Consider the following 71,416-nt stretch of genomic DNA (forward strand, 5'->3'; position numbering starts at 1 on the left):
TCACTGTCAGGGGAACTAAGATCTCACAAGCTGTGTGCCGTGGCATTAATTAATTAATTAATTAATTAATTAAATGGATAAAAAGTTTACAAAAAATCTCTATGACAAAGAGAAACTTAACAGTTTCTGATGCCATAAATAAATATTTATTATTGTTAAAAAAGACTTGGCCTAACACTCAAAGATTTCAGTTTAAATCTCCTTAGTTTGTGCATCTCAATAAAGAATCAATCATTACATTATTCAGATCCTACAACCTTGATTGTTCTGAAATATTTTATCTGTGAATGTTTGGCCGGTTATTTAAGACATCTGAAGGGTTCAAAAAATCAATCATACTAGATCTGTAATTGCCATTTAAGTTTTAAGGGACTGTAGCTAGTCACATTAATAATTATGTTTAAATGCTTGAGGAAAACTGATTTTCAGAGCTATATTATTTTTACAAATTGTATAATAAACAAAGTACCAATACTAATGAGTATTCCCCTGCAAGCACAAAAGACTCCTGGATATTGAAGAAACTATCAAAAATTTATTAAAATTAAGACTGCCTGGAAGGAACTGAAATCCAACCAGGGGCTTAAACCAGACAGAAGCAGGGCCTCTGAGGATGGCCATGCAGTTTGTTCATCTCACCACTCCAGAGTCTTCCGTTCATGTCCTGTGCCCTGTGAACAGCACTCCCTGGGCTTGTGTGATATGGCAGCCCTGGATGGAAGCTTATCGCAAACAGAGAAGTCCAGATAGAAGCTGCAGAGCTCAGAAAATGGGCCCACAGCCGTTCAGGACCTGGGCTGATTCCAGCTTTCTGCTGTCATCCTCAGGATGTGCTGGACCTTGGTCCTTGTGGCCCAGAACATAGCCCCATCATAACATCTGTGTTCTGTAGCTGGATGGGGGGAGAGGGGAAGAAAGGTCAAAGTACCAAACCAGCTGTCTCTTAGGAGGGGTCCCAGAAGCTGCTATACGGCATTTATTTTCACATCCCACTGAGCAGGACTTAGTCATTCGGCCACAACTAGCAGCAGAGGCGTATGGTAAATGTGGCCTTTATTTTGGATGGCCATGTAACTTGCTAAGAATCATGGGTTATAGACTCTGAAAAAAAGGGGAATAAAAAGAGTGGGATAATTAGTAGTGTCTATCCCATTTGTGAGAAAGCTTTTAATAATAAATGTGAAATATGTATGTACTGAGTTGGGTAGTATCCCCCCCTTCCCAGGACCTCAGAATATTGCCCTTATTTGGAAATAGAATCGTTCAGAGGTAATTATTTATGATGAGGTCACACTGAAGTATGGTGGACCCTTCATCTAACAGCACTGGTGTCCTTCAAGAAGAGGAGAGACACAGACTCGCATGGCGAAGTTCGTGTGGGGTGAGAGTTGGAGGCTGCAGTGATGATCTACAAACGAAAGAACACCAAGGAGTGCCAGCAACACCAGGAGAGAAAAGCCCCAACTGGAGAAGACACAGGAAAGATTCTTCCCTAGCGCCTTCAGAGAAAGTACAGCCTGCCCACACCTTGATTCCAGACTTCTGTCCTCTAGAACTGTGAGAGGATACATTTCTGTCACTTAAAGCCACCCATTTGGTGACACTTTGTTATGGCAGCCTAGGAAACCATTACGATGTACATATATATAAATAGTGGTCCAATAAATCAGTGATAACTAATTTAAAAATGTTTGTGTGTGTTTGGTGTGGGGGAATACTATTCACAACTGTAACAAAAATCATGAAATGCCTAGGAAGAGTCCTAAGAAGAAATAAGTACACTGTATGAATGGAATTGTTAAACCATAATAAAGGACATAAAATAGAAGCTACATAAAGTGAAGAAGCATTGAATGTTCCTAGAGAAAATATTTTATTTTTCTTTCTCCTTTCTTCTATAAATTCAAAATAATATTAACCAAAATTTCATTTGAAAATTTTATATAATTTGAGAAATCCAATTCTAAACTCAATATGGAAAGGGAAAATCTGCAAGAATAGCCAAGACAATTCTGAAAAAGAATAACAATGTTGCTGGGGGGCAGGGAGGAGAATTGCCCTGCCAAGTATTTAAAAACTTTAAAAACATTAAATGTTAAGCACACCATGAAGCTATAGTAGCCAAAATAGGTTAAAACTGGCCAAATCTGAGCAATTTTGGGCATTCAAGTAAATAGTGATAATAATGAATGATAGCCATTGAATAAAATAGGAAACCATGGGGCTTCCCTGGTGGCGCAGTGGTTGAGAGTCTGCCTGCCGATGCACGGGACGCGGGTTCGTGCCCCGGTCCGGGAAGATTCCACATGCCGCGGAGCGGCTGGGCCCGTGAGCCATGGCCGCTGAGCCTGCGCGTCCGGAGCCTGTGCTCCGCAACGGGAGAGGCCACAACAGTGAGAGGCCCGCGTACCGCAAAAAAAAAACCAAACCAGGTATCCATACTAATATAAATAACTACACGGAAAGTGTGATGAGGAAGGGATTTTACATAGTTTCAAATTATAGGCAGACCTTGTTTAATTGCGTTTCACTTTATTGTGCTTCACAGATACTGGGTTTTTTAATTATTTTATTTTATTTTATTTATTTATTTTTGGCTGCGTTGGGCCTTCATTGCTGCGTGTGGGCTTTCTCTAGTTGCAGCAAGCAGGGTCTACTCTCCATCGCGGTGCATGGGCTTCTCACTGCGGTGGCTTCTCTTGTTGCAGAGCACGGGCTCTAGGTACGCGGGCTTCAGTAGTTGTGGCACGTGGGCTCAGTAGCTGTGGCGCACGAGCTTTTGCTCCGTGGCATGTGGAATCTTCCCGGACCAGGGCTTGAACCTGTGTCGCCTGTATTGGCAGGCGGATTCTTAACCACTGCGTCACCAGGGCGGTCCCGTTTGTTTGTCTTTTAAAAATATTTAGTTATTTATTTGGTTGCGCCAGGTCTTAGTTGCAGCACGTGGGCTCCTCAGTTGCAGTATGCGAACTCTTAGTTGTGGCATGCATGTGGGATCTAGTTCCCTGACCAGGGATTGAACCCGGGCCCGTGCATTGAGAGCACGGAGTCTTAGCCGCTGCGCCACCAGGGAAGTCCCCGACACTGTGTTTTTTACAAACTGAAGGTTTGTGGCAACCCTGCATTCAGCAAGTCTATTAGCACCATTTTTCCTACAACATTTGCTCACTTTGTGTCTTTGTGTCACTTGGAAATTCTCTCAACATTTCAAGCTTTTTCATTATTATTATATTTGTTATGGTGATCTGTGATCAGCGATCTTTGATGTTACTGTTCTAATTGGGTTTTTTCATTTTGTATCTTTATTTTATTTTATAAAGAAATTTACTTATTTGTTTTTGGCTACCTTGGGTCTTCATTGCTGAGCACGGGCTTTCTCTAGTTGCAGTGAGCAGGGGCTACACGTGGTGGCTCCTCTTGTTGAGAAGCATGGGCTCTAGGCGCACAGGCTTCAGTAGCTGTGGCACGCAGGCTCAGTAGTTGTGGCGCACGGGCTTAGTTGCTGCGCTGCATGTGGAAATCTTCCTGGACTAGGGATCGAACCCGTGTCCCCTGCATTGGCAGGCGGATTCTCAACCACTGCACCACCAGGGAAGCCCAATTTGTATTTTTAAATTAAGTTACGTACATTTTTAAAGACATAATGCTATCGCACACTTAGTAGACTACAGTATAGTGTAAACAAAACTTTTATATGCACTGGGAAACCAAAACTTTTGTGTGACTTGCTTTATTTCGGTATTTCCTTTATTGTGGTAGTCTGAAACCAAACCTGCAATATCTCCAAGGTACGCCTATACCTCCTCCAGAAAATATTTATTAACTTCAAAACAAAAAGAGTAACTTCACAGTGGAGAAGGCTGGCAGACGCCATCTTAATCAAATAATCAAACTGGATAGCATGAGTAGTCGTATCCGGATGGGGTACCATGGCAACACAGCATCACTTTTGTGATATTCCTGCTGAAGATGCATGACCTGAATCTAATCACAAGTGATGAAATAAAATTTATATTTTAAGGCAGGACAAGAAAAATTAAACATAAAATTCTCTCTCTGCGTGTTCATTTGGGCCTCCTCCCTCCCTCCCTCCCTCATGTGCGGTGTGCATCTGCATTACATATTAACCAGAGCTCCTCAAAGACGGGAGTGCCTACTTGACCATGAAGATCAATGTTTTCCCTTTCTTCTGAGGATAGCAATGTAACTTTCTAAAGAATAGCTTTCTCTCCCAGCGCTGTAGGGCGTCGTGATGACTTGCTGCTCGCTTTGTCGAGGCTTACCTGGACTACGTATCCTTGGTGAACTTTAAGTAAAATACCAGTATGTCCTTTCAACGTATGACCCTTCGTCTCGAAAATGTATATGACTGCGCCTTTGACTTCTAATTAACAGGCGGAAGAGTTCTCAGAGCTTTCTGAGAATCTGCTTCCCAGGTTATAATCCTCAGTTTGGCTCAAATAAAATTCCCCTTTTTCCTCTTAACTTGCCAGTTAATTGAATTTTCATCGACATGAGGAAACATCAGGTGAGCCCAAATTCAGGGGCACACTTCAGATGGCTCAGTTACCTGTCATTGGTCATATAGCGCTCCTAGCTGAAGGGAGCTGGGGAGGGGAACGGGGAAATTGAGTGTTTCGTTGGATAATTGCCACTTCCTCTCCTCCTGAATGATGAAGGTTCTACTAGCAGGAAGATGAATTGGGTGTCGGGAGGCAACTGTTATGAGCTGATTTGTGACCCCCTTGAAGTTCACGTTGGAGACCTAATCCCAGGACCTCAGAAGGTGACTGCATTCGGAGATAGAGCCTTTAAAGAGGTGATAAATTAAATGAGGTCATGGGGTGAACCCTAATCCAATATGAGTGTTGCCCTTATACGAGGGGATTAGGAAACTGACACACATAGAAGGAAGACCACGTGAAGACACGCGGAGAGGACAGCCACCTACAAGCCAAAGAGAGAGGCCTCAGGAGAAACAACTCTGCTGACACCTTGATTTCAAACTTCTAGCCTCCAGAAGTGTGAGGACATAAATGTTTGCTGTTCCAGCCCCACCCTCCATTTGTGGTCCTCTGTTCCGGAGGCCCTGGGACACTAATGCAGCAATAAGAGTGTCAACCTCGGTGTGGAGCAGGGTTGGGGAGGGCAGGACTCAGGAGACAGTCAGCCCCCCCAGGCCCTTCTTCAGCAAGAAGTGGGTACAAAGCAGGGGCTGGGAGGGTGCTTTATGGCTGTTGGGAACACTTCATTCCCTCTTCCCTGTTGCGTGCTCTGACCCTGACGTCCAGGTCAGAAGCCTATTGGGAAAGCCGTCCCCAACCCCCATAGGAGCCAACCTGGCTGGTCATTTCTAGAAAGCTGACCACTGTTCATACGTCACAATGTCCAGAGTGGGAGTGTTCTCGAGGTCTGTTTGAAAAACTAGACTCTTTGTTGCTTGGGAGACCTGTCCCCACCCCTTACCTGTCCTCCTGAGTGCGCCCTCTACCTGCTGCCCTGTCAGCTCTGATTGGCCCCCGTGCTACTCTGACCTCGGTCACTTTGATACCTTCTGGAAGTTCCTCACCATCTCTCCTTTGTTGGATGCCTCCTTTCCTGTTTTGCAGTCCTGCTCTCCATCCTCCTCTAGTTTCAGCTTGACGGTCATTTTCCTGGGATTTTAGGAGGGAGAAAAAATAAATGCCTGGGGTCAGTTTGCCGTCTTGAACCGGAGGTGTGGGTTGTGCTGGCTGAATGATTGGACAGATGAAATAATCAGGAGGAAAGCGAACGAATGGTTGAGCAGAGGAAAAATGTTCACACCAGTGACTGAGGGCTGGCGGGCGGACAGCTCCTGGGGCAGCTGGACTGCTGTGCCCCGTCCTTGGCTGCCCTGAGGCTCCCCCGCCACCCCGCCACACAGCTTCCTTGGCAAGACTCCTTTCTCCCTGTGGTAGGCAGGGACTCCCATCCCACTCCCAGCCTCCCGAAGTTGGAATGCGCCCAGCAGGGAGAGAGACTGAAGAGAGATCAAACTTCCAGGGAAGATCGCTAGGGGTGTATGGGTGTTAGGATCACGCCCGGCTCAGACGCGCCTGATTCCACTAAAGGGTGGGGTCCAGGAAAAGACTGAAGGCCCTGGGTTGCGGTGCTGGGGTTGGATGGGGAAGGCCTGACCCGGGGGCATGTGGGGCTGCAGCCCCCAACGCTGGGAGCCAGTGTCTCTTCCCCTTTCCCGTCACATTTTCAAGGACAGCTGGGAAACTTCAGAAAGCCGGGAAGGCTGCTGGCTGCCCGGTCCCAGGCCAGGGCGGTCTCCCCCTGCCCCTCCAAGGGCCCTCTCACTTCCCCCACCTTCTGGGGGGTCTTCTTTTCTCTTCCTTTTCACAGTTGCTGGCCCTGTGGTTCTCTACATGGCTTCTCAAGGTCGGTGGCCTCCTTTCCTCCCAGCCGCTCTCTCCCCTGGCTGCCACCCCTTCTGTTCCCAGGCTCCATCCGCACCCCTGCCACCCCTGCCGTTCCTCCCACTTGCCTTAAATCCTTCCTCTCTCGTCCATCTTTTCTCTTCCTCGGCTGGCCTTCTTTCTTGTTCTTTGGCTTTTCCTTTTAGAAGGCAGCGAGGAATGAAGGTGGGATGTTGACAGCTGACCTCTGGAAAAGTCACTCGCAGTGAGCTCTCTGAAGGCCCCAACCAGGAGAATCCTCGAGGCTGCCCCCATGACTCCATGGAAGAGTCAGAACTAGACCTCGGCCCAGACGTCCACCACAGAGCTCACAAGAAGAGGAGCGGCTCTCAGGCATGGACCAAGGAGCCCTGGGTGTCCCCAGGGCCCTTTCAGGGGTCTTCAAGGTCAAAAGCTTTTCATGATAATGTTTAAGATACTGTTTGTCTTTCCCACTGTATGCTCTCACAAGTGTATGGTGGAATTTTCTAGAGGCTACATACCATGGGCTATGGCAACAGACAATGCAGAAGCAGATACGAGAATCCAGCTATCTTCTGTTAAGCCAGACGTGAAAGAGATTTGAAAAAAAAAAACAATGGCAATTCTTCTAATTTTTTTTGCTTTGGAAAATGTAATTATTTTTCATGAAATATTATTGATATCAATATGTAATAGGTCAATATTATTTTTTAATGAATATATATTTAAAAAATTTCTCCATGTTAATGTCTAATACAGTAAATATTGAAAGATATAACCCACGTACACAAAAGCTCTGTGGGCTTCTCAATAATTTTTAAGACTCTAAACTGGTCCTGACACCAAAGAGTTTGAGAACTGCTTGTGGAGAGATTAATACTGAGACACAGGCTCAAATTCCTGGCTCCCTGCGACCTGGCTGTGCGGACTTGAATAGCTAACCACACCCTCTCTGTTTGTCCCACGCATAAAAGTGGGCGCAGTAACGGTGCCACCACAGAAGCTTGTGCTCAGGTAACACATCTGAGAGTCAGGCTGCGCATCTGTACCAGGGTCCCACGCGACCTTTCTTGGGGACCCAGAATCAGGGTGACGGCTCAGAGCTGAGGGCAAGGCCTGCTAAGTCCTCCAGTCTCTAACTGGAGTTATCAAGGAGCTGCTAGGGAAGAGGTCAGACTCTCCCCAGGGCAAGAACTAAGAGGCAGCAGGAGCTCGCCCACCCACTGCCTTCTCGCCTCTTCCCAACCAACCCTGACCTTGGACCCCTGCCATCACCCCTGTGGCTTTATCTACCACTTATTTGCCCACCAACACTTTAAACTCAGAACGAAAAACTGACTGGATCGTCTTTCTTCCTTCTGGTTGCTCAGCTCCTGTCCTCTCGCCCTCCTCTCTGATTTTAGCCGTGGAGGCTAGATGGTCCATCTTCACTTCCTGCCCCGCGGACTCCTCTGATGCCCTTGACCTCTGTAGGAACACAGCTCCTAGGTACAAGGGAGTCAGTGACCCTGGGACCCTTGCCAATGAGGGACAGGAGCCTGCAGATAAACACTCCCGTCTCCGGTCCCCCGGGGTGACAATCTGCAGGGGGCGGGGGGGCACTGGAATGCTTCTCACAAAGTCTGAGTGGAATCAAGCCCCTGTTGCCCACGGCATCAACCTCAGTGGCACACCTTATCCTGGCTTTTCCTCCTTCCCTGTCCCTCTCTCCCCAGTGCTTACTCCGGCCCCCTAGGAGTAAGGACTTTTTTTTTTTTTTCAACTTTACTTTTATTTAAAATGAGGCCATATTTTCCTCTTATAAAAAGAGTTCAACTAGCACTGTCCATTTTCTCATCTGTAAAACAAGAGTACTGAACCAGCTGACTACATTCACTCAGAACTCAATTTCTTTATCGTATGATCACTAAGGCTCTCCCTACATCTAATATACTAAAGTTCTAAGCAAAGGAAGATATAGTACTAACGACATGTTTTGATTTTTATTTCTTAGAGTTCACGTGTCCACCATTCACCTTGGTCTAAGCTTAAGGAACCATTCAAGGGGATACAGTGCAGATGCGAGGGGTAAACAGAACCCTCACACAAGTTGTGCCGTGTTGCAATCAGGCTTCCATTTGAAAAATAATGTCGGAGTCCTTGTAATGCCCCTAGTCCTTACTCCACCTCCAAAAGACCTGCCCCCAAGCCTAGTCCCAGACTCTTGCGCTCATGGATGCGGTAGCAGTTTGCGGGGACTGCTGTAACAAAGTTAAGACTGGGCGGCCTGAGCAACAGGAATTTATGTTCTCGCAGTTCTGGAGGCTGGAAGTCCAAGATCGAGGTGTTGGCAGGGCTGGTTCCTTCTGAGGGCTGTGAGGGAAGGATCTGCTCCAGGCCTCTCTCCTTGGCTGGTAGATGGCCATCTTCCTCCCATGTCTCTTCTTATCACCTTCCTTCTATGTCTGTCTCTGGGCCTAAATTTGCCACCAGTTGCACTGGATTAGGGCTCATCCTAATGGCATCATTTTCACTTGATTACCGCTGTCAAGACTCAATCTCCAAATGAAGTCGTATTCTGAAGCACTGGAGGTTAGGACTTTCACATATGAATTCTGGGAGGTGAGGGGGTGGGGCTGGCTCTGGAGACAATTCAACCCATAAGAGAAACCGAAGCTAAGACAGAGGTCCTGCACGTGGGTCTCAGAGACGGATCTTCAGGGTGGGATGTGCACCCCAATCCCCCACCAGACAGCAACAGGGACCCTGGGATAATCCCTGACGTGCTGCGGCCTCACCACACCTGTGCACTGGGACGGGCTGCAGACGAAGCACTGGACACACAACAGCTCTAGCCCTGAATATAAAGTCGGCTCAGTGTAAAAGCCTGAATAAAGGGAATGGCAGCCCCAGGTCAGCCCACTATCCGCTCAGGCCATGCTGTGAAAGCCAGAAGGCCTCTTCTACGTTTTGTTTTGTTTTGTTTTTGTGGTACGCGGGCCTCTCGCTGTTGCGGCCTCTCCCGTTGCGGAGCACAGGCTCCGGACGTGCAGGCTCAGCGGCCACGGCTCACGGGCCCAGCCGCTCCGCGGCACGTGGGATCTTCCCGGACCGGGGCACGTACCCGTGTCCCCTGCATCGGCAGGCGGACTCTCAACCACTGCGCCACCGGGGAAGCCCTCTTCTAGGTTTCTTTTTGTTTTGGAAAGTAGAGTTACTTTCCATGTATGTATATCAATCATATTTTTTTTGTATTTTATTTCTGAGAGTGTTTAAAGAGCCCCTGACCTCCTGCACCCACGGGGCATATCCTGCTGGCCATGGGGCCTGACAGTTAGTTGTAAGAGAGAAAGAGCTGCAAAGGAGACTGAACACACTGCCTCATGGGCCTCTTATGCTAAGTTGAGGGCCAACAGGGAAGAGGCAGAGCTCGAAGCCCTGGGATGAAAACATTAGGGATAACAGGCCCAAGAATCCCCTGACCTCTCTGGCTGGCATTGGAAGACGGCTGACTACCTGGTGACCAAGTAAGGGCTTCACCTGAGGCAGATACTCCTCAAGATCGCACGTTTCCTTCTCAATTCACCTTCGCCTCCCCCTCCTTTTCCCAGCATTGACCAGGCAGGGAGCACACTCCTTACCCAGGAGGAAATAACTTACCCACCGGAAGACATGCGAGACCCACAGACACACAGGAACAGGAGTGTCAAGAACACGTGTGGGGCTGGATCTGAGGGTTTGCAACTTTGAGGGGAAAACTAACCAGACAGGGAGACTGTATGGACATGTGAGCATCGCCATGTCTCAGGATTTGGCAAGCTGACAAGGACACCCGGCGCCAGCCCCATGTACTGCCAAGATGGCTCTGGGGGGCCTGGGAGGTCTGGAGGGCTCACCCCCAGGGCTGCAGCTCTTTTCTCGGCACAGCTGTGACACCATCACAAGCAATGATCAGATGCCCAAGAGCTTTTTTTTAAAATCATCTTTAATGTAGTTTTAATATTTTTTGCCTCATTTACCAGATAAATCATCTAAATAAATAGATGCTATACAGTCTCTTACCAATATCAGTACAAAAATAAAACCACGCTCTGCATCTGCTCTAGCTCTCCCCGCACACACTCACTCTGAAACGGCGTGTGCTTGGAATTGACTCGCGCCCCCAACCCCTCCCAAATACATTCATTTAGTCTGAACAAAGCTCGACGCTCATTCTGTGCAAAGGAAGCGTTCTTGTGCTGAGACCCGGAGGCCAGGCTGGCCAGTTATAAAGCAAAAGCGAAACCACCTGACAAGCCAAGCGCCCTTCCCCAGGGCAGGAGCCAGGGGGAAGCTGGTGGAGGGACCACCATCCTAAGAGCGGCTGTGATTCCCAAGTGGCCGCGCCACGGGCGGAGAATATGCCCCTCGCCCCACCCCACAGCAAAAGAAAAGTACCAACCGGTCTCTCTACATTCAAAACAGGTGGGGCTGGGGGAAGGAAAGGCAGGTGGTCCAACCTTTTCAACGCCCACCCCCAAGTGAGTACTGGCCTTCTCGGGTGGCAGTGGGGTGGGAGGTCGTGCCCACCTTGCCCCCTCTCACCCCAAGGCCCTCTGGGACGCTCAGGGCTGGAGGAGTCCTGCAAGGCCACTTCCAGCCCCTCACAGAGGTCACCGTCCTGGGTCCTGGGCAGGAAGGTCCTAACAGCCTGCAGCCCTTCCCCCAGGGAGCCTCCGCTCCCAGGTCCGGCCCTCCAGAGAGCAGGGCGCCCTGCGGGCTGTGAAGGGCTGAGAGAGGCTAGAAGTGCTCCTCTGTGGCAGCTGCCTCACCCCACAAGAGAGGCCCCAGACCCACAAACTACACAAACAGCTCTTCAAAGTGAGGCAGGAGGAGGCCACGTATCCCCTGGGGCTGCGGAGTGTGACTTCTCTTGGAAGCTGAAGCCAGCCGAGTCCCAAGCCAGGGCCCACAGCTTTCCGTCAGCGCGACACCCCTGCCCACCACCCTCCCCTCTGCCGGGAGCCCCTGATCTGGGACAGCTTCCCACTCAGGCTGCCCTTCCCCTCCCCAGGGTCCCACAGCTGGGGAGGTTCCCCACTGCCCCTTCGTTCCCTGGTCCACCCCCAGACTCCCCTAGACACAACCCCCTAGCCTGGGGGTGAATCAAGTCATGGGGTGGGGGGGAGGAAGCCATCCCCCAATGGAAGCACTGAATTGACCCTGGACAACGAAGGATTAAGGAGAAAGGGGAGACAGACACTCAGGGATCTGGGATCTTGCCAGCAAGGCACCCCAAACAAAAATGGGGTGCAGGCTGTCTTTGGTTTGGGAACTTGGGAAGAGGAGTCTGGGGGAAGAACTGCCCTAGTCGAGCCTCAGCAGGATTCTGCCCACTTCCTCAGGACACAGCAGAGCATGGAGACAGCCCCGGGGGAGGGACCTGAGTGCCTGGTCTGACAATGGGGAGAGGCGAGGGGGCCAGCCTTTCACTTGCTCCCCTGGGGCCCACCCCCAATCTGGCTTTTTCTCCCCTGCAGGACCAGGATAGGGGAGAAGTCACTCCTTACTGCCAGGGGAGCCACTAGTCCACAGGGCACGTCTGTGCAAACCAGAAACAGAGCGCCCCTCTTCTGGCAGACACAGGCCCCTGCCAGGGTGGGGGGCTCGTGCACAGCCTGACCCATCACCCACTACAGCCCGACCACAGGAAGACATGGCAGAGGTCCCGCCGCAGAGAAACAAGGTTAGTCCCAGCTGCAGCACTGAGGGTGGATGCGGGGGAGACCCAGAATGGAAGGAGGAAGGGTGTCAGGAGTCGAGGGCTGCCCTGAGAAGGTGGTGGGACGCTTCCTCCCTCCCTGACCACCCACGCCCATGTCTGGTTGGCTGAGTTGAAGGGGAGGGCAGAAAAAGAGGGGAGACAGAAGGGCTGGAAAGTCACCTGAGTCAGAGAGAACAGGAGCCCCGGGGGTGGGGGGACAGGGCATAAGTGCCTCAGAGCTCGCGCCGTTGCACAGCACACATGCACACGCTTGCACGCCCGTGGCTACCCAGGTGACACCACAAGACTTCATCCGCACGCCTGGAGCGTCGGAGGCCATCCAGCTGCCCCCTGGCCGGAGCCTTGCCCTCCACTGACAGCTATCCACGCTGACTCGGATAGGTCCTGTCAGGCGAAGTGCTGTGCAAGGTGGGATGAGCGGGGCTGCCTACAGCAAGCTCTTCTGTGCTGTGAATCACTCCCCCGCCACCCCGCCCCGTCCACCCGGTCAGGAGGCTTGCAAGACCCGCTGCACACGTCTGCGGACCGGTGCATGCAGTCATGAGGGCGCGAGGGGCCGTGTGCACACACCTGCAGGGCTGGGTGTGCAAGTGAGCAGTTTGCACGGGCCAGGCGATGGAGCTGGGGCGGGTAGCTCTCAGCGGAAGGGGCTTAGCTGGCAGCTGCCCCCAGGGGAAAGGAGAGACCTTTCTGAAGGGGTGGGACGTGCCCAGCAATCTCAAACCCTTCCCAGCCCCTTAGCTCTGTGACCCAATCACTTCTGGTCAAAGCCAGCCTCCATATCCCCCCGCAAAGCTGGAGTGGAAAGTTAAAAATAAAGACCCCTCCCCAAACACACACACACAAAAAGGCAAAGGGGAAACCAACCAGAAAGGCTGGGGTGGGCTGCTTAAGGGGAGGGTTCAGGCCTTCCCATCCTCCTTTAGTCCTGGGGACCAGCTGCTGTCTCTCTAGAGAAGAATGGTGATGGAGGTGTCCGGGGGAGGCTGGTCCTGTCCCCATCCTACCCTGGAGATGGTACCCCAAGTGACAGAGCAGTGCCAGGCCTCCCCAGGCCCAGCCCTGACACAGACCCAAGGCCGCCCTGTAAACGTCCGCACAGAGAAAGGGGCGGGGCGGTGGGAGAGTGCTGGGATCTTCCCCCCTTCTCCTCGTCAATGTTTCTTTAAATAAAATAATTACCCACCCCAACCCCTCCCCATTTCTGGAAGTCCCCACCCCAAGCCCAAAAGAAAACAGTTGAAGAAGAGTAAAAATGGTGATTCAGAACTTCCCGCTGCGGTCTCGGAAGAAGCCCTCAGCTGCCTGGGCCTCGCGGAAGGTGACGGTGATGGAGTTGGCGGTGATATCGGTCACTGTCACTTCACTTGAGGGGAGCGTGGGTGTCCAGGAGGGGGGCCCCTCGGCCAGATCTGCGTCTGCTGCAGCCACGGGACAAAGACACACAGACAGATGGGGGACAGCGTTGGCAACAAGGTGGGGAAGGTGGGCGTGGGTGGCAGCTTGTCGACCACCTCCCACCCCACCCCCAACACCTGATCTTCTTCTGAGTCTCCAGCCAGGTCAGGGCCTAGTTCAAGGCTGGACACACAGGAAGACGTCACTACATGTACCTTCCCTGGCTGGACACGAACTCAGCCCGAGTGGGACCACGGAAAGAGCTCTGGGCTTGGTGCCAGGGTCCCTGCAGGCTATGTGGCCTCAGGAGCGCCCAGGCCCTCTCTGGGCACTGGACCAGCTGGACCTGAGGACTCGAGGGACCCTTCCAGCTCTGAGGGTCCCTGGGTCTGAGCCTCGGGGCTGGGCCGCCTTACCCTCCTCTTCAGGGGGCTGCTCAGCAGGCTCCCACTCGCTGGCCGCCTGCAGGACGTCCGGGGCCGCTGACTCCTGCAGGAAGAGCTCCCGTCGATGGCTGTGACTCTCCAGGTTGGGCCCGCGGGGCGGGAACTTCTTGCGTGAGAGCCGCAGGTACTTGTGGGCCTTGCGGGGCTTGCGGAGCGGGAAGGGCAGGGTGGGCACCAAGGGGCCCTTGTCCACCAGCTCGGGTGCCCCCGCCTTGACCACCCCCTCGGGGCTCCCGCTGCCGAGTGGGCGCGTCAGGGAGAAGCAGAGCTTCTCCTTGCCCTTGGCCTTGTGGGAGCTCCGCAGGTCCATGCTGTACAGCCGCTGCGGGGGCAAGCCAGGGCACGGCGGATCAGCCCTGCCCTCCCACCCACTGCCGCGCCTTTGCTCGTGCTGGCCCTCCCGCCCGGGGTCCTCTTCCCCGTGTTTCAGGGCTCAGAGCCAGCCGGCATCCCGCCCCTCACCCCAGCCCAGAGCGCTCCCCCTGACCAGCCCCAGCCCCGGGACCTGGCCCAGCTAGCCAAGAGGCCTCACAGTGCGGCCTCGCCTCCCAGGGCCCTGTAAGTGGCTCAGGGACGGGGCCTCAGGGCACGTTCCTTTGGTCCATGGCGGAGGCACACAAGCGGTACAAGGTGAAAACTGACCAACAAAAAACACACCTGCATTTATGAGGCAGATAAATTAAGGAGTTATTCTTCATTACAGGGAAGGACTCTTTGCTTCTAAAGGACCCCCAAAAGCTGAAACGGCCAGCTCGCTAGGGAAATGGTGTGAGGCACGGGGCTCTGAAGCTTCCTGGGAAAAGTTAACCAGGGGTACACATGGCACCGGGGTGCACCACGTCACCCAGCCACAGGAAGGTCTGCCAGCAGCCTGCAGACACCCCTCCATTCCCCCTGGACTCTCCTGGGCTCTGAGCCGCAGGGGGGCCCTGGCTGGGTCCAGACGTCTGTTGCCCCGCCTCCTTCTTGCTTAAATGGGCTGGAGGGCACATTCTTCTGCCATTCAAAGACTGAAGTTTTATAATTTGTGCATTTGTCTTACTGACTTTTGGGGGAAATTTATGCAAACCCAAGAAAGATCCTTGGTGCTAAGATGTTGGGGGGGCCTGGATCACTCTGGGACAGTAACTTCTCCTGCTACCTGTCACCAGAGGCCAAGAGTTCCCAGGAAGAGAGTGAGGCCAGCAGATAGGAACTGTAGGTCAAACATCTCCAGTTGGGGGCAGAGATCACATGTGCAAGTTCCATTCCTCAGTCCCACCAGCTAATCCCCATCACTCAGCATGGGGTTCAGGTTGTCATGGTGATGGGAGGAGAGCTGAACTGGGAGGAGACTGTGAAGATACTGCAGTGCTAAGAGGGCTTATCCCATATGCAGCTTTATCAAAACCCACCCCTTCAGCCTGGCTCATACACCATCACAGGCCTCGTAACTCTCATACAGTTCTGTCCTTCTCTACCTCACCATGAGAGAATTACAGCTACTAACTAACGGGTCCAGGAGCACCAGGACTCAGATCTGGGTTTTAATCCAGCTGTGTGACTCTCGATGGAATGGACAGGAGGTTGGACATGGCTCACACTGCACGTGGACCAAGAAGCCTTATTTTTTGGCTTCAAATTCCCAGGTGGGCCTTATTAAATTAAGGACAGCAGGTATTCTTATCATCCCGATTTTACAGATGAGAAAACTCAAGCTCAGAGATTTGCCTCAAATCACATAACTACATCACTTCAGACTCCATCCTCTTTTCAGTGCGAACCAGTGAAAGTAGCAAAGTGTCCCCAAGACCTGGGTAACACGGGCTGCCAGTCTTGTGGCAGAGGGCTTCTTCTCACTCAAAATGACACATTTCTAGGGAATTCTCTGGTGGCACAGTGGTTAAGAATCCGCCTGCCAATGCAGGAGACATGGGTTTGAGCCCTGGTCTGGGAAGATCCCACATGCCACGGAGCAACTAAGCCTGTGCACCACAACTACTGATCCTGTGCTCTAGAGACCCCAAGCCACAGCTACTGAGCCCATGCGCTGCAACTACTGAAGCCCGCGCGCCTAGAGCCCGTGCTCCACAACAAGAGAAGCCACCGTGATGAGAAGTCCGCACAACGCAACGAAGAGTAGCCCCCGCTCGCCGCAACTAGAGAAAGCCCGCGTGCAGCAACGAAGACCCAACGCAGCTAAAAAAATAATAATAATAAAAAATAAATTTTAAAAAATTTTAAAAATAATTTAAAAAATGATACATTTCTAGACCATTCCAAGGCTGTGGTTCCAGAATTCTATGAATCTCCTTTGCTTGGATTCTAAAATTCCAGACGCCCCTGTTCCCTCTTCTAAAGTTTATGCTTCTAAGATTCTCAAATACTACAATTTTGTATTTTGGGGACTTGGAGCATCAAGATTCTAAGCTTTCAGAATTCTAGGATCCCGTAAGCCATACACCCACCCTCCCTCCCTCCACAGTACCTTCCACCCACGGTGTCTTCCAGGGGCACCAGCCCCACATTCTGACTTTTCCCAACTCCTCCCATTGAAACTTACCCACTAAGTGCCCCGCCCCACCCCACAGTGTCCTGGGTGGAGCCGAGGAGGGTTAGTGGTTCCGCAGAACTACCCAGTGCAAATGCACGGATGGGCAGGGGCTGGTGGGAGGAGCAAGGGGGCCCTGTGGGCGGGCACCAGAGCTGGTGGGGTTACCTGCAGCAGAAGCCGCTTGGGTTTCGGACCTCTCTTCCTATACCCCGATGCTCGGTCTCTCTCCTCCCTGGGGTGCAAAGCAGATGGCAGAACAAAAGGAAACACTGTTGACATTTAAGGGAAAGTAAGGCATCCGCTCCACCCAGCTCTCTGCTGTCTATGGGGGAGGGGGACACCCTCCACAGGCCACCCCCCAATCCTGGGGTAGGGCTCCTCACTTTAGACCATAACAATGGGGTCGTGTGTTCAACTCCCAGGGCTGCATCTTCCCACCTGACTAAAGGTGAGGGCACAGTGACTGGTCCCAATTGCTAGAGGTGGGACTCGGGGGACATCTCCAAAAATATGTGGGTCTTCACGGCCCCAGGGTCATGCCAGACCTCTTCTCTATATGCACTGGGAACAGCCCCCAAAACAATGTAGTTCCAGTTTCCACGCTTAGGAGACGTCTACAGAAACCTGTTAATTAAATTTGCCTTGAATGCCCCAGGGGGACTGATGAGAATGGCCACGAGTCCTTTCGCAAGCGAAGTTCTGCCCAGAACTGCCCCCCAGTCTGGCATCTCCACGAACCTGGTGGGGAGGACAGGCCCCCATTCGTCTGTATCATCTGGTTGGGGAAGGGGAGAAAAACTAGCCTGCATTCAGTCCCCAGTAGATGCCAGACTCTCTGCCGGATGCCTTCCTCCCATCACAAACACACAAGGCACAACCTGAGGACGCAGACAGAGCCACACACAACACACCAGACAACACCCCAGAGACGCCAACAATGTGCTGGAAGTGATGGGACAATTCAAAGTAGTTTCATTCTGTTTCACTTCATTCCACACATGCCGTCTGTGGCCTTGGTCCAGTCTCTCAGTCTGAGCCAAGCTAAGCCAGTGCATCCGTGGAGCCTGTTTCCACTGTTGGTCCCTCCTCGAGGCAGTGGCTGCCACCCCCTTCCAGACATCAGACTCCAGGGACGCTGGGGGGAGGGCTCTCCCTCCCTCCCCACGGAGTCAGCTTCGGCAGGTCTGCCGTGGGGCCCTAGAACCAGCATTCGAGAGAAGCACCCAGGGCGTAGGATACCCACACCAAGCCAGGCCTCCCAAGCCCTGGAGGGTGAGAAGCTTAACTCAGAGCCCGGTGCTGGGCGCCAGGACACCCTGTTCCAGGCTCAGCTCTACCTGACCCCCAGGAGACCTTGGCTGGTCACTTTCCCTCTCTGGCCCTCAGTTTCCTAGTCTGGAGAAAGAGCTTCCCTTCTCAGCTGGTCCCCGGGGCCCCTGGGAGGAGCGAGAGAGGTGCCCGGCATTTCTCAAAGTGGGGGGTAGAAAGACTAAAATAATAAAGAGGAAGAGAGAGGGAAGAAAAACAAAAAAGAGGAAGAGAAGGAGGAAGTAGAGAGAGGAAAAAGGAAAGGGCCTTGAGGGAAAAGAATAATATGTCTTTATTATATTTGTATAAGTGTTATTTATTATTATTTTTATTATTATGTCCTGCACACTTTGTACAAGGCACTGCTCTCAATGCTTTAACCCTCACAGCCACCCTGTGAGGGAGGCACATTTTCTATCCTCATTTTATAGCTAAAGCACAGAGAGGTTAAGCCATTTGCCCGATGCCACAATTCTGACAACTTCTGCCACTAGTGAAGATGCTGAGCTCTGGGCTCCAGGCCTGGCGGGATCAGGCCTGGGGGCCCAGTCAGGGCCAGGGGGGCAGGCCTGCAGCCCAGGCCACATGACCTGGCTTCCCATCTGTAGCACCCCCGTTCCTGCCCTGCAACCGTGGGAGTGGGGGGGCGGGGAGGGTGCAGGGAGCTTCCATTCTGTCCAGTCCTTACCTACCCAGGGCCCATCAGTGTCCAGGGCTGTGGGGATCGTGGTCCCACAAGCCCTCAGTGCCCCCACTGGCCCCTCCTGGGATGCAGGGACTCCCCATTAGAGCCCCCTGGCCCGACTCCTTCTGAGTCTCTTAAAAACCCTGCAAAGCAGGTGTTAAAATGGTCGTCACCCCGCTTCCATCTCCTTCTCACCGAGACCCAGAGAGAAAGAGGAAGTCAAATCACACGGTGGGTCTGTAGAAATCCCCAAGCTCCTCATTTGTTCCTTAACTACGGACTTTTCTGACTCATTGAAAGCAACATCCGAATCCTCTACCAGGACTCACTGGGCCCTCCCTGAGCTGCACGCCCACTCCTTCAGCTGCCCCTGCCCCTGCCCCTCCCCCAGACGCCCCACCCCTGCCCAGCTCACACCACTCCAGCTGGCCACTCTCGAAGCCACGCTTGCCTCCATGCAGTTCCTCAGCCCATCTCTGCATCACTTTCTGGGGTGCTCTTCACCTGGATGGCCTTCTCTAAAATATCTACTGGGGTCCTTCCCTCACTTAGCTCAGGTCTCTGGTCAAATGCCACCACCTAACCATCCCACTGAAAGCAGCGGCCCCGGCCTGACCCTGTCTGTGCAGCAGGCAGCACGTCGGCATCTATACATTTACTGGTGTACTTTTCACTGCAGGTCTCCACACTGGAATGTAAGCCCCACGAGGGCAGGGATGTTTGTTGGTTTTGTTCCTTGCTGTGCCCCAGTCCCTGGAACAGTGCCTGGCACACAGTAGGACCTCAATAAAGATTTGTTGAACAAATGAAAGAATGAACTAGCTGACCCCTAATTACCATCAGGAAGACATTTGCCCGTGTGTGCCCACACCTAATGGTTTGCGGAGTGCTTTCACAAGCCTTTCCTCCCCATGAGAGCCCTTGAGGTCAGCACTGTTCTCCCCATTTCACAGACAGAGAAGCTGAGAGAGGAAAAAGGTCCTGTGCAGCACCTCACAGCTGGTGAGTGGAAGAGCCAGGATTTGATCCAGGCCTCTGACACCTGCCCAATGCTCTCCTTACCACAATCCAGGACATTCCACAGGGCTCTCTCAGTGTCACAACCCTTTTGGATCAAGGCCCCACCAGCACTCGGGAACTAGAAAGAAGCTGTGGGACAGGAACACTGTGATTTTTAAAGGAAAGAGCAGTGGGAACGTTTCCTTTGAATCAGCAGCGGGAGACCTCCTGTGGGAGAAGCGGTCAGCAGGGGGCGAGGAGGGGCAGAGGAACGGCATCACTGGGACTCAGGAGCCCCACCCAGGTTAAGTCCTACTTGGGCTGCCTCCCAGCTGCGAGGACCCTGGACAAGCCCCTTAGCTCTTCAGAGCCTCGGTCTCCTCATCTGTCAGATGAGACCCTCATCCCTGTCTCAGGCAGTTGCTAAAAGGAACCAAATAAAAATGATTTTATAAAACGGTCCCGCACTGTACAGGGTCGATGGGTTGGGGAGAGGCAGAAAGACTGGGCAGCCTGCCGGCAGGGAGGTCAATAACGCTGGGGCTCATGCAGCAGAAGGGAATGGCTAGGTTATGCTCAAAAGGCCCTCCCACCAGGAGAAACAACATTTTTGGCAGAAGCTCCCCGCTAAGGTGTGCCGTCATGGCCCATGGGACGAGCTGCCAATCACTAAGCAACCCTTGGAAGAGCACTTGCAGCAGAGCACTGGCAGACACGGCAGTCTGAGACCTGGGGGCAGCTTTGCCCACGGCCTCCCAGCTAGGAGGTAGCCAAGCAGGAGGGACCGGAACCCAGCTGTCCTGGCTCCAAAGCCACACTTCCTCCCCTGGCCTTTCTTGAGAGCTTCATCAAACATGGTGGAGGATCTGTAGGAGGGAACCTCCCTCTGGCCCATCACTGGGCATGATTAATACTGTTGCCCCTCGCACCATGGCATCTCTACGCCCATTTTCACCTTCTTCACGGCAATTGAAAGCCCTGCCTTCTGGGGAAATCGGGGCAGGTGCTGTTGGGGGTGGCCTACAACAGCAGAGAGACAGAGGCCTGGGGTTGTTAGCGGAGTGGCTGACATCACCCAGCAGCCGGAAAGGGACAGGGCCCTCAGCTGCCCTGGGACCTGGTGCCCAGCACCTGCCCCCAGCTGCGGACGAGACCCGGCAGTCCCTGCCAGAACCCTGCCCCCAGTGACCAGTGTTCGGAGCCAAGCCAGCAGCAGCTGCCTGTGAAACCTCAGCGCCTGCCTTCCACCCAGCCCCCTGGCAGGCTGAGCCCCTTACTTCTCCTCATAGGCCATGACCAGGCGGGGGTCCAGGATGTGCTCCTCCGGTTCCCACGTGCTGTACCTGGGGAGAGAGACAAGGGGTCAGAGCTGACCTGCCCCCTACCCCACCACCCCCCATTCAGAGGCCGCAGCCGCTCCACCAGGCCCACTTGCCTGCAGGACTTTGCCCCTTCCTGATCCAGTGTTAACTGTCGCCTAATCCCATGAACTGTCCCTGGCTACCAGGGTAGGTTGGAGGCCTCCTGGGGGCTTGCATGACACCGGAACTCCCCTCATTCTGAGCACTGATCACACCACCCTATAAGTGATCGTGTCCAACTCCGAACTAGATCCCCATGTTCACTTCAGGTGAAGAGGGCAGGCCCCATATGTCCCCGGATTCCCTTCCTATGAGAGTCAAGAGCATGTGGTGAAGAGCTGCGGCTCTGGAGCCAGACTGCCTGGGTTCAAACCCCAGCTCTGCCCTGGCTAGCTGTACAACTTTAAACAATTTATTCAGTGTCTCTATGCTGATTTCCCCATCTGTAAAGGTCTCTTGTGCTGATTAAACATGTTCACGTATCTAAGTGTTTAGAGCAGCGCCTGGTGCACAGGAAGTGCTCTGTGCTTATTACTGTCACCATCCCTGGCCCCGCTGATGCCCCAGCCCCAGTGGGCCCTCTGCCCAGGCTGAGCTGCTCCCTCCCCCTCCTTGGAACACATCTACACCATCAAGGCCAGGTCTGAAGTTCCCTTCTCAGGTGGGGCCTGGCACACGGCAGGAACTTGGTAAATGTTCAGTGACTGAATGGTACAGTGTCCTACAGCAGGTCCCTAGGTCTTTCCACGAGGGACCTTCCACCACTCCCAGGCCAGACAGCATTCCCTGCTGGGACAGAACTGGGCATTTCCAGAGTTCAGCCATCCTCCTTCCACCCGCACGATTATTTACTTAGTATCTGCCTTTAAATTAGCTCACTTGGGAATTCCCTGGTGGTGCAGTGGTTAAGAATCTGCCTGCTAATGCAGGGGACATGGGTTCGAGCCCTGGTCCGGGAAGATCCCACGTGCTGCTGAGCAACTAAGCCCGTGCGCCACAACTATTGGGCCTGCGCTCTAGAGCCTGCAAGGCACAACTACTGAGCCCGAGTGCCACAACTACTAAAGCCCGCGTGCCTAGAGCTCATGCTCCGCAACAAGAGAAGCCACCGCAATGAGAAGCCCGCGCACTGCAACGAAGAGCAGCCCCTGCTCGCCACAACTAGAGAAAGCCCGCGCACAGCAACGAAGACCCAATGCAGCCAAAAATAAATAAATAAATTTATGTATAAAAAAAATTAGCTTGCTTTTTTAAAACATTTTATTTTAAAAGCAAACTCTTTATGACTTCCATAAGTGGAAAAACCAGGATGACTCATCATAAACAGATGCTAATACATTAAAAAATTTTAATATAAAAACATATATATGGGGATTCCCTGGTGGCGCAGTGGTTAAGAATCCGTCTGCCAATGCAGGGGACACGGGTTCGAGCCCTGGTCTGGGAAGATCCCGCATGCTGCGGAGCAACTAAGCTCATGCGCCACAACTACTGAGCCTGAGCTCTTGAGCCGCAACTACTGAGCCCACGTGCCACAACTACTGAAGCCTGCGTGCCTAGAGCCTGCGCTCTGCAACAAGAGAAGCCAACACAATGAGAAGCCCATGCACCGCAACGAAGAGTAGCCCCCGCTTGCTGCAACTAGAGAAAGTCCGCGCCCAGCAACAAAAACCCAATGCAGCCAAAAATAAATAAATTTATAAAAAAAAAAGAAAGAAAATCATTAAAAAACAATCCAAGTCCTGATAACTGTTTAAAATATATATATGTATGGGTGTATATATATGCATGCATACAAATACACATATAATCATAAAAACACATATATATGTAGATGTATGTACCTGGGTGTATATAAACAAAACCAAAGCAATGGACTGTGATTCTGGCCAAGACTGCACCCAGGACTGCTGGATAAGGAGGGAGGTGAGGGAATTTCCTGGTGGTCCAGTGGTTAGGACGCCAAGTTTTCACTGCCAAGGGCCTGGGTTCAATTCCTGGCTGGGGAACTAAGATCCCACAAGCCACGTGGCACAGCCAAAAAATAAATAAATAAAAGAGGGAGGTGAGTAGGTATTAGGGAGGTATTGCGAGGCAGAGAGAGGCCAGGCAGAGCCCCTGCCCCTCCTGCCTTCTACCAGCCAAGTTTAAACCTTCATCTTCAACCATCCTGGTTACTGTGAAACCTAAAAGTAGTCCAATCAATATTTAAACAACAAGCTGCCCAAGGACAGAACCCTTCTTTCCTTTCTTTCACTGACACTTCTGCACACTTACTTCGTGTCGGGCCCCGTGGACTCAGCAGTGAAGGTCCATGCCCAGAGTGCCACACGCCCAGCCTGAGCAGGCACCATCACAGCTCCTTTCCTTTGCACGTGCTGTGCTCTCCTCCTGGAGGGCCCCCTTCCTCCAGTGAACTCCTCATCCTTTAAGAATCAGGTCCTTGTAGCTTTTCCTGACATCCTCTCCTAGCTGTCCTACTCCCAGCAGAATGAACCCTCCCCTCAGCTGCTCTCCAGGGCCCTATTATCGCACTGGGCACCTGCCATCCTTATTGGTGAATCATCCTTATTGGCGAATCAAGCTGGTGTCCTGGCTGGCAGGTTGTAACGCCTCGCCAGAGTGCCCAGCCCAGCCCCCAGCCCCCAGGTGTTCTGGGAATGGCTGCAGAAGCCACTGAAGAGTTTTGCTCACCCTGGAGAAATGCTGAAAGTGAAACTGAGATTTTTTTTTATAGTTTGGGTAAAGCCCAAACTGAAAGCAACCAGAAGCTGGCAGAGACTTCAAACCTTCCTCCCCTCCCCCAAACAAAGGTTGAATTTCCTCGACTGTAACTAGTAAGAAGAGAGGGGGAATTTTGTGTTCCTCCAGTGTCCTCTGCCTGGCCCTCCCTTTTTCTCTAGCTGTGGATGCTTCTCTTCAGTGCTCTAGTCCTCTCGGCCCTGCCCACCTCCCCACTGCCCTGCCCACTTTTTGTTGATGTAGCTGCTCTGTGGTTCCTGGCAAGTCCCTAACCTTCTCTGTAGTTCAGTTTCCTCATCTTAAGAATCACCACCACCACCACCATAACAGCAAGGTGCCAGAGCAGACTACTGCAAGGACGCATCCATTCCTTATAACACCCTTATGAGGTAGGTTACAGATGTTACAAATGAAGAAACTGGGGCAGAGAGGTTAAGCATCTTGCCAAGATCACCGAGCCAGGAAGTGGCCAATCTGTGGTCAGAACTCAGTTGAATCTTGGCCACCCTCTCCCTTTGGATCTCTCACATGTCGAGATAAATGGCCCCTCACCGGGCTGTAACGTCCATAGGAGAGGGGCACAGTCTGATTGGCCACGTCTTCAGTGTCTGACCCGGGGCTTGGCACACAGCGGGTGCACAGAAAGGGAGAGACTTGGCAGCTGGAGGCCTGGCCCCTTTCGGTGCTGCGGAAAGGCGGGCGGGGCGTTGCACAGGCGCCTCACCCTCTCGGACACCCCGGCCCTCCTAAACAGGGGGTCATCAGCGGCCCTCCGTAGTGTGGGAAGCCAGAGACCACAGCGAGGGCAAACACTCTTTGCGAACAGCCGGGCACAGGCAAGACAGGAGGGCGCAGCCGGCGAGCCCCGCGGCCTGAGACTTCGGGGTCTAGGTCTCCGGGCCGCCGGCTGGGCGGGAACCAAGCGTGGCGGACAGAAGGCTCCATCCACATCGCAGCGCCGTGCGCCCCGCCCCCCGGAGTCGGGCAGCCGCGCGTGCACACGCACGCACGCAGCGCAGGAGCGTGCGCGCCAGATTACCCGGCCTACTGATGGGGGGCGGGGCGGGGGCGGGGACGGCGCGCACCGGCTCCGAGGTAAACACGACCACGTGACCGCCGCCCCGCCGCCCCCGCCCCCCCCCCGCCACCGGAGCCGGGGTAAACAGGCTCTCGGCCGCCCCTCCTGGGCCCCGCCGCGTAGGCTCCCGCCGTGCCGGGGGCGGGGCGCCCTGCAGAGCCAGGCCCGCCCCAGCCCCCGACTCCGATTTAGATTCGCCCAAATGAGAAGCAGCGCAGCGGACTCCCGAAGGCGGCGGTGAGCAAGTGACTCCGCTGCTCGGGCCTCCGTTTTCTCATCCGTGAAGCGGACCTACCAATAGTCCCTGTCTTTTAGGGGTGATGTGACGATTAGATGTGTTAAGCCACATAAAGCACTTAGAGCAGTGTGGTACATAATAAAAGCAAACAAGCATTTATTAAATCAATATCAAAAGCCTGGAGAGCGCAAACACAAAACTGCCAGGGCCAAACCGAGGACTCTGTGCTGCCACTACTCAACCTGGCCTTGGAGGAGAAAGAAGAGCCTCCTCCGCGTCTGGCACTGTTACGAACCCTTTCTTGTCTCAGGCAGCCTTCCACAGGGCTCCATGAGGCTAGGGCCCCATTTTACAGGTGGGGAAATGGAGGTGCCCATAATTCAAATCGTCCCACCTTTATGACCTGGGGCAAGGACGCCTCTGCTGAGGGTTTCTGTCTCCCCATCTGTACAATGGGTTGCCGTTAGGCAATTACAGGGGCCAATGCGTGATCTTAATAGGGGCTTACTGATAGGCAGCTTGGTTATTGCGGTATCCTGATACACTGACAATATCACTACTGAAGCTCTATGGAGGCGGTCCTCCCCACAAATGGCGTAGCATTCACAAGTGGGTAAGAACGGAGGGAAGGAAAGCGTTTCCAAAGAGGAGCGGCAGGGTCCTGGGCAGGCTGAGATGAGAGTGGGGTATGTGAGCATCTCTGTGGTGCTGACAGCATGTAGCTGATTATTTAACATCCTCTGCCCTGTGCCCCCAGCCCCTCCCTGTGCCATTTGCTGTTCCTTCCAGAACAAGCAAGATAGCTCCTCTACCCCATCTGCTGGGGAGGAAGGGCAGTCATTTGTCTGCTGTTGGGGAGAGAAAAGAGGCAAAGAACCCAAAGGTTTAACAGGGGCCTGGCACAGAGTGAGTGTCCGTTTAAATCATGGCTTCTGTTATTAACATGAGCCTCCCTGCCCAGGGGGCGGAGGGTGCTGGGGAGCAGGAGAATCTGACTCCCCTCCCACCCAGGCTATCACTGCCCTGCCCTAGCCAAGGCTCCCAGGCCTGCAGCGGGCAGCCTGCCCAGCTACCTACTCCCCATCCACTTTCTCAGCCTCTTCCTCAAGCAAAGCCCCCTGAGGAGGAGAGACTGAAGACCAAGTGGGTTACAAAGGAGCCCTGGTTCTCCTGATTCTCCCTGCGACTGAACCTGTTTTCCCCCAAGTGAAGCGGGGTGGCACAGTGGATGACATAAAGTGGGCACCATGCTGCACCGGGTTGGCAGTTATATTACTGTATATAACTCCCCTCTCTGGGCCTCAGTTTCCCCATTTGAAAAATGAGAGGACTGATCTCAATGATTGCTAAGGCTACTTTGGGCTCCTGTGAGGAGCAGACGCCCCCAGACCCCTCTCCCGGCTGAGTGGAGACCTAGAAGCCTGAGCTGTGTAACTTACTATTAATAGCAAACGTTCACTAAGTGCTTGGTCTGGGCTAAGCATGCATCAGGTACCCTATATCCATCATCTAATCCTCACAACACTGTTGTGCTGGAGGATTTATTCCAATTTGGAGATGGAAGCAGAGGTCCTGCCATGTTGGGGACTTGCTGAAGGGCTCCCAGCTGTCTGGCTGTGAGCCAGGCCAAGAACCCAGGATCAAAGTATAGGGGAGCCAGAAATGCCCCAGGTCATCTGGCCAAACAGGGCTTCCAGAACTCCCTTGGAGCGGGGAGTGTCACAAAAAGCAGTCATGAGGGCCCATCTGGTGGTCTCAGCATGTTAGGAAACAAGTGGGCCCCAGGTTCGGGGGCACAGGCCAGGAGAACCATGGAGGGACTGCTCTTGGAATGCCAGGTCCTTCCCCTGACTGATGCTCTGATGGGCAGACGTATTCATTCAGGATTAATAAAAGTGGGGGAAGGAAGTTTAAATAGATAAAAACCTCTGTTTAGAGAAGGGAGTCTACAGAGCAGGAAAACTAGCCAACGGTGCCTTGAAGGCCAACAGGCTGGTGTCCCGCTGGGACGCAATGCCTTCTGGCGCGGAAGCTAAGAGGGGAGCGAGTACCCAGGGAGTATGCCCACCTTGAACATGTTCCTTTTCTAGCTTTCCACCTCCTCTTACCAGCCCCTTCACCCAGACCAGAAGCCCACCTTCATCTGCCCAGTGGAGGAGGGGATTATCCTTCAGTCCCAGGGGTTTGGGAAGGGGCAGCAGGAATGGATGAATGCATTATCTGGTTAACCAGCCACCAACCCTAATCATCACGATGCCTGCAGCCATCCTGAACACACCCCCAGGCCTTTCACCCCACAAAGTGAAGGAGCCTGTGAGAAGAGAGCAGGGCCTGGACTACTGAACCCATTTTGCAGAGAGAGAAGCTGAGGCAGCATGGCCTGTCTTCCTCTCTGCTGTTTCTCACCACCGCGTGTCCAAGACACTCCCAGGACCCAAATACCAGGTCAGCCCCCAACGCCAGCACAGCAGAAAGCCCCTGGCACAGACAGCAGGGGCTCTGGACAGAGGGGGATTCCAGGAGTCAGTCTCTAGGAGGCAGGGCTGGGAGGTGGGGCACCCACAGACCAATGGGGAGGCCCCACGACCTGCTCCTTCCCTCCCCTCCCCCAACAACTCCCTGCTGGGAGGTGATTGGTTGGTGAGAAGGTTCCTGATTGGGCCTCAGCGGAGAGGTGGGGCAACTGGGAGAGGTCCTAGACCCAGCTCCCTGGCCCCGCAACTGGGAGATGGAGGAGGCACAGAAGAGATACCTGAAGATGGAGAGGCCCAGTTCAACTCTCAACTCTGCCTCCACTTGCTGTGTGACCTAAGCCAAGCTGCTTACCTTCTCTGAGCCTGTCTCCTCATCTTTAGAGATCAGGACCACAGCTGCCTCACAAGGCTGTACAGGAGCCTGCTCTGTAGACTGGAGAGTGCTGGCCAAAGGCGGGCTCTGTCCCTAGCTATATGGCACTGAGGACTCGTGCCCCACTGGCTAGACTTGTCTTGCCCAACCACACAAACCCCCACCCGGCACTGTACTTGCTGCAGCTTGAGTGCCCCTCCACCTTGCAGGCAGCCATCTCTGAAGCCAAGATGATGGGCCTTCACCTCCTAGGTGCCGGGAAAGGCCAGAAGCAGGGGAGCAGAGGGTCCCACCAGAAGGTGGAGTGCAACACTGAATGGGGCCCATGAGAAGCTGGGGCCCACCTTCACCCTCATGTGCTCCAAGCCCCTCAGCTAGCAGAGGGGAAACTGAGGCCCAGAGAAGAGGATGATTAATCAAGGTCTGCTGGCCAATTACTAGAGCAGCTGGAGTGAAAAGTGAGGCAGGAGAAAGGGTAAAAGGTGGGTGGAAGGATGTACAGGTAGGCAGACAGAAACACACAAAGAAGCCTTACTTTGGGGGCCATCCTTTCCACTTCACCAGATATTCGACTTTACCCTGGGAAGAAAGAGAGAAGAAGTAGACACGGTGAGATACACAGATGCCCCTACGACCACTTGCACGACAGTAAGGCCCAATCCCCTCTGCAGACAGAAGTCCCCCAACACATACACACTGTCAGGGACGCCCCCCACAAGATCCCCATCAACCAGAGATCCTCAAACTGACCCCCCAGACGGTCCTCCCTACTAGAACACAGGAGTGCACTGGGCCCCAGACACCTCTGGGGCTCCTGTGGCAGAAGCTTGGAGCCCATGTCACGTGTGGGGAAACAGACCGTGTGGGGATGTGCGTGGCCAAAGATCCAGCGTCCAGTGTCCCGGTGCTAACACCGTAATTCTCCTTCCTTTTTCGACTAGAAGACTCTCCAAGTCCTAGAATACTCCTCCCTGGCATGTCCCACATGGCTCTAGCCCCATCAGCCCCCTCCCTGTGAGAGGCTGCCTCTGGGCCAGAGGTGACAGGCTAGTGACTCCAAGACTCAACTCACTCTCAAGTCAAAAGAACCTGGCAGGACCCCGGAGAAGGCTGACAAAGTCTCCACCTTGAGAAAGGGTGATTGCCCCTCCAGTAGTTAGAAAACAGAGGCAGGTTCCTCCCTTCCTCAAAGGTGACAGGGGCCTTTAAAAGTTCCCAGTCCAACCCCATCTGATGGGTGATACCCTTCCACACTGGAACTTGAAGACCAAGATATGTCACCTCCTCAATGAGGCCTGCCCTGGCCACCCTTCCCAACACCCTCCCTCCCGCCTTCCAGTAGTTCTCTTTCTGTGTGGCACACGGCCCCCTTGGAAAGCATCTATATTTATTTCCTCTTTCACTGTGTGTCTCTGCTGCCAAAATGGCAGCTCCACGAGGGAAGGAGCTCCCTCCCCGGGGCTTAGAATGGTGCCTGGTGCACAGAGATACTCAATAAATACATTTTGAATGAATGGCGAAAGGAATGATGCTTCTCACTCTCTGGCACTACCCCTCAGGCCCCATGTAGAAGGGAGTAATTACTGTACCTGCTGAGGCTACACTGCATGGAAAACATTGAGCTTTGAGGAACAAATTCAAATCGAGGAAACCCTGAGGGAAGGGAGGAGGAGGGGCAGCCTCAACTTGAAGACAGAGCTCAACCCCATTGGAGTTGGGGAAGAAAAGGTCATGGCCCACCTTGACTGTCACCCTTAGATGTCACCCAAGATGCCGGGACTGAGTTTTCTCTCTTGAAAGATGAGCTGGCAAACAGCCAACTGGAGCTCCTGCTCTACACCCATCTCTAATTTGCTGTGTGACCTTGACCAGGTCACTTCCCCAGCCAGGGCCTCAGTTTGTGCCTTCGTCAAATGGGAGGAGGTGAACTCTAAGACCCCTCCCAGCCCTGCCGCTAGAGCCTCCCATGGGGCTGCAGGGAGGAGATAAGGGAAAAGGATAGTGGTGAGTGCCGGGACAGGAACTTTCCCCAAAGCCTTCCATCTCCAACCTCCAGTCTGGGGCCAGACCACTTTGCAGACGTGTGCACAGGAAATGTGCACGGCCAAAGTCCAGGCCCGAGGCGCGGGGACCGAACCTAGCAGAACAGACGCCTCCTTAAATTGCAGGGTGTATGTTTTCGAGGCGAAGGCAAAGGGGGAGGAGCTTTGAGGATGCCCCAGCGCCGTAGGCGGCTCCACTGAGCCGGCCGGGCGGGGCTGGGAGGTGGGGAGGGGAAGACAGAGGGGTGTGCACTGGAAGTGGGGGAGAGACGTGGAGGTGGGGGTGTGGAGGGGATCGAAGTCCAGCAGTTAGACTTAAGAGGCGGGAGGACGCTTTTCCAAAGCTCCGCCTCCAACTTCAAATGACTTGGCACCGAGAGTCCAGAGTCCTGAGTTCGAGACCCAGCTCCGACGCGAACACACTAGGCAAGCCGTTTCTTCAACTCGGGCCTCAGTCTCCCCATATTTAGAATGAGGGGAGGATGAGAAAGGATGCCGTTCAGGATCCATACAGTCCGATCCTAACCTCTAGCTCTGGCGGACTTAGCTGCCCCCAGCATCCTGGGGCGACAACTTTTATTCTACTCTTTCTACAAGGTGGTGGGGGAAACTGAGGCACGGGCTGGGGATACGAGTCCGGCAGCGCGGGGCTGCCTGCCCACCCACCCCACCCCCGCTCCACTTTCTCCCTCGCCTCCAGAGCGGAGGGGACAGTGCTGGGGACAGGAGGGGACTCCACAGGGGTCCTGGGAGCCGCCCCCGGGCAGCCTCACCTTCCGCACGCGCTTCTTCCGGATGCTCTCTACGGCGAACACCTGCTCGCCGATGGCTGACAGCTCCATGCGGGGCGGCGGGCGAGCGGGCCCGGGGCCGGGCCGGGCCGGGCCGGGGGCGGAGCTGCGGGGCCGCGGCTGCGGCGCGCGATGCTCGGGCCGGCGGGGTCCCAGTCACCCTCGCCCGGGCGCGCACGCGCACGCGCACGCGCGCACACCCCCTTGCGCTCCCTCACGCCGCCGACGTTCCATTTTTGAACCTGCGCAACGTTTTCCTCGGCGCGCGCGAGCCGGCGAGCGAGCGCGCGGGGCGGGGGCGGAGCGGGGGCTCGGCTCTTGCCGGGCAGGTCACGCCCCTCCCTCATCGGCTCCGCCCCCTCTTGGTCCCGCCCCCTCTGAAGCTCCGCCCCGCCTGGGCCGTCAGTAGCGCGCGGCTCTCGGGATCCGCTAGCACGCGGGACTTATTTGGCGCCGGCGCCGGTCGGCGCGGGGGTGGGACGAGATCTTAATACACAGACGTGTTTCCTAAAGTCCTCCCGGTGACTCTGAGGGGCCGGAAACGGCATGGCCCCGGTTGGGCAGATGAGAACATGGGCAGAGCGGGGAGGCCATTTGCCTCACCTCCCACAAAGGATAGACGGGGTCGCGGCGCGGACCCTTGGGCGGCAGGAGGGCGGGGACGGCCAAGGTTTCCCAAGCTGTCCGGGCGTCTCAGCACAGTGGTCTCTCTAGATCCGGGCTCCTGAGCGACGTGGTTTGCCAGCCCTGAGCAGGCGCCTCCACGTATATCCTTCCGTCCGTCCGTCCGTCCGTCTGTAGGCGGTCGTGCTGAGACGTCCGGATCGCGCGGCCGCTGCCTCGAGGGCCCCGGCTAGGCAGTACTTGGCGGCAGGTGTGGCCGCGGCGGGTCTAAGGTGCACAGCGGGACAGATTTCGCTGCCACGCAGCCCCAAGTCCCCAGTCACACGCGCTAGGCGCTCTGCATGTAGTAGGTGTTCGACTGTGGGATGAATGGATCTTGAGATCCGGGACCATCTCATTTTCCCCGTTCACTCCAACCTCGTTCTGTCTTCTCTGCCGCGCCACCATTCATCCTCACTAGGAGGAACCCGAGTCATCCGTGCCCCGCCGGCTCCCACCGCCTGCCTGCGTGGACCCCAAGTCCTGCCTCTCTGACTTCCTCCCCTCTACACCCCTTGTCCTTTCTCTTGATCGCAGAAACAACCTTCTCACTGCCATCCCCTCTGAGACTGTGTCCACAGTGCCAGAGCCCGCTTTCTAAAATGCACATCTAACTGGGTCACCCTAGTGCTTAAAAACCTTCCACAGCTTCCTGTTCCCCTGTACGCCTCTGTCGGGCGTACAGGTGAGAAAAAAGAAAAAGGATAGATAGATTTACACTGACTTTTCATCAGGAGCAACGGAAGCCAGCCCGAAGGCAGTAGAATGATATATCCAAAGCCCTGAGAGAAATTTAGTGAAATTTTATTTCGAGATTTATGTACCCAGTGAAAATGTCTTTCCAGAACGAAGGGAAATAACATTTACAAATACAAAAACTAAGACTTTGACGCTAGCAGACCCTCCCTAAAGGAAATTCCAACGGAGGGACTAAAGGCAGTAGGAAGATGATCACAGACAGAGGTCTGATGCAATAGGGAATAAAGAACAATGAAGAACATTGATAATATAAAACAATAACAATGTCTTCTGGATAAAAATAGAATTAAAATACACAACAACAATGGCACAGAACTTGGGTGAGTGGATTAAAGTGTTCCAAGATCCTTCTATTCCTCAGGAGGAAAACGAAAACAGATATCAAATATACTTAGACTTTGATGAGTTAAGACTGCATGTTGTCATTACCAGGGTAAACAAAAAGAATGAAAATGCAGCGTATAATATTTAGCCAAATTATTAGAGGGGGGAAATAGAATGAGAACATCAATCCAATCAATCCTAAAGCAAGCAAGAATGGAGAGAAAAAGAAATACAAGACAGGTGGGACAAATAAATGACAGTTATAAATTTAAATGTACTATAATTCAATAAACGCAAGTGGACTAAATGTTGTAGTTAAAATAAGAAGATTATCAGACCGGATAAAAATCCAACTATATGCAATTTACAAGAGACATCCACAAGAGACACTTCCAAAACATGAGGATACTGAAAGGGTGAAAGTAAATGTACGGTAAAAAAAAATATATGTATCATTCAAAGGCTAACGAAAAGAAGGCTGGTGCAGGTATTTTAGTATCAGAAAAAAACATCACTAGAGATAAAGAAGGTTACTTCAAAATGAAAATGGTCCAACTGACCAGAAAGATAGAACAATTTCAAATTTGTATGTGAATACCATAGTCTTAAAATATAAGAAACATGAAGAAGAGAACTACACAGAGAAATAGACAAATCCACAATTATAAGGGGAGATTTAAAAACACATCCCTCTGTAATTGGCAGAATAAGCAGAAATATATTCAATAAGGATAATAATAAGAAACTTGACTAGTGGACTTTTACAGAACACCATGGCTACATCTGCAGAATACTCTCCTTTTCAAGACATATGAAATATTTACAAAAACAGTGAAACTCAAGAAATTTCTAAAGTCTGAAATCATATAGGGTACATTCTCTGACCATAGCACAAATAAGCCAGAGATTAATAACAAAAAGATAACTTCAAAAGCCCCATATGTTTGGAAGTTAAGAAGTGTGTTTCTAAATAAGAGATGGATCAAAAAAGAACTCATGATGGAAATAAGAAAATATTTTAACTGAATGAGAATGGAAATATTACATATTAAAAATTATAGGATACAGCTAAAGCACGACTTAAAGGGGTTTATGGCCTTTAATGCTTGTATTAGAAAAGGGCAAAGGCTGAAAGTAATAAGTAAGCTCCCATCTCAAGAAGCTAGAAAAAGAACAGTACACCAAAGAAAACAAAAGGAAGGACAGAGTAAAGTTAAGAGCAGAAAATAATGAAAAGGATCAGCAAAAGAGACATTATTTCTCTGAAAACACTAGTTGTATTGACAACCCGCTGGTGAAATTGATCAAGAGAGAAGGCACAATTCATCAATAACCAGAATGAAAAGCTAAAGAGTATGCGGACACCGAAGAAAAGAAAAGATAAAGATAATTGTGCATAACTTGATTACAATAGCTTTCAAATTTTAATTCCTAGAAAAATATAATTTACCAGCATTAATTCAAGAGGAAACCTGAATGATCACCATCCCTGGTCATAGTACCACAGGATGTAACAACCAGGCACTGGTCATTCATAACAGGTGCCAACCCTAACACTGAACAGAGCCCAAGAGCCCCCTGGCTATGCAGGGATTCACTCTCTGATCTATTTGTCAGCAGATCTATTCGTTAGAAGGTCTGGGGAATCTGGGGCAGCCTTGGAGGGGTTGTTGCACTTAGGGGGTTGGGAGTGGTGGTACGTACCAACTGGTATGAAACTATTTCAGCACTTTAGCAGTCTGACGTTCTGTGGCACCAGTGAACATCAGACCTCTGCACGACCATTAAAGGAGTTGAAACAATCATCAGTAATGTTCCCACAAAGAAAATTCCGGCTTCACTGAAAATGGGTCTTCATCTATGAATTATTTAAAGAAGAAAAAATTTCAGTCCTGCCCCAACTTTTCCACATTATAGAAAAAGAGGGAATTCTTTTTATGACAAGGATATTACAAAAAAGGAAAATCATAGACCAATGTCACTCATGAGTACAAATACATAAATCCTAAACAAAACATTAGCAAACCAAATCAGGCAGTATATAAAAATGATAATGCATTATGACAAACTCAGATCTCATCCAGAAACGCAAGATTGGCTTAACATTTGAAAGTCGGTCGATATGCAGATGGTAATTAGATTTACTGTGGGGATCATCTTGCAGTGTATACAAATATCAAATCATTATGTTGTTCCCCTGAAAATAATATAATATTATATGTCAGTTACATCTCAATTTAAAAATCTTGGGGAAAATGCTACCACTCATTAGCAATAAACACTGCAAAGCAAAAGAAAAAAAAAAACGTAATTCACCACATTAAAAGTTAAAGGAGAGGGGCTTCCCTGCTGGTGCAGTGGTGGAGAGTCCGCCTGCCGATGCAGGGGACACGGGTTCGTGCCCCAGTCCGGGAAGATCCCACATGCCGCGGAGCGGCTGGGCCTGTGAGCCATGGCCGCTGAGCCTGCGCGTCCGGAGCCCGTGCTCCGCAATGGGAGAGGCCACAACAGTGAGAGGCCCGCGTACCGCAAAAAAAAAAAACAATTAAAAGAGAGAGACATATTGTTATCACAAAAGATACCAGGAAAGTCAATATCTGTTTATGTTTTAAAACTTGTAGCAAATTAGGAATACAAGGGAATGTCTTTATCCTGGTAAAAGTATCTACAAAAATCCTACAGCAAATATCCTAATTAATGGTGAAATGTTGAAAGCATTCCCCTTGAGATCAGTAACAAGGCAAGGATGGTTGCAATCCCCATTTTCATTAAACGGTGCACAGAATATTCTAGACCTGTGTTATCCAATATGGTAGCCACTAGCCACCTGTGACTACTGAGATTTTGAAATATGACTAGTCTGAATCTAGATGTAAGAGTCAAATTACATACATGTTGGATTTTAAATACTTAGTACAAAAAAAACCCCACACCATAAAATATCTCATTAATAATTGTATATTTATTACATACTGAAGGAATAGTATTTTGATACATTGGGTTATATGAACTGTATTAGAAAAGTTCATTTCATCTGCTTCTTTTAATTTTTAATGTGGCTATTAATTTTAAAATATACCTGTGGTCTGCATTTAAGACTTACATTCGATTTTACTGAACAATGCTGACCTAGACAGTAACAAAATGAAACAAAGGGCAAAGTATTAGAAATAAATAAAACTGTCATTTTCCAATTTTGTGTAGAAAAATCCAAAAATTCTTCAAAATATTTATTAGAATTAATAAGAGAAGTTAGCAAAATTGTTGGATTAAAAAAGTCAATATGCAAAAATCTTTTGTGTTCCTCTATGCCAGCAGTAAATAATTAGAAAATGAAGTAATATAAGATACCCCTTAAGTATAATAAAAATATGTAAAGTACCTAAGAGTAAATCTACTGATTTATACATCTAGGTCCTTGTGGAATAAAATCATAAGATTTTATTGTGAGACATTAAAGACTATCTAAAAATGGAGAGTTAAGCCATGTTCATGGGTTGAAAGACCCAGTCCTGGAACCATGCGATTCTCCCCAAACTGGTCTATAGAGTCAAGGCAAACCTAATCGAAATCACCACAGGTATTTTTCTGGAACTGGATAAGCTGAATGTTAAATTTATTTGGAAGTGCAAAGGGCTAGGACAAGCCAAGGCACACCTGAAGGAGGAGAAGGGAGAGGAGATGGAGGTGATGGAACTGTCCCTAGCAGATACCAAGACAATATAAAGCGGAAGCAAATAAGATAGTGAACTATGGACATGAGAACAGACAAATAGGACAATGAAAGCAAAATGAAAGCTCGGAGGAATACAGATACAGGCAAATAGATCGGTCTGTCTAGAGAGAGGGAGAGAGAGACTGAGACGCTGGTCAGTGGGTATGAACTTTTCAATAAATGGTGCTGGATTATTAGTTCTCCATATGTGGAAAAAAATGAAACTAGCCCTCCTACATCCCCCAAATTGACTCCAAGCTTCAATGTGAAAGGCAAAACTCTGAGACTTTTAGAAGATGGTATTTTAAAATATCTTTATTAACATGAGGTAGAGAATAATTTCTTACACAAGAAACACAGAACGTAGGTCACATAGGAAACAATCAATAACTTCAGCTACATTCAAATTATGAATGTTCTTTATCCAAAGACTATGTAGAGAGTGAAAAGATAAAGAAAATATTTAAAACACCATAAATTGACAAGGGAGAATTTGTCAGGAATTCCTGTGAATCAGTTGGAGGATAGAACAAAAATCCAGGAGCAGAGAAGGTGGGCCAAAGACTGGAACGGGCACTCGTAAGGAGGAATCACAAGAGACCAATAAAATGAAAAGCCGCTCAACCTCACAAGTGATGCAAATACAAACCCCCAATGAGATACAGCTTCACTCCCACCTGATAAGCAAAAATTGTAAAGTCTGATAATGGCAAGTCCCGACAAGAAGGTGGAAGAGCAGGAACTCTCAGATGTTTCTGGTGAGAATAAAAGTGGGTTCAACCACTTTGGAAATCAGTTTGGCGCTACTGAGTAAATGGAAACCTGCACATCACCTGGAAGCCAGCAATTTGTCTCCTAGGCACACGTGTTAGGACACTTCTTGCACATGCGCACCAGCAAACCTGTTTTAAAGTGCTCACGGGAACAACATTTGCAAAAACTTGAACCTGGAAACAGCCCCCACTTCCAGTAGCCTGGGCAAGTAAAGTCCGGGATATTCACACACTGGATAATTATCCAGCATTGAAACTGAGCGAACTATGATGATGCACATCAGCGTGAATGAGTCTTTCAAAATAAGGTTTAGCAATGGAAATAAGAATATAAACCATATCATGCCACTTACATAGAGCTCAAAACCAGGCATGTACAGGGATGCAGGTGTAGATGGTAAAAACTCATGAGGAAACAAGGAAATGATTATTACAGAGACTGGAATAGTGACTTCCTTTTGGGGAGAGAGGTGAGTGTGGATGCAGGGGGACACACAGTTCCTGGTGATGTCCCCTTTCCTAACTTGAGAGTTGTTTATGTGGATGTCAGCTTTATCATTAGTCTTTGAATGTTCGTATCTTTTATACATTCATGTATGCATTGTGTCACAATCCAAAAGTTAAATTAAATGTAAAAGAAATCTTTCTGAAACAGTAGTTAGGGACTCTACAGGGCATTTTAGGGTGTGTTGAGGATTTTTGTCTTTGTCCTAAAAAGTACCAGATCATTGAGGGAAAATTACAGCTGAAAGAGAAATACTAAGAATAATAGAAAAAACGGACTCAAAATAAAATAAAATAATTCAGGATATAAGATAACTTTGCTGAAGTAGATGCTCAAATAATTTCCTAAGAAAGAATGTTGAGGAATTAAATTCAGCTGTAATTTTCCCTCAGTGATCTGTTGGGATGAAACCTCCTCAGAGATATTTTAGGAGATACCGCATATGAAAAACAGGAAGAAGATGCTTTGAGAAGGGAGCAACCAGAAAATAAGAATTCTTGAACATTAAAAATATTGCTGAAATTTTAAAAATTAACTGAAGATTTAGTGGATTCTAGAAGACAGAACAAAAAGATGGAGAATATGAAAGAAAAGACAAGAGATATAAAGGATCTACAGGGTCCAACATCTGTATCAGGAGTTCCAGAAAGAGAAGGCAGGGAAGGCGAAGGGGAGGAAATGACCAAATAGGAAAGAATTTCCCAGATGTCAGCAGAGATACAGCCATCAAATTGAAAGGACTTGTCAAGTGATGAGCGAAGTGGATTTTTATTTATTTATTTATTTATTTTGTGGTACGCCTCTCACTGTTGTGGCCTCTCCCATTGCGGAGCGCAGGCTCCGGACGCGCAGACTCAGCGGCCATGGCTCACGGGCCCAGCCGCTCCGCGGCATGTGGGATCTTCCCGGACCGGGGCGCGAACCCGTGTCCCCTGCATCGGCAGGCGGACTCCCAACACTGCACCACCAGGGAAGCCCACAAAGTGGATTTTTAAAGACTAACACCTAAACACACTAACGAATGTCTGAACGTCAGGATAAAAAGAACATTAATTTAAACGCTTTCTGTTTAAAAAAATAATTTCAAAGAAAAGAACATGAATCAGTCTGGGATTACCAATAACAGAGGCCAGAAGACAGCAGAGAAAGGTCTTCAAATTCTAAGGGAAAATTGCTTTGAACCTAAAATTATATGCCTTCTGGGCCAGTTTAAAATGTTCTGTGCAACAGAAATTATGACTTACAGTGCTGTAACCAAATAGGAGGCTACTTTTCTCACCTAACCAGATGAGGAAGCATTGCTTGCTTTTTAGGTAGATCAGAGACATCAGGGCCAGCATCTTTGTGATTCCACAGGCCTTTACCTTATATTTGTTGCCACCTAGTCACAAGATGACTGCTACAGCTCCAGACATCACACCCATGTTCCTTTTGAGAAGGAGGAGGAAGGGTGGTGCCACTTGCCTATGTTCCCCTTTATCCTGATTTTGTCAGGAAAGCAAAGCTTACCCAGGGAAACTGCTTATGGTTCAGTTGCCAGAAATGTGTCACATAGCTCCTCCTTGTTGCCAAAGAGCCTGAGAAAACAAGTATTCAGCCAAATTACATTGCTGCCCCATACACAGAAAAGGGGCAAGAAATAAGTGGGAGAATGGATATCAGGCAGGCAACTAGCAGGTTAGCCTCACAAGCCAAACTCAAATGTGAGGCCGAAATAAAGACAATTGTCAGACATGCAAGAGCTCTGAAAATTTAATTCCTCAACATTCTTTGTTAGGAAATTATTTGAGCATCTACTTCAGCAAGAATGGCAAGGTATTACTCAGGGTAAGTAACGCTAGCTATTAGATCAATACACACACACACACACACACACACACACACAGAGACACCCCCCACACACAGTCTCAGTAGTTAAGTACACTAAGGGTTCATTTCTTGACCACCTTGGAGTTCAGTGAGGGTTATTGAGGCCAGGGAAGGGATAGGGGAGGCTGCTGTACACATTCATTGAGGACCCGGACTCCTTTCATCTGAGTTCTCCACACGGACATTCAGCCAGAGGACAAGGGAAGAGAGTAAAGAAGGCACATCATCTTCACGGAAGTAACAAACCTTCCAAGCACCTTCCATTGGCCAGAACTAACTACGTATGTGACCCAGCACAGGTGCAAAGAATTGGGTCACCCACCCAGGTGCCAAGGAAGCAGAGGAGCTCGTGGACTTTGCTGAGTAACTGCAGTCTCTTACAAGGTGAAACTAAGAGGAAGATGTAGGAAATGAAACAAAGGGATTTATCCAGAAGTCCAGTGGAAAGAAATCTCGGGAACGTACCGGTTGCAGCAAGCCTAGAAAGCAGTTTTCCTGTCTCGTGGGTAGAAACCTAGGAGTGGAATCACTGGGTTGTAAATGGCAACTTTTTAAGAACCTGTCAAACTGTTTTCTACAATGGCTGGACTATTTTACCTTCCCATTAACACCGAGAGTTCCATTGCTCCACATCCTTGCCAACACTTGATATCATCAGTCTTTTCCATTTTAGCTATTTATTGCATGTATACTGATAGAATGTAGAGAATTTGCGTTTCTCTAATGACTATTGATATTGAGCATCTTTTCATGTGCTTTTAAAATTTTTTTATTTATTTATTTTTGGCTGTCAGGTCTTAGTTGCAGCACACAGGCTCCTCTCTAGTTGTGGCACGTGGGCTCAGTAGTTGTGGCGTGCGGGCTTAGTTGCCCTGTGGCATGTGGGATCTTAGTTCTCCGACCAGGGATCAAACCCGCGTCCCCTACATTGGAAGGGAGATTCTTAACCACTGGACCACAAGGGAGGTCCCCTCATATGCTTATTTGCCATTCATATATCCTCTTCGGTAAAATGTGTTTTCAAATATTTTGCCCATTTTAAAAACCAGGGTGTTTGTCTTCTTATTTTCAAGTTATAAGAATTCTTTAAATATTCCAACTCCTTCATGAGATGTATGTTTTGCAAATATTTTCTCCCAGACTGTGGCTTGTCTTTTAATTTTCTTAATGGTGTCTTTCAAAGAACAAAAGCTTTTGCATTTAGGTATATGATTCATTATGAGTTAATTTTTGTATATGATATGAGGTAAGGATCAGGTTCACTGTTTTCCATATGGTTACCCATCTTGTCAATTTCTACCAAAAAAAACTGTTAGAATTTTTATTTAGATTATTTTGAATCTGTAGTTCAATTTGGAAATGACTGACATCTTAACAATATTGAATTTTCCTATCATGAAAAACTTATAACTCTCCATTTAACAATATTTAATGCTCAGTTCTCATTTGATTTTTTTAAACAATGTTGAAATTGTCAACAATGTTCTGTAGTTTCACAGGTGCAGTTGCTACCTATCTTTGTCAGAATTATCCCTAAGTGTTTCATGCTGCTGTAAGTGGTATTTTAAATTTAAAATTTCCAACTGTTCATGACTAGTATATATAACTAAATTTGATTTTTTTATATTGACCTGTATCCTACAACATTGCTAAACTCACTTATTAGTTCTATTAGCTTTTTAAAAATTCCATCAAGTTTTCTATGTAGATGTTCATGTCTGTGAATAAAGACAGTTTTCTTTCATTTCCAGTCTGTATGCCTTTTTTTTCTTGCCTTATTGCACTGGCTAAGACATCCAGTACAATATCGACTAGAAGTGTTAAGAGCAGACATCTTTACCTTTTTCCTGATCTTAGGGAGAAAGCACTCAGATTTTTATGATATTAGCTACAGATTTTTTCATAGACACCTTTTATTAGACTGGGAAAGTTTTCTTCTATTCCCAGTTTGCTGACAGTTTTTATTATAACTGTTGAATTTTGTCAAATGCTTTTTCTGCATCTATTGGGATGATCATATGGTGTTCTTTGTTTAGTTAATTAATATGGTGAATTAACATTTGATTTTTAAATCAATAATAAAGTTAAATATATTTTTAATAAAAAATGCATATTCTCAGACCCTGAGGGGTGTCCCAGATCCTCCTTCTGACTCACCTCCCACCCATCTCGCAATGCCATCTCCCAACCCCTATGGTCACCACCACCATCCTCCCTCCCAGACCAAGCCACCAGCACCTCTCACTTCAGTCCCTGCCACCTCTTCCATCTGGCACTTGTAGCCTAAGTGACCCTGTCATTCCCTACTAACCACTTGTGATATAGTGATTATAATAAGAAATGTATATTTGGTTTTCCCATTTCTGGCACAGAAATCCTAAAACCCTTGGAATTTCCTAAGTGAGAAGAGTGATAAAGGTATCTTGAGGGCTTCCCTGGTGGCGCAGAAGTTGAGTCCGCCTGCCGATGCAGGGGACGCAGGTTCGTGCCCCAGTCCGGGAAGATCCCACATGCCGCAGAGCGGCTGGGCCCGTGAGCCATGGCCACTGAGTCTGCGCGTCCAGAGCCTGTGCTCCGCAATGGGAGAGGCCACAACAGTGAGAGGCCCGCGTACCGCAAAAAAAATAAAAAAATAAAAATAAAAAAACGTGTCTTGATATTCATAACAAACCCCTTTCAACCACATCTGAGTTTATGTTAATAAGGTGACTTTCGGAAAGCGACTAAGGGTAGGGGCTGGTTCAAGGGAACCAACCAGATGCTTAGAGCATTGGAGCTTTCAGCTCCAAGGTGAGAAGGGCTGAAGTTTGAATCAATAGTCAGTGGCAAACGATTTAACCAATCATGCCTATGTAGTGAAGCCTCCATAAAAACCCAAAAGGAGGGGGTTCAGAGAGCTTCTGGCTTGGTGAACACCTGGAGGTCTTGGGAGAATGGTACTCCCAGAGAGAGTGCGGAAGCTCCGCACCCCTTCCCCGTACCTTGCCCTACGCATCTCTTCCATCTGGCTGTTCCTGAGTTATATCCTTTTACAATAAACTGATTATCTAGTAGGTAAGCTGTTTTCCTTAGTTCTGTGAGCTGCTCTAGCAACTTAATCAAACCCAAAGAAGGGGTTGTGGGAATCTCCAATTTGTAGCTGGTGGCACAGAAGCACAGGTGACAACTTTGACTTATGATTGGCTTCCAAAGTGGGGGAGGGGGCAGGGATGGCTGGCCCTGTGGGACTGAGCCCTTAACCTATGAGATTTGACACTATCCCCAGGTAGAATTGATTGTTTGGTGGTGTTGGAAAAACATACCGGACCACCATTCAATGGCTCTCAGCTCAAGGCCTCCATACTCTGCATGTGCTCTTCCCTTCATGACTTTTTTCCCTGTCCCTGCTCTGATTACTGAGGGCCTCTATCAGTAGCTATTGTTTCCATCCTTCGAAATGAATCTCAAACGTCTCCTCCTCCAGGAAGCCTCCTGGGCTACTGCTTAATCTGCCCCAGCAAAACCTCCTGGGCTTCTCTCAGTGACAGCTCTGATTCTGCTGTCAGTCTGTGTGCATCTCCCCCATCAGAACGGGGCCTCCTCCAGGACAGGGAACAGGTTTGATTCAGGTCACCATCCTGGCACTCTGCCCGGGGCCAGGCACACAATAGAGGTTTTGCATTTGTTGAGTGAATAAATAAATGCTCAGTGAGAGGCTGGCCTTCAGCAAGGCAAGGGGAAGAGGACACTAAATTGGGACTACACAGCAGGAGGTGGGAAGGCTGTTAAAAGAGTCAGCCTCGATTGAAAAATAATTGCATTGGGATGGTTACAGGACGCCGGGAGCCCAGAGTTCTCCTCTTAAGCCCCAGAACACAGTGGGATGCGCTCTGACCACCAGGTGGCACCAGGCTCCCAGGCGTCTGGCTGCCCAGCACATGTTCCCTCATAGGATAGAGGCCCAAGGAGCCCGGAACCAGAACCTGCATGTCCCACGGCAGCAATGCAAGAGGGTTCCTCTAGGCCAGCCCTTGGTGTCACCCCAGGTCTTCAAGGGGTCCTGCCCCGTCCGCTTTTCTGTGCCTCAGATTCCACCCTTTGGGGATGGGATGCCTGCTCTACGCTGCAAACTGCACGCACCGCCCCCCACACCCACCCCCCGCCACCGAGGAATGCCTTGGATGATGGATGTGTCACAAGAACAGTGGAAGAGAACGGGACTTGGATCCAGGGTCCCTGGGCTCAAGTCCCCGCTCTGACACTTACTGGCCACGTGACAGGTACTCCTAGGCTGGGTCTGGCTTACGTGCAGGCACATTCTGAGCGCTTCACTTGTGTTACTCCATTAATCCCTCCACTGCCCTATGATGTAGGAACCACTGTTGGTTCCATTTTACAGATGAGGGAACTGAGGCACAGAGAAGCTAAATAGCTAAAGATTATGCAGCCAGGAGGTGGGTCCTACTGGGGAGGGATCAGATGTGGATGCGACGGCTGGGACTGGGAGAAGAGAAGAGGGTGGACGCAGAGGCACAGGAAGGAGGCCTGAGGGTCCAGGCTGGCAGGGGAAGCCAACTAGACTGAGGAGGAGACGCCAAGGAGTCGGAGAAGAACGTCAGGGGGGCACCTTGAAGCCAAGTGAGAGAGAGACTTGGAAGTGCTGAAGACTGATGAGAGGTGTGTCAGGCTAAAGAGTGACCACAAAGGTGCAGAGGTGGTGTGGACACAGGAACAAGGGAGACGGAGAGGTGGGAGCCGGGGGTCAAGGGGCTTGTCTGTTTCAGGGCAGACAATTGAGGACGAGTCTGGGCTGTGAGAGGAGAACCAGTAGCGATGGGGCAGCTGGTGGAAGGGAAGGAGCTGATGGTTCTGGAAGGGAAGGGAAGAGGAGCAGCATGGGGGGCACCTCCTGGGTGCAGCGGCCCCCACGTGAGGGGTGTCCCTGGGTCCTCACGCTTCCAGCTCTCACTTTACAAGGAGCACGCTGAGGCCTTCAGTGACTCACTGAGAAACCCAGGCCATGCACTCTTCCCCAGGCCCCAGTGCCTCCTGGGGGCTCCTGCTGTGTGCCAAACCCCTGCCCAGTCCAGGGAGAGAGACCCACAGGGCAGGAGCCGAGGGCTCGACCCCACCCACGATAACTGTGATCAGGGCCAGGGGGCAGAGGCTGAAGGAGCCAGCCCCAACCTCTGGGCCAGACAGTTTCCCACTTTCTCTCCCTGTTTCTCCTCTGCCTGTTCCCCTCTGTCCTGAGGGCCAGGCTGGGCACAGAGCCTGGAAGTGGAGCTGTCTCGGGGATCCCCAGTTAGAAAGCATCTTAGGATGGTCTCTGGGACCTTACAACCTACTTAGTGTTATTCTGCCTCGGTATGTGTGTTAACTCTCTGGGTCCTCCAGCTCCCCAGGACATTCGCATTGTTACGACCTTCTTCTTTTTTTTTTTTTTTTTTTTGCCGGACACGCAGCCTCAGCGGCCATGGCTCATGGGCCCAGCTGCTCCGCGGCCTGTGGGATCTTCCCGGACCGGGGCACGAACCCATGTCCCCTGCATCTGCAGGTGGACTCTCAACCACTGCGCCACCAGGGAAGCCCTACAACTTTCTTCTTGAAGGTGAGAAACAGCACAGAGACATTGGGCATCTTGCCCAAGTCACACAGCTGACAAGTGGTGGAGCCAGAACATTGCCACATTGCAGACCCTATTGGATTCTGTGTTATTAAAACCCCGCACCCTTGGGTCTGTCTGGCATGACTTCGGAGCCAGGACTGAGCCCAGGTGGTCCAGGCGCCGACACACTCTTAAGCACTAGGCCGACCTATTGCCTCTCCTGAGAATGAGAGCCCTCACTTCACAAATGGGGAAACTGAGGCCCAGAGGGGAACAACTTGACAGAGACCCCCAATGTAGAACAGGACTCTTCCTCAGCCATCTGTGACGACCCTCTGTCGCTTCCTGTCCTAGGAGACCTGTCCCATTCCCGTGGGGCCCCCGGGGCCCCTCCCTGCACCGCCCAGCCTCCTCTCCCTCCTTCGCTCCGGGCACAAACCACCCACAGACTGTATCCCCTTTCCTGTAGCCCATTCAACAGCCCCCAGGAGGATTTCCAGCAGGCCCCAGGGCAGGTGCGTGTGGGGCACCCGGATGAGGAGGCAGGAGGACAGGTGTGGGCGGGAAGTCCTTTCCGGGTCCCACCTGAAGCCCTCAGGTGCAGCCCCAAACCCCAGATGCTATGTTTGGGGCCCGGCTTCCGGCTGAGCAGGCCTGGGGCCAGAAGGCCAGGCGCCGGGACTGAGATTCATTTCCTCCCGGCCCTGAGTGCACCTGTCCCTGCCTCTCACCACATCTGCTTCTCCTTCCCCCTCACCAAGCCCCGGTCTCTGTTCCTTTTCCTGAGGGACACCCCGCGGTTATCTGATCTCCTGAAGGCTCCTCCTTCCCTCCTCCGTCTCAGCCTTCCCTTCCCCCCCTGGGCCTGACGCCGCCTCCCTGCCCTCCCTGGTGCCCATTTGGCTGCCCCTTCCGTGTAGCCTCACTGGGGATGGTGGTGGGAGAGCTTGGAGGGGCCTGGGCCTTCCCCTACCACCCCTCAGTCTATGGCTGGGAAAACTGAGGCCACTAACCCAGGGGCTCCTCAGAGGCATGGCTGGGGCTTGATCATCTATGTGTCCCCAAGGCCCAGCATGGAGTCAGCACAGGGCAATACTGCGGTGTGGCATGTCTGAGATGGCAGGTGGAGTCAGATGGGCTGGAATCCAGCTCCATTACATGCTGTGCAGCCTGGGGCAAGTCACTCAACCTCTCTGAGCCTCCATTCCTTCATTTGTAAACTAGGAAGAATGAGGCTTACTTCATAGGGTTGTAATGAGGATGAATAAAACAATGTACGCAAAACAAATATCTCAGTATAAGGGGGTGATCACTCGTTCGTTCAATAAATACTGACTGAACACTTACTATGCGTCATTACTATTGAGTTCAAAAGAAAAGAAACCAAGTCAGCAGACCCCAGCTTCCCCCATCTCCCATCTTGTTCTTTTCTGGTGTGTCCCCACCATTCCTAATCTGTCCAGGGATACCTCCCTAAGTTATCCAATTGCACGTATCACTGCCCTGCTCGGAAGCCACCAGGGGCCCCCTGGTGCCTGGACGGGGCCCAGGACTAGACTGTATCATCCAGATAGAGCCGCTGGGCCAGAGCCCTCCGCCGGTGGGAGGGAGAGAGACCCGAGGATCCTCCGCTGCACCCTCCCCTACCCCAGGGCTCAGTTCCCTCTATAAGATCCCACCAAGTCTTCCCAACCTCTGCTCGTCCACCTCCACTGACAGGGAGCTCTGTCCCTCACAGGGCATCTTGTCCATCTCTGACTCTTAATTTGTACTGAGCTGAAATTGACTCCACGAACTTCCGCTGATTCATTCATTCCTTCACTCGTTCATTCAACACGCATAGATCACCTACTGTGTGCCTGTGGATGTGCTAACTCATTGAAGCTTCGCGACACTTCAGAGACGAGGGGAGGGTGATGCTGAAGAGGGAGGAAACTGAGGCTCAGGAGAGATCATCGCTGCACAGAATCTCCCGGCATTGGGGCCAGGAGTTGTTTCCATCTGAGTGGCCCAGGCCTCTGGCCCTTCTTCCCCTGAGCTGGATGCCACCCGGTGAAGGACTTGGGGAGTAACAATACCTGGGGTGGGGGCGGGGGACTAGCCCATCTGGTCCTCAGAAGTTGGGGGGCTCAACAGAGGAGCCACTGGGAAGGACCCCTCTTCCCCCCAGGAGCCTTCTGAGAAGGAAGTATTATTTAACCGACATTGTGTCGGGAGGGGAAACACGGGGTCCTTGGAGCTCAGCCAGCCTCCCGCCTTCAGGCTGTTTGGCCTTGTTTGTTTTTTTGGCCTTTTTTTTTTTCCTTTTTCTTTGGGCTAATTGTTCTCATTAAATCTTTTTGTCCTGTTTTGTTTTTTACGGGACTGACAATGCTGCACGGTGCTCAGCGCTGCTTCCTGTGTTTCTGCCCCAGCTCAGGCCTCCGCGGGGCCTTGCTTCCTGTTGTGAGCTGTTGCCATGGCGACTCGAGGCCCGGTGGGCTCCACGGGGGTGGGGAGGGGGAGACAGGGTTGACATCACCGGGTGAGGAGGCAAGGGGCCGGGGTCTGAGGGGGGGTGAGTGGGGACCGGGCAGGCAGTGGCGGGAGCCTGGCGCATCGCTGAGGGGTGACTCACAGCCTGGGAAGGGGAAGAATGCCCTCACATTCTTTCGGGAGGTAAACAAGGTCAGGGAGTGCTGGCTGGGATCCTGTTTACCTGACCCTGGCCCCCCGGGGGACCAGGAGCCAGTGCAGGACAACACACTGGAACAGAACCAGCCAGGCCTCAGGGGCTAGGGGACCAACGGAAAGGCCAGGAGAAGGTGAGGGGCCGGCGGCTCCAGCCAAGATCCCCTTTGGGAGGGCTGATGGACACCAGAGCTCTTCTGGGTGACAGCTCTGTGACTTCCAGCAGGCCCCCTGGCCCCCTGAGCCTTGGTTTCCTCTATTTCTAATGGGTCAACCCCCTGTGTAGATGGCCTCTTGTGCTCCAGTCACCTGGGCCTGGGTCTGGGTGGGCCTGAGTCTGGGCAGCCTCTGCAGCACAGCCCAAGGCTCTGTGGTCTGTCCCCACCCACCAACAGGGCCTGGTCCAGGTCGAAGGATGGGAAGGCGGCACCTGATCCAGCAGGTTGGTGCCCCAGAGGAGCAGCCCAGACAAAGGGCCAGAGAAAGCTGGGCTCGGGAGGGACAGATGGGTGCTCAGCCTGGGGGCGGTGGGGGCACCTCTAGAATCACAGGGCTGGAGTCCGGTATAGCTCATGCTCTCCCCCCACCCCTGCATCTCCCTACAGCCTTCCCGAACCCTACCTCTAATCCCTGCGCCCGCACCAAGTGACAGCCCACCTGCCCATCACAGAGGGTCCAGAAAAAGCCGTTCCTGGAGCCGGTGGCCTGCAACCTGGTCAAACTTCGGGATTCCCCCATGCTGGGCCCCTACAAGAACGGCCAGGGAGGGGCCAGAGCTGAGCCTCTAGCCCCTGTAGCTCAGAGACAAACCTCCCACCTTGACCCTTTGCCAGCTGCAAAACAGACCAACTGCCAGCAGGAAGGCGCTGCCTCTCTGTAGCATGCCCTCCACCCTCTGCAGGTGCCATGGGGCGACCCCAGGAGATGGCCCGCAGTGGCCACAGTGGAGATGAGGCCACCCGGCTTAGTGGCCAAGAGCAAGGGCCTCAGGATCAGTCTGGCCTGGTTCAAGTCTGGCTCTGCCATTTGCCAGCTGGTACCCTCCGGCATGTTCCCTGGCCACTCTGAGCCTCGATTTCCTGATCTGTGAAGGAGAATCTCCCAGGATTGCTGTGAGATTAAGTGTGTTGGTACACATGAAGCACTTAGCACATAGTAGGTCCTCAACACATACCGAACCTGCACAGACCTGCTGTGTCCTCCCCAGCGGTGCCAGACCCCCAGGCTCCCCTGTACCGAGTGCCCATCCCAGGGTAGGAGCAGTGCCCACCACATGCTCTGTGGTTTTCCCATAAAGGGGCTGGACTCGGGCTTCCCTGGACAGGGAATATCCTGTTCTTGGAGTGGGGTGGGGGGGAGGAGGAGCGGGAAGGACACAGCCGCTCTGCATTCCTGGCATTCTTGGCGGCAACCGGTCCAGCTGCCTGGAGCTACTGCTGCCAGGGGCACGGGCCCAGTATCACGCTGTCCTGGCATGGCAGAACAGCATCCCACTTGGGGTGCCCCTTGGACTTGGAGTGATGGGGACCCCTCTTGTACCAGTCCCACTCACCCCAGGCTATCAGAGAAGCGGACAAACCCCAGCCCTGGAAGGAGAGATTTGGGGAGCCTAGGGGCAGTTAGCCAAAAGGGGAGGGGTTTCTGCTTTCAGTTATACCTTGTGGGGCTCCCCAGCCTGTCCCCCATACCCAGGGAAGCTCTGGAGAATGGCCAGGGGACAGGGGTGGCTGGGTGGGGAGAGGGCGGGGAGGGGCAGAGGGCTCTTAGATTCTAGTCTTTGGTACCTGGGACAGTTGCTTTCCCTTTATGAGACTCAGTTGCTCCATCTGCAAAATGGGAGTGTTGTCTCCCTCCTTTGGGCAATCTCAGCATTGCTACACTGTGGTGTCACAGTATAGTAATTGCCTCTTTGCAGAGCCTCTTCTGATCAAGGGCAGATACCCGGCCCTTCTCTGCACCGAGACTGCCCTTGTGCAGGTAATGGCCGTTTCCACTGTTTATCTAGGGCCAACTCCATCTGTAGCAATGGTCTGCAGACTTCTGAGACTCAGAGGAGAGCTGGAAACAGTGCAGTCCCAGGGTGGTCAGTCTCCAGAGCCTCCTGCATGGGTGTGTCTTGGGGGTCCTGGGAGGGAAGTGACTTGTCCAAGATACCACAGTCAGCCACATTGAGCTGGCTCTGGGCCCCATGCATTCGCTCTTCCTCCCCCAAACCACCCAGAGCTGAGTTCATTCTTTTCCATGTTTTTCTGCAAACAGCCTCTGGTTTCAGACCCGTGAGAGCCAAGCTCTCTGGGAAGGAGCCGGGACATGGTAGTTCCCCAGGGGTCTGCCTCAGAAACCTCCTCTCCTCAGGAGACCACGCCCGAGCGCAAATGACCCCAGACGCTGGCCCCTGCGCCTCTCTCTGAACTGCCCTCTGCACTTGGGGGACCCGGAGGGATCCTGCAGTGCTCGGTGGGGGAGGGGCAGGAGGGGCTGCGCTGGAGGGACACATCTGGGGTCAAGCCTGGGGCGCCAGTGTCTGGACTTCTTCCCTCTCTCCTGCAGCTCAAGGGCCGCCCCAAGCCCTTCCGCCCAGTCCTAGCGACACTCCTGAGTGGTCTGCCCTCCACGTGCCTTCTTGCAGTTCAAAAGCTCGTTCCGGCTCTGGGGACAGAGACCAGGGGAACCTGGTCCAGGCCACACGGGGAGGCAGAAAAGGCTCTTTGCCAGGGTCAGGGGCCCTGAGAGGTCCCAGCACTGGGCCTCAGCGCATGCATTGACCATTGGAGGGCAGAACCTCCATGCTCCCAGGATTCTGAGGTTCAAGTTTTCCATTCTGTGACCTTCCTCTGTATACCCTTGAGAGTCTTAAGCAGAGGAAGCCCCGTTCTGTCAGCTGCGCTTGTCTGGGGCTTTCCCGTCACAGTGCAGCCAGGGCCCTGCTGCCCACGACCCCACCTTCCCCATCCCCTGATCCCCCTGAAAGCCCGGACACCCCCAAAGCCATTGTCTCCTCTTCCCCTGACCCCTTTCTGCCCCCTGTCTGCTCTCCCTGTCTGCCTGTCTTGTGTCTGTCCCGACAGCTGTCTGTCTGAGGGACAGTAAGAGGAAAAGGCTGGAACCCCACCCTGCTGGGTCCACGTGACCAGTGCACTGTTCACCCCGTGCTGGGAAATCACCTCCATTGTGGAGACTGGGAGCCACGGGAGTGTGTGTCTGGGTGTTTATCAGACAGTGTGCTCTCAGGGTGTGAGGGTGGATGGGGGGGGTTGTATATGTGTGTAGAGGACAGGGGGGTGGTATGTGTGTCATGAACATTTGTGTGTGAAACGCTTGGTGAAATAAACTATGATAAACTGACACAGTGGAATATTATGCAGCCATTAAATACGATATCGTTGAAGAACAGTGATGACGTAAGAAATGGTCACAATATAAGATTTAATAAAAGAAAGAAATGGGTGCCCAGAAGAAAAAGTTGAATGCTAATAATACTTATCTCTGGATTATTAGCAAATAAATGCTAATAATGATTATCTCTAGATTGCTAAATTATGAGTAATCTTGTCTTTCCTTTATACCCTTGCATATTTCAATGTTTTCTGCAGTAAGCACGTGTCAGTTTTATAATCAGAAAAAGGAGAATTAAGGTAATAAAAAATACTTTAAAGATGAACTAGAAAATAAATAAACATGATTTAAAATATAAAAAATGAAACTAAGACCTAATGGAAACTATTGACCATAAAACTAAGCCAAATGCTCAACTCAAGTCAGCAAACACTGAGTGAGCACCTACTGTGTGCTGAGGCTGGGCGGAGTGACGGATTACAGAAATGCCCAAGAGTCAGCCATCCCTGGTGAGTGCACTGTCCCTCGGGAGGGTGGGACAGTCAGCAGCCATAGGTAACACTGACGCAGGTGGAATGTGGCTTCCCTTGGGAGGGCACCAGAGAAAGAGAGAGACGCGTGAATCAGGAGGGCTTCAGGGAGGAGGTGACTGCTCACAGGAGGGCTTCAGGGAGCGCAAGGGGTCATGCAGAGAAGTGTGGCAGGGTAGTGATTAGGGGACCTGCCCTTTGTCTGGAGCATCATTTAACTACAGAGCAGGAGTGACAAACAGGCTGCAACTCACTAGAAGCCTGCAGTGCTAGGTTGAGAGAGACTCTGAAGATAAGTGGGCATTCCTGGAGAAAGAATGCAAGGGGGATGGATAAAGGAAAGGGAAAGCTGATTCCAAGGTTTGGGCCCCAGCCCTGGGAGCATGGCCGGCTGGGCGGGGCAGGTTTGGGATGGGTGGCAGCAGAGAGGGCAGGCGCTGAGCTTGGACAAGTTAAGGCTGAGGTGCCCAGAGGTAAATCCGAGCCATCCACGGGGAGCAGTGGAGCAGATCCGGGAGCCTGAAGTCCAGGTTCCAGCTGGGGACACACATTTAGGTGTTATTGGCTTGTGGGTGGTAAGTAACCCATGAGATCGGATGAGATCACCCTGGGAATGAGTGTAGACACAGAAGAGATCCAAGGATTGAGCCCTGGGCTTCCCTCAACATTTAGAAGTCAAAGAGATTAGGAGGGACCAGCAGAGGAGCCTGAGAGGAGCGGTCACGGAGGTGCGGGCCCAGGAGAGCAGGGGGCCTCAGCCAGGGTGCGCAGAGCTCAACAACACGGAGGTGGACGGGGACACGACAGATACAGCTCCTGCAGAGTGGTGGAAGGGAGCCTCTTAGGAAAGAGAGGGTTTGGGAAAGGATAGGGGAAAGGAAGTTAAAAGGGCAAGTTGAGACAATGCTTCCCAGGAGTGTGGCTGAATAGGGGAGCAGCTGTGCTGCCCTGAAACCCAGGCGAGAGGCTCAGAGAGCCCCACAGGAGCCTCCGCCCACTGCCCTCGCAAGTGGTGACCGAGGGGCAACTGTTTGCTGCAGGGCTGGGCGTGGGGTGGCAGTGGAGAGAGCTTGGTCTGGGCTGGGTGTCCACACACAGGTGCTCAAGGCCATTCAAGGTGTGGATGGAGCCACGGGTGAGACAGAAGGGGGCTGGGCTGGGGGACCAGGGCCAAGGCCAAGGCCAAGGCTGGCTGTCCCCATGCCACCATGTTCCAGGAGTGGGAGAATTCTGAATCCAAAGCCTTCATTAAGATCTCCTTCTCAAGTAGAAAGAGAGGGCATATGTGATTTACCAGTTGGTTAATGTGTTTATACCATTTTGATATTTAGACTTAGAGTCTGTGGGCCTCCCTCTGTGTTCTTGTCCCAGGCTCTACCAATGTTAAGGCTGACCTGGGAGTAGAGAACTTGAGTGGTGGGGTGAAGACAGGGTTGTTTGGGGGTTTAATTCATTTCCTGTTTTGTTTCTAAGGTGGGAGAAGAGTTAGCATTCTCTCCTGAAGAATGATCCCAGAGAGAGAGAATTGGTGGTGCAGGAGGGGATGCAAATTGCAGGAGGGATGGGATTCAGGGCACACGTGACAGGTGGGTCTTAGGGAGACTCTCAGGTACTCCACCCACTAGACAGTGGGGACATCAGTGTGAGCGGGTACAGGGCCCAGTGGTAGGAGCATGTGGGAGTTCGCCCATGATTCCTTCTGTTATTACAGTGACAAAGCAGCAAGGCACTGGGTGGTAAATAAGGGAAGAGGGCCCTGGATGTTTGCAGAGGAAGGAGAAGGTGTGAAAGAGCCCTCTCACATGTAAGGGGAAGCGTGTGGACCAGAGAAATGTGGCAGCATCACCCATCGACACTCCCAAGATGGGAACATCTCCCACCCCACAAGCTCTTCTAGAACCTTCCACCCCTCCACTAAGAAGTGCAGTCTAGGGCTTCCCTGGTGGCGCAGTGGTTGAGAGGCCACCTGCCGATGCAGGGGACATGGGTTCGTGCCCCGGTCCGGGAAGATCCCACATGCCGTGGAGCGGCTGGGCCCGTGAGCCATGGCCGCTGAGCCTGCGCGTCTGGAGCCTGTGCTCAGCAGCGGGAGAGGCCACAACAGTGAGAGGCCCGTGTACCACCAAAAAAAAAAAAATAGAAGTGCAGTCTAATTCCCCTTGTCTTGAACCTGGGCAGGATTGTGACTCGCTCATTACCAACAGAATGGATGGAAATGACAGTGTAACACTTCTGAAGCTACGTAAGAAAAGCTCCCACCTTGTAGGACACCCATGCTGGAGCCCTGAGCAGCCACTCTGTGAGGAAGTCCAAGCTAGCCCAGGAAGAGACCACATGCAGAGGAGAGAGGCCCATGGAGGGAGAGAGATGCCCGGTCGGGGCTCAGATCCTCCAGCCCCAGGCACTCTGGGAGACCCGGAACAACCCAGCTGAGCCCCTCCCAAATCCATGACCCACAGAGTCGGAAGTGACGCACCCCTTCCGCTCAGCGGTATCCAACACATTTTTTGCAGGGACAAAGCCTGCGCAGTTGCCACAAGTTTCCTCTCCTTGCCTCAAGGGAGGAGTAAAGACGATGAAGAAGAAAAGGTAGAGGGGGTTGGGTCTCAGATGTCAGGATGAAGTGTTTGGTCTCGACCCTGTAGGCTACTGAGAGTACCCCAGTGAGAGCTACTTACATGCTGTGCACACGCAGGCCCACTCTGGTTTTAGCAATATAGAATACAGCCACCATCCTCAGGGGAACTGGAGTTGGGGCAGGAAAGGCCTGGAGACTCTGGGTACGGCTGGATCCTCAGCTCCTCCCATCTGCCTGAGGCCTCGGCCAGTAGACTGGAAAAAGGGTGGGGAGTGGTGAGCCTCAGTGCTCCCATCTGAAAAATGGGGGCCTTGGACTTAAGGCCTCTAAGTGGTCTTCTGGCTCTGAGACTAAAGACGGGACAGGGACATTTTTGGTCCTGTTTCCACACAAGCATTGCCTGCGGTTTGAACAGGCACTGGGCTGGGCCCTGGGCTCCATCCTGTGAGCAGGACATGAGGAAAAGGACTTGAGGCCTGGCCCTTGTCATGCTATAGGCCTTGTTCAGGATCTCTAGGTTCCAAGGAACAGAAAATCCAACTTAAGGTGGCTTTAAAAACTAAAATCTATGGGCTGTGTAGTAACTGAAAAACACAGGAGTTTTGGAGGTTTCAGGCAAAGCTTGATCCAGCCACGCAAACAGGGTGACGGGACCTGGTCTCTCTGCCTCCGTCTCTCAGCTCGGCATTCTCACATGTGCTACTCTCCCCTGGGGGTCTCAGTATGTCCCCCAATCAGGTCTGGGTCTACCTGTTTCTCTTCAGGTCCAGTGGAGAGAAAGTCTACCTCTCGAAGACCTCAGGGAGAGGCGTTTGCTGTGATTGGCCTAACTTGAGTCATGGGTCTATCCTTGAACCAATCACAGCAGCCACGGGATGGGATGTAGTAACTGGCTTAAACCAATCAGGGCCCACTGGGAGCTGGTATGCTGTCTACCCCACCAGCCATGGGCTGGGAAATGTGGGGTCCTGGCAAGAGGGAGGAAAGGGACTGGGTGCCAAGAGGAAGCCCCCCAGTGTCTGCTACTACAGGACATTGGAGAACAATGGACAAGGGCCCAACGCAGGTCCCTCTGTCCACCCAGCAGAACCTTCTGGAGACTGCGTGCTCTGTCAGAGAGGAAGTGGTTGAGCACCGGAAAGGGGTGGGGGGGGAATCTCCCATCAAGGCTATTTCCAGTACCAGCTGCCCATCTGGCCAGCCTGGAGCCCTGGGATGGGGACAGCCACCATTGGCCGGAACCCAGGGCCTGCCTGGGACACTTGGGCAGCTGGAGACTAATTAAGCTGGAAGAGTGCAGGCTGGAGAGGCCTAGGGTGGGGAAGTGATCTGACTCTTCCCTAACCCCAAAAAAGGGAACAGAAAAGGTCAGCTTAGGCACCAGAGCAAACAAGTAGCGTGTGACGGAAACAAACAGCCCCTTCCACTTGGGCTCAGCTCTGCTGGGCGCTCCCTTACCTGGCTCGCCCAAGAAGCCCAGGACCAAGGCTGCGTAGGGATGCCCTCGTCGTCTCAGATGGGAAGGTGGAGGCCCCGAGAAAAGTGACTCACCCTGAGAAGCAGGGCAAAGCCAGGGTACAAAGCACTCTCAGGACTCCCCCTCTCTGCACGGCACCGATGAGTCAGGCCCATTCCCACGCACAGAGTAACGTGATGGTGAGGGCACTGGCTGGGAGGGCGTCCAAATCCCCCCATGACCCCCACTAGCCCAGAGGCCGTGGACATAGAGGAAGGGGGCTGCAGGGTCCAATCGGCCCAGGTTGGCCCACCTTCAGATCCTGCCTCTGCCACTCTGGCTGTGTGAACTTGGGCAGGTCAGTGTCTTCACTTACAAAGTGTAATGAATACTGGGCTTCCCTGGTGGCGCAGTGGTTAAGGATCTGCCTGCTTTACATCACATACGTAAAGCAATTGACACAGTGCAGCACATGGTGAATGTTCCGTGCCTCATGTCACAGAAGGAAAGAGTTTGTCAGGGTTAATTATCATACAACCGCAGAAATGCCATGATCTGCTGAACCCAATGCTGCAAGATGCAGAGGGTGGGGGGCTACCCCAAGTAAACCCTGAGAAACAGAGTTGGGGTGGGGCATTTGTCAAGAAATTAACCAGGGCGACACACGTGGGAGTCCTGGCTTTCTGGGAAGGGACTCAGAGCGCTGTCCCTGCCGCTCATCAGAAGCCCAGACCTTGCAGGATCTGTTTCCACTCTTTCCCCAGTGACTGGACTAGGACCCTTATCCCCTGAGCCTGGGCTCAACAGGGGCGAGGAGGTTGCAGACAAGGGGTCGTTTGTCCACCCTGGCTGGGCCCAGATCCTGCAGCTGCCAACTCCTCTGGGGCTCAGAGTCTTCTTGGACCAGCCCAGCCATGTGTGTGTGTGTTGGGGGGTGTTTATCCCCCAGTTGCCATGGGAGACCCAGATTCTATACTGGGCACTCTCTCCGGTGTCCCGACAGTGACCCCAGAGCATCTCTGACCAGCAGGCCTGGGTGGGGCCTGGGAGGACAAAGCAGCCTTTGGCTGCCGTCGGGCGGGTGGGCAGAGTGCGTCAGCTCGTCAGCCAGCCAGACAGACCTGGAAGCCAGCCTTAACACCCCCTCTCTCTGTCACCACGCATATCTTGTTTTTGTCATGACATGACATGACAGATGTTGCTTGTCAATGCTGCCTCTGAAGTATCTCTAGACCCTGGTCCCTGCCATCCAGCCACACAGCCGCTACCCTGGTCAACTCCACCACTGCACCCCTTCCTCCCCGTCTCACGGACAGTCTGCCCTGCATCCACGGCCAGGGGGAGCTTTTAGAAACACAGTTCGACCACATCAGTCCCCTGGTGTTGAATCCTTCAGTGAATATTTGCAAAACACGTACCTGACAAAGGACTCATAACCAGCATATACAAAGAACTTCTACAAATCAATAAGAAAAAGGGAGGCAACCAGTAGAAAATGGGCAAGAGACTTTGAACAGTCCTGTCATATGAGAGGTTCTCGCAGTGGCCTATAAACACATGAAAACATTGTTAGTCATCAGGGGAATAAAACCATGAGATACCACTACATACCTACCAAAATGGTTAAAATAAAAGTCATAGAAAATATCAAGTGTTGGTGAGGATGTGGAGCAACTGGAACTCTCGGAGCACTGCTGCCGCAGGGAGCATATTTGGTACAACAACTGTTTGGCATTGTCTTACTGAAGCTGAGCATATGCCTACCCTACTTCCAGCAATTCCATTCCTGGGCATAGGTCCAACAGAAATGCATGCATATGTCCACTGAAAGACATGTACAAGATGTTTTTCTTCTGTTTTATTCAAAGCAGCCACAACCCAGAAATAACCTGAATGTCCGTCACAATGGAACGGGATGGGATTAGATGCGTGTCGCACAGTGTTGTGGGGAAGAAGCTGGACACGAAGAAGTATACACTGTGTGATTCCACTTATGTGAGCTCCAAAAACAGATGAACCTGCACCAAAATCAGGACGGCGATTATCTTTGGGGAAAAAGGAGGAATGAGGAGAGGCACAAGGGAGATTTCCTGGGTGTCAATAATGTTTTGTCTCTTGATCTAGGTACTGGTTACACAGGTGTGTTTAACTGGTGAAAATTCATCCTGCTGGACGCTTAAACAGTGTAAGCACTTTTCTTTACGTATATTACTCTTCAGTAAAAATTAAAACAAAACAAAACCCTCCACCTACATTGCCCAAAGTCCTCTGTGGTGGTTCCCACCAGCTTATCCTCGACATGCCATGTAGTTCCCTGGACATGCCATGTAGTTCTCTCTATCTGGAATTCCCGTGTCCAGTTGGTAAACACTCTGATCTGGGGTCACCATCACCACCAGGAAGCGTTCCCTTCTGGCCACACACAGAGGTGGTTTCTCCCTCCTCAAAAAGCCATAGTTACCTTCATTTCAGACCTTATTCATCTGACAGTCTCTTCACAGTATTTACTGAGCACTTGTTATGTGCCAGGCACATACACTTGTGAATAAGCAGGTTAGATTAAAAAAAATTTTTTAATAATTACAGAAATAAATGGACACGGACAAATTGTAATAAATGCCCCCAAAGGGAAGTCCAGACAAGCAGTGGAGAATAACGCAGGGCATGGGGGAGCGGGAGGGGCTGTTTACCCTGGATGATCAGTGCAGAAGCCCAGATAACAAAGGGAAAGCCAGGCCAAGATAACCGCCCCCCCCCAGGAGTATCCAGCCCGAGGGCACCATGCTAATGGAGAGCAATAACCTGTGAATGTCCTGGGGTCAGGACTGTGCCATTCAGGCGCTTAGCGCAAGGATTGGCCCATTAGGTGTCTGGGAGTATTTTGTGAATGAATGAATGAATGAATGAATGACGGGAGGCTGGAAGAGATGGGCAGGGCGATCATAGGAAAGGGTTTGGTGGCCTCAAGGACACAGGTTATCTTTTCACAAGTGTGCACCTCCAGCTGGCAGAGCCAATGTGGGAAATAAAGTTTGGGGTCCCCAGAAGAACAGACCCCACCCCCAGCAAGTGTACAGAGACACAGGCCAATCACTCCTTCATTTATTCATTCATTCAGTTGATACCTATTAACTGAGTGCCAGGCCCCATCCTAGGGGCTGTCCCCTTTGCCTCCCAGTGAGGCCAAATTCCCAGCGGCTATTTTAACTTCTGGGATCTCTGGGGGTTCAAGTCTCTCCCTGCTTCAAACTGTTTCCCCACCTCAAACCTCAGTCCCCCTCCATTGTCCAAGCAGGACTCTCCCCTGATCACCGGGGGAAATCCAGGGGAAACTTGGGTTATGCTACCCGGTTATTTACAAGCCCAAACGTGATTTAGTGGGGGCAGTGTTCACCTTGCCAAAATAATGTCTGCTTTACCAAAGAATTCTCAAAGCTATTTTAATTAGTTTTCCCAACAGGATTTCTCAGACACTGTTGGCAGCTGCATAAACAGGTACCGCCCTCCTAGAAGCAATATGCTTCTAATAGGATTTCCAAATAGGATTTGGAGCAACTATGATAGCATGTGCACGTGAACTAACCACCCTCACCTCAGTGTAAACCCCGGAGCACCTCACACCCAGGTCCATAGGGGCACGCCCAACATATCCCTGGCAACACTGTTGCAGCAGCTGTGAAGCAGAGGCAACTCAGATTTCCCCAACTAGGGAGACAGGTAAGTAAAAGGTGGTGGTGGGTGCACATGGTGGTCAGAAGTAGCCCATCTGTAGGACAACATGGGGCAAACCAAAAAGACCTATTTTGGGTAAAAAGGGAAATCAATCAAATGGGGTGTCTGACATGTTGCCATCTTTGTAAACTTAAGACACATGCATACATAAACCATAATGGAAAAGAATATTAAAAAAACAGAATGTCTCTTTGTGTACAACTGATTCACTTGTTGCTCATTGGTGCAACATTGTAAACCAACTATACTTCAATGAATAGATAAAATAAAACACATACACGCACCAGAGCTTTTGGGGGGAGGGGAATAGAAGTTTGTTCAGGGATGAGCAGAGATTTTTTATACATACACACACAAACACACATGCACACGCATGTGTATACTTTATATAAAATAAGGGAGAGCCTTGCATGGACAATGAATGTATACTCAGGACCAAGGATTTTAATTAATTCAACAATCTCTACTTGAGGTAAAAATAAAATTTAAATTTAAAATTTTAAACTTTAAATTTTAAAAGTTTACATCTTCTGGGAAGATGTAGGAGGCACACTCTTTTCCCTATTCCTCCCACTAAGTACAACTAGAAACCATAGACATAATGTATAAAACAAGCACAAGGAGACTCTGAAAGGAGGGGAGAAGAAGGCAGATTAGCTCAGGATCAAAGAACCCAAGGAACAACACAGTGACGAGTTTCTTGGTTGCTGTTGTTTTCTTTCTTTCTTTTAATTTGTCTCATACATCCCAGACTTTGAGCTGAAGAAGACAGCAACCTGGAAACGCCAAGAGGCCTAGACAATAAAAGCCCTCCATCCCCCCAGAAACCTATTCTCTCCAGTCAAAAAAGAAAAGAGGCAGCTTAGCAAGATGGAAAGAAATGAGACATCAATTGCTCTATTCCAGCAAAACACCGCAGAAAAATCTGTAGCCCCCTCCATGCCAGCAAAGAGCAAGTTTGGAAATTAGACTTCCACCCTCGAAAGGTTACAGTAGGTGCTCCAATCTCCCCACGGGGGTGAAGGCCAAGTAGGGACCTGGGACTTTCACCCTGACCTAAGCAGTAATAAGGAGCCCCATTGCCTCATATATCAGTAGAGGTCAAGTGGGGAACTTCGACTTCTAACCCTATCTGGCAGCAGTGAGGCAGCATTCCCACTTCCCCTGCTGGAGCAGCATCAGAGGAAACCAGCTAAAGCAGAAGGTTTAATAAGATACAGAGTTATTACAACATAATACCTAAAATGTCCAGGTTTTAGAACATCACTCATCATGCCGAGAACCAGGAAGATCTCAAACTGAATCAAAAAGACAATCAACAAATGCCAAGGGGGAATCCCCTGGCAGTCCAGTGGTCAGGACTTGGTGCTTTCACTGCCAGGGCCTGGGTTCCACCCCTGGTCAGGGAACTAAGATCCCACAAGCTGCGTGGCACAGCCAAAACAAACAAACAAAAAACACACAAAAAAAACCAAAACAGAAAACAAATGCCAAAACTGGGATAATAGAAATGTTAGGAACACACTTGAAACAAATGAAAAAAGCAAACTCCTCAGCAAAGAAATAGAAAGTACAAAGAAGACTGTCAACCACAGAAAGGAGGGGATAGAGGAAAGAACCAGCAAAAGACAGATCTTCCCTGACTTATGATGGGGTTATGTCCCAATAAACCCATTGTAAGTTGAAAATATCACAAGTCAAAAATGTATTTAATACACTTAACCCACCGTCATAGTTTAGCCGAGCCTACCTTAAGCACGCTCAGAACACTTACATTAGCCTACAGCTGGGCGAGATGATCTAATACAAAGCCTGTTTCATAATAAAGTGTTGATTATCTCATGTAATTTACTGAAAACCGTACTGAAAGTGAAAAACTGAATGGTCTGGGTCTGGAGGATTGTTGTATGTATATCAGTTTTCTACTCTCATGATCACACGGCTGACTGGGAGCTGTGGTTTGCTGTCACTGCCCAGCCTCATGAGAGAATATTGTACTGCATATTGCTAGCCCTGGAAAAAATCAAAGTTCAAAGTATGGCTTCTACCAAATGTGTATTGTTTTAGCGCCATCATAAAGTCAAAGTCATAAGTTGGACCATCATAAGTTAGGGACCATCTGTACAGAACAATAGAAATTACTTAACTTGAACAACAGAGAATAAATAGAACAAAAGGGAAAAAGTCTCAGGGAGCTGTGGGACTATGACAGAAGGTCTAACATTTGTGTCATTGGAGTCCTGGAAGGAGAAGAGAAAGAGGGCAGGGCTAAAAACGTGCTCAAAGAAATAAGGGCTGGGGCTTCCCTGCTGGCGCAGTGGTTGAGAGTCTGCCTGCTGATGCAGGGGACACGGGTTTGTGCCCCGGTCCGGGAAGATCCCACATGCCGTGGAGCGGCTGGGCCCGTGAGCCATGGCCACTGAGCCTGCGCGTCCGGAGCCTGTGCTCCGCAACGGGAGAGGCCACAACAGAAGGGCTGACAATTTGGCCACAGATGTAGGCCTATAGATTCAAGAGGCTGAGTGAACACCAAACAGGAAAAACCTAAAGAAATCTACACAAAGACATCACAGTCAAACTTTTTCTGAAAACTAGAAACAAAGAAAAAGTCTTAAAGGCAGCAAGAGAGAAATGCCATGTTACCCATAGGAGAAAAACAACTTGAAGGACAGTGGATTTTCTTTCAGAAACTATGGAGTTCAGGAGGTGGTGGCACAACATTTTTCAACTGTAGAAAAAAAAAAAAAAGAACGTTCAACTCAGAATCCTATATCTAGAGAAAATATCCCTTAGAAATGAAGGGGAGGAACTTCCCTGGTGGCGCAGTGGTTAAGAATCCGCCTGCCAATGCAGAGGACACGGGTTCGAGCCCTGGTCCAGGAAGATCCCACGTGCCGCAGAGCAACTAAGCCCGTGTGCCGCAACTACTGAGCCTGCGCTCTAGAGCCTGCGAGCCACAACTACCAAAGCCTGTGTGACTTGAGCCTGTGCTCCGCAAAAAGAGAAGCCCGCACACCACAACGAAGAGTAGCTCCCACTCGCCACAACTACAGAAACCCCTCACACAGCAACGAAGACCCAACACAGCCAAAAATAAATAAATATGTTTTTTAAAAAAAGAAAGAAATGAAGGGGAAATCAAGACATTCTTATGTAAAGGAAAACCAAGAGAACTTGTCACCAGCAAGCCCACTCTAAAGGAATAGCTAAAAAAAATTTCTCTAAACAGAAAGGAAGTGATAAAGAAGTAATCTTGGAACATAAGGAAGGAAAAAAGAACACAGCAAGCAAAAAATATGGGTAAACACATTAGAATTTCCTTCTCTTTCTGGGTTTGAGAATTGAAGCAGAAACTTTTAACACTGTCTGACATGGCTCTAAATGTATCTAGAGGAAATACTTAAGACAATTATATTATAAATGGGAGAAAGTAAAGGGACTTAAAGGGAGGTATGATTTCTATACTTCACTGAAACTGGTAAAATAATGACAGTGATATAACTGTGATATATTATGTATATACAATATAATATTTAGAGAAACTACTAAAAAGCTATACAAAGATATACACTTAAAAACAACATAGATAAATCAAAATGGAATGCTGAAGAATGTTCAAGTGACCCACAGGAATGCAGGAAAAGAAAACAGAGAAATTAAAAACAGAACAAACAGAAAACAAAACAAAACAAAATGACAAAATTAAGCCCTACCACATTAATAATTACATTAAATATTAATAGTCTAAGAACACTAATTAAAGACAGAGATTGGCAGAGTGGATCAAAAAACATAATCCAGCTGTGTGATATCTACAAGAAATTCACTTCAAATATAATGATATAGGCACTTTGAAAGTAAAAGGATTGAAAAAGACATATCACACAAACATTAATCAAAAGAAAGCAGATGTGACTACATTAACATCAGATTAAGTAGACTTCAAAGTAGAGAAAATTGCCAGAGACAGAGAGAAACATTTTGTAATGATAAAAGTGTCAATCCAGCAATCCTAGATGAAAGAAATCACAGCAATCCTAAACATGCATGCACCAAAGAGTAGACTGCAAAATATGTGAAGAAAAAACTTACAGAACTAAAAGGAGAAAATAGACAAATCCCCAATTATAGTTGGAGACTTCAACACCCTTTCTCAATAAGTGATAGAACAAATAGAAAATCAGCAAAGATATAGAAGAACTCAACAGCACCATCAACCAACAGGATCTGATCAACATTTGTAGAAAACACCACCCAACAATAGCAGAATATACATTCAAGTACCTTTGGAACATATACCAAGATAGATCATTTTTTTAAAAACTCAGTAAATTTAAAATAATTGAAATCATACAAAGTTGTTCTCTGCCTACAATGGAATCAACTAGAAATCAATAACAGAAAAATCTCCGAACAGTTGAAAATTAGATAAAGCACTTCTAAATAATCCACAGATCAAAGTGGAAGTCTCAAAGGAATTCCAAAAATACACTGAACAGAATGAAAATGAAAATACAACATAGCAAAATGTGGGGCACAGCTAAAGCAGTACTGAAAGGGAAATTTATAGCACTAAGTGCACACATTAGAAAAGAGGAAAAGTATCCTATCTCAAGAACCTAGGAAAAAGAAGAATAAAATAAAACCAAAACAAGCAAAGCAAGGAAATAACAGAGATAAAAATAGAAATCAGGGCTTCCCTGGTGGCGCAGTGGTTGAGAGTCTGCCTGCCAATGCAGGGGACATGGGTTCGTGCCCCTGTCCAGGAAGATCCTACATGCCGCGGAGTGGCTGGGCCCGTGAGCCATGGCCACTGAGCCTGCGTGTCCGGAGCCTGTGCTCCACAATGGGAGAGGCCACAACAGTGAGAGGCCCACGTACAGCAAAAAAAAAAAAAAAAAAAAAATAGAAATCAGTGAAATTGAAAACAGAAAAACAGTAGAGAAAATCAATGAAACAGAGAGCTGGTTCTTTGAAAAGATCGATAAAATTGACAAGCCTCTGGCAAGACTGACAAAGAAAGAGAAAAAAAAGAAGAAGAAAAAAGGAGATGCAAATTACCAGTATCAGGAACAAAACAGGGGATGTCACTACAGACACCATAGACATCAAAAGGATAATAAGGAAATCTATGAACAACTCTACACACATGAATTTGACAAATTAGATGAAATATACCCATTTCTAGAAAAATACAAACTACCACAATTCACTCAATATAAAATTGATAATTTGAATAATCCTATAACCATCAAGGAAATTGAATTTGTAATTTTAAAACTCCCCCCCCCCCAAAGTCTCCAGGCCCAGATGGTTTCACCAGAGAATTCTACCAAACGTTTTAATTAACACCAACTCTACATGATCTGTTCCAGAGAATGGAAGAGGAGGAAATACTTCCCAATTCATTTTATGAAGCTAGTATTATCCCAATGTCAAAACCAGACAAAGACAGTACAAAAAAAGAAAACTATAAGCCAACTCCCTTCATGAAAGTAGGTGCAAAGATCCTTAACAAAATATCAGCAAATGTAATTCGGCAAAATATGAAAAGAATTATACATCATGACCAAGTGGGGTTTATTCCAGGATGCAACCGTGGTTTGATATTTGAAAAGCAATCAGTGTAATCCACTATACTAACAGGCTAAAGAAGAAAAATCACATGATCGTATCAATCAATGTAGAAAAAAAACCATTTGACAAAATTATGATAATTCATGATAAAAACTCTCAGAAAAAAATAGGAATAGAGGGGAAAAGTATCTACAAAACCCCTACAGATAACATTATACTTAATAATGAAAGACTAAACGCCTTTCCCCTAAGATCAGGTACAAAACAAGGATATCTGCTCTCACACTTTTATTCAACATAGCGCTGGAAGTTCTAACCTATGCAACAAGGTAAGAAAAATAAATAAACGATATACAGATCAGAAAGGAAGGAATAAAACTGTCTCTCTTTACAGATGACATGATTGTTTATACAGAAAGTCCCAAGGAATCTACAAAAAAACCTCCTAGAATTAATAAGTGAATTCAGCAAGGTAGCAGGATACAAGATCTATGTGCAGAAAGCAACAGTATTCCTATATCCTAGAAACAAGTATGTGGTCACCAAAATTTAAAATAACATTTACAATCGTTCAAAATAAATAAATAAAATGCATAGGTATAAATCTAACAAAACATGTATACAGGACTTGCATGCTGAGAACTACATGCTGGTCACATAAATCAAAGAAGACAAATAAATGGAGAGACATACCATGTTCATTAATTGAAAGACTCAACACAGTAAAGATGTCAGTTCTCCCCAGATTGACATACAGATTTAACACAATTCCTTTAAACACTTCAGCAAGATTTTTTATAGCTATAGACAAGATTATCCTAAAATGTATATGAAAAAGCGAAGGAGCCAGAATCATTTAAACAACTTTGGAAAAGAAGAATGAAATGAGAGAAATCAGTCTACTTGATTTATTATAACTTTATATAAGGCATATAGGATTTATTATATCCCTATTGCAATCAAGACTGTGCTGTATTGGCTGAGCGAGTAGAACAGGTTAGAGAACCCAAGAACCACACAAGTATTCCTGACGGATTTTTTACAAGAACACGAAAGTAATTCAGTGGAGGAAAGACGAACTTTTAAACAAATGGTGTCGGAGCAATTGGATATCCACAGGAAAAAATTAAAAATAAATAAATCAATCAAAACAAAAAACCCCTAAACCTAAGTCTCACGCCTTATACAAAAGTTAATTCAAAATGGACCATGGGCTTAAATGTAAAATGTAAAGCTAGGGACTTCTCTGGCAGTCCAATGGTTAAGACTATACATTCCCAATGCAGGGAGCACAGGTTCGATCCCTGGTCGGGGAACTAGGATCCCACATGCCACACGGCATGGCATTAAAAAAAAAAAAGGAAAAGTAAAACTTTCAGAAAAAATACAGGAGAAAAACTTTCTCACACTTGACACCAAAACATAATTGATAAAAGGAAAGGTTGATAAATTGGACTCCATCAGAATTTAAAACTTTTCCTTTGTGAAAGAACCCGTTAAGAAGATGAAAAGACAAACTACAGACTGGAAGGAAATATTTGCAAACCACTTATCTGACAAAGGACCAGTGTCTAGAACATGTAAAGAACTCTCAAAAGTCAACAGTAAAAAAAGAAAAAATCCAACTCGAAAACAGAAAAAGACATGAAGAGACACTTCACTAAAGAGGATATTCAGATGGAAGATAAGTACATGAAAATATGTTTAACATCATTAACCGTTAGTGAAATGCAAATTAAACCACAATGAGGTATCATTACACACCTATCAGAATGGCTAAAATAAAAAATAGTGACAACACCAAGCATTGGAGAGGATGCAGAGAAACTTGATCATTTATACATTGCTGGTGGGAATGTAAAATGGTACAGCCACTCAAGAAAACAGTTTGGTGATTTCTTTAAAAATTAAATATGCAACTACTATATGGTCCAGCAATTGCACTCCTGGGCATTTATCCCACAGAAACGAAAACATGTTCACAAACAAACCTGTCCTGAGATGTTTATAGCAACCTTATTCATAATAGCCAAAAACTGGAAACAACCCAGATGTCCTTCATCGAATAAGTGGTTAAACAAACTAGGCGACATCCACACTATGGAAAACTACTCAGTGACAAGAAGGAATGAACCATTCATGTACACAACAACCTGGATGACTCTCCAGAGAATCATTCCGAGTGAGAAAAGCCGACCCCAAAAGGTCACATACTGTATGATTGTGTTTATATAACATTCTTTTTTTTTTTTTTTTTGCGGTACGCAGGCCTCTCACTGCTGTGGCCTCTCCCGTTGCGGAGCACAGGCTCCGGACGCGCAGGCTCAGCGGCCATGGCTCACGGGCCCAGCCGCTCCGCGGCATGTGGGATCTTCCCGGCCCGGGGCACGAACCCGCGTCCCCTGCATCGGCAGGCGGACTCTCAACCACTGCGCCACCAGGGAAGCCCTATATAACATTCTTGATATGACAAAGTTCCATGCTTGCCAGGGGTTAAGAAAGGGTAGGGATTAGAGGGAAGTGGGTGTGGCCATAAAAGGGCAATAGGAGGGATCCTCGTGAGGATGGTAATGTGCGTTACCCTGACCGTATCTATGTTAACATCCTGGTTGTTTTTGTCCTACAGTTTTGTAAGATGTTCTCATTGGGGAAAACTAGGTAAAGGGTACATGGTATCTCTGCATTATTTCTTTTCTTTTTTTTAAGATTTTTTTTGATGTGAACCATTTTTTAAGTCTTTATTGAACTTGTTACAATATTGCTTCTGTTTTATGTTTTTGGCTTTTTGGTCACAAGGCACGTGGGATCCTAGCTCCACCACCAGGGATCAAACCCACACCTCCTGCATTGGAAGGTGAAGTCTTAACCATTGGACTGCCAGGGAAGTCCCATCTGTATTATTTCTTTTTTTTTTTTTCTTTTTTTTTGCATTATTTCTTAAAACTGCATATGAATCTACAATTATCTCAAAATTAAAAGTTTGAGATAATTAAAATTAATTTAATTATCTCAAAATTAAAAGTTTGAGATAATTAAAACTAATTTAATTATCTCAAAATTAAAAGTTTGAAATAATTAAAATTTAAAAAGTTTAATTTAGGGCTTTTTTTTGCATTATTTCTTAATTAATTAATCTACAATTATCTCAATTATCTCAATATGCATATGAATCTACAATTATCTCAAAATTAAAAGTTTAATTTAGGGCTTCCCTGGTGGCGCAGGGGACACGGGTTCGTGCCCCGGTCCGGGAAGATCCCACATGCCGCGGAGCGGCTGGGCCTGTGAGCCATGGCCGCTGAGCCTGCGCGTCCGGAGCCTGTGCTCTGCAACGGGAGAGGCCACAACAGTGAGAGGCCCGCGTACCACACACACACACACACACACACACACACACAAAGTTTAATTTTAAAAAAAGAGACTTTAGCCAGAATTGCCTCCCTCTTCCCCTCCCCCAGCCCCCATTCCAGGAGAGTGTCGGTGATGCTCAGCTTCCGGGGACCAGCTGTGGCTGGGGAACCAGAGCGCCAGAACCACTGTTGTCATCTTTGAGGAAGCTTAGAGAAAGGGACTGAAGCCAGGTGCTAAAGGCAGGCAAATGTGGTTTCACATGAAAACAGGGGAAATGATACCAGAAAATATAAGCTGGAGGGCTTGACACAAGCCCTGGCAGACTTCCAGGATGGGTGAGGACCAGCGGGGACACCTAATCACAGGAGCCAGCTCGAGTTCTGGGTGACAGGCCAAATATTTGGGTCTGTGTGGGACCGGCTGGCTGGGGATCTAAGGAGAAGTGAGGGACCCTGCGTGGAAATTTTGCTACAGCACGTGTATGTCACTCTCAGACATCCTTGTGCTAAGATGAAGAATTGGGGCTAACAGCCCAGCTTGGGATGCGTTGGGGGGTTATAACTGTTGAAAATGTGAGATCGAATTGTGGGGATGGTATGAAAACTGTAGCCGTGTTTGGTGTGTGCTGGTCCATGCGGGACCTCACACATGCTCTCCGTTGATCAATCATTACCATAAAACGTCTGCATCTGCAAGACACTTGGTTTGCGGCACAAACTGTCCCTCTGTCCCCTTTGCCTCTGGGCCCTCCTTTCCCAAATCTTTCCTCTGGATCCTCAAGCTAAAAAGGACCAAAGAATTGAAGATGCTGGGACTTCCCTGGTGGCACAGTGGTTAAGAATCCGCCTGCCAATGCAGGAGTCATGGGTTCGAGCCCTGGTCCAGAAAGATCCCACATGCCGTGGAGCAGCTAAGCCCGTGCTCCACGAATACTGAAGCCCGTGCACCTAGAGCCCATGTGCCGCAACAAGAGAAGCCACCACAATGAGAAGCCCGTGCACTGCAACGAAGAGTAGCCCCCGCTCACTGCAGCTACAGAAAGCCTGCGCAGCAATGAAGACCCAACACAGCCAAAACTAAATAAATAAAATAAATCTTAAAAAAATAAAAAGAATTGAAGATGCTGTCTGAGACCCCAAAAGTGTGACGTGACATACCTCCGTTTTACAGACAAGAACACTTATGCTTAGAGAAGGGAAGTGACCTGCCCTATCGCATGGCAGGTCCGGATAAGAGCCCAGGCATTTGGCTATGCCCGGCTTCACTTGGTCAGAGTTGGAGGAAACAAGAGGCCCCACTGCACCTGGACAAATGATGGCCAGAGTTCTCTGCCTCTGCACCCTGTCTTCATGCCCACAGCCACACCACAGCTCAGTCATCGCTCATCCAACAATACATGTTGATAGCCTACTGTGTGCCAAGCACTATTCTAGACTCTGAGGAAAGGACAGTGAACAAAATAGACACAAATATACTGGCTCCTTGGAGCTCACATTCACGCCAAGCATCTGGTACCTCCTCCAAGCACCTGGTACCCTACATTCCCCACCCTCCATCTGCATCCATCCCAGACTCCTGGTTGTACACAGAGGCGCCTGTCACCGGTGAGGGTCAGGAGACCTGTGGGCTTAGGCCTCATATTCAGGGAAGACCTACACTGACTATTGAGATTATTTCTAAATAAGGATCTGCATACAGTCATCACGGGGTAGGTTGTTTCATAAGTGTTAGTTTGATCAATGTAAAATACTGAAAACACAGCCTGACTTTGCTAACCCTATTTGGATATTTCTTTTTAAAATATTTATTTATTTATTATTATTATTATTTATTTTGGCTGCGCCAGGTCTTAGTTGAGGCATGCGGACTCCTTAGTTGTGGCATGCATGTGGGATCTAGTTCCCGGACCGGGATCGAACCTGCGCCCCCTGCATTGGGAGCGTGGAGTCTTACCCACTGGATCACCAGGGAAGTCCCTGGATATTTCTTCATGCATTCAATATAACCAAAAGCCTCAATAAAATGGAAGATTTTAGACCTCTCTGGACCTGCATGAGGTGCAGGTCGCCAGCTCCCTCCTAATCTGGCCCCAGCCGGCCCTGCCATGGCCCCCATCCCTCCACTGAGCTCTCTTCTGGGGACGGAAAGAATCCTGCCCCAAGAGCAAGAGGGCTAGGGTTCAAATCCTGGCTCTGTCAATTACTCATGAAACTTTGAGTCTACTCCTGCCCCCATGACCTCAGTTTCCCCATCTGTAAAATGGGAGCAGAGTAGTAGCCTCAGTGGTTCCTGCCAACACCGACTCCAGGAGCTCCCCTACCAGATTTCAGCTCCCAAGGTCTGACTCCCCCCAGCTCATGCCCCTCAGGTGCACCTGGTAGGTCTTCAGGAAACTGGTGCAGGACACAGAGTTTTCAAGTCACCTAACCTACTTGCTGTCAGGGCTCAGTCATAGAACAAGCTGCTATTCTCTGGGAACTCTGGCCACCTTCATGGCTCTTGAGCTAGGACCCCTGGACCTCAGGCATGAGCTGGGTGACCCCATCCCACAGCTGTGGTGCAGAGCCTGCTGGAATACTCACAGGGCCAGGCGCTTTGCTGAGCTGACCTAGAGTTTCCCTTCCTAACACTCTGCCATTTCTTTTCTTTTTTTTTTTTTGGCTGCGTTGGTTCTTCGTTGCTGCGCACAGGCTTTCTCTAGTTGCAGCGAGCTGGGGCTACTCTTCGTCGCGGTGCGCGGGCTCCTCATTGCAATGGCTTCTCTTGTCGTGGAGCATGGGCTCTAGGCACGGACTTCAAGAGTTGCAGCATGAAAAAAAAAAAGAGTTGCAGCATGTGGGCTCAGTAGTTGTGGCACATGGGCCTAGTTGCTCCGTGGCATGTGGGATCTTCCTGGACCAGGGCTCGAACCCATGTCCCCTGCATTGGCAGGCGGATTCTTAACCACTGCACCACCAGGGAACCACCCCCCCACTTCCATTCTTGTCTGTCAAAATGCGGTTCCTGGACCAGCAGTGTTGGTCTCACCTGGGGGCTTGCTAGAATGCAGAGTCTCGGGCCCTGCCCAGCCCTGCTGATGCAGAATCTGCATTCTAACAAGATCCCCGGGGGATTATTTTGCACATTAATGTTTGCAAAACACTGCCTTATAGCATAGAACCCCAAATCCCCCTACGCGGCCCAACATATTTGTTCAATCGATAGATTAATCAATCAGTAAAATGCTTGTTAAATGAACTCTAGCACCTCTTATTGCCGGTGCCTCCCATTGGGGACGAATCCAATATTCCCCAGGCAACCATCCAAGCAGCCACTGGGCTCCAACGTACACAGGGTCAGACCCTGTCTGGGCAAAACAGACCTGGTACCCAGG

At 50.0% G+C, this 71,416-nt stretch overlaps 1 protein-coding gene across 3 annotated transcripts; it reads right to left on the reverse strand.

The window, feature by feature from the left end:
* Positions 1 to 10,353: 10,353 nt before the first annotated feature.
* On the reverse strand, positions 10,354 to 30,888 carry CBX7 (chromobox 7). 3 transcript variants are annotated; one of them, XM_033405095.2, is made up of 6 exons: positions 30,601 to 30,888; positions 28,321 to 28,364; positions 20,797 to 20,862; positions 16,693 to 16,759; positions 13,965 to 14,316; positions 10,354 to 13,568 (listed from the first exon to the last, which is right to left on the reverse strand). In XM_033405095.2, the coding sequence occupies exons 1-6, from the start codon at positions 30,667 to 30,669 to the stop codon at positions 13,414 to 13,416; spliced, it is 753 nt and encodes a 250-aa protein (XP_033260986.1). In that variant the 5' UTR covers positions 30,670 to 30,888; the 3' UTR covers positions 10,354 to 13,413. The 3 variants fall into 3 exon arrangements, with proteins under 3 accessions (XP_033260986.1, XP_033260987.1, XP_004279543.1); XM_033405096.2 differs by having other exon boundaries at positions 10,354 to 13,571; positions 13,965 to 14,037; positions 30,601 to 30,885; XM_004279495.3 differs by having other exon boundaries at positions 10,354 to 13,571; positions 30,601 to 30,884.
* Positions 30,889 to 71,416: the final 40,528 nt, after the last annotated feature.

Source organism: Orcinus orca, chromosome 11 (genome assembly GCF_937001465.1).
Source record: "Orcinus orca chromosome 11, mOrcOrc1.1, whole genome shotgun sequence".
NCBI lineage: Eukaryota > Metazoa > Chordata > Mammalia > Artiodactyla > Delphinidae > Orcinus > Orcinus orca.

Bases quoted from the DNA above. Each gene is read 5' to 3' on its own strand.
- CBX7 (XM_004279495.3), bottom strand. From the start codon at position 30,669: ATGGAGCTGTCAGCCATCGGCGAGCAGGTGTTCGCCGTAGAGAGCATC. The intron at 20,863-28,320 runs GTAAGGCTTCTT...CTCTCTCCCCAG, and splicing joins TGGAAAGGATGGCCCCCAAA to GTACAGCACGTGGGAACCGG. The intron at 16,760-20,796 runs GTAAGGGGCTCA...TTTGCACCCCAG, and splicing joins GTCATGGCCTATGAGGAGAA to GGAGGAGAGAGACCGAGCAT.